General features: G+C 28.6%; 5 protein-coding genes across 7 annotated transcripts in view; 2 read left to right on the top strand and 3 right to left on the bottom strand.

Annotated features, from left to right (window-relative positions):
* Positions 1 to 9,873, bottom strand: part of LOC111690354 — a 14,068-nt gene extending 4,195 nt beyond the window's left edge. Inside the window, exon 1 of the mRNA XM_023452824.2 lies at positions 9,408 to 9,873. Within this exon, the coding sequence (XP_023308592.2) occupies positions 9,408 to 9,462 (55 nt within the window). The 5' untranslated portion in view covers positions 9,463 to 9,873. The remainder of the gene's footprint in view (positions 1 to 9,407) is intronic.
* Positions 9,874 to 18,934: 9,061 nt separating this feature from the next.
* LOC111690352 lies at positions 18,935 to 34,635 on the bottom strand. The gene is made up of 3 exons (XM_023452821.2): positions 34,345 to 34,635; positions 24,695 to 24,880; positions 18,935 to 19,175 (listed from the first exon to the last, which is right to left on the bottom strand). Exons 1-3 carry the CDS (start codon positions 34,403 to 34,405, stop codon positions 18,967 to 18,969), a joined length of 456 nt encoding a protein of 151 aa, XP_023308589.1. The 5' UTR covers positions 34,406 to 34,635; the 3' UTR covers positions 18,935 to 18,966.
* A 7,072-nt stretch (positions 34,636 to 41,707) lies between these two features.
* On the top strand, positions 41,708 to 42,921 carry LOC124418921. Its single transcript, XM_046946837.1, has 2 exons — positions 41,708 to 41,938; positions 41,995 to 42,921. Exons 1-2 carry the CDS (start codon positions 41,708 to 41,710, stop codon positions 42,919 to 42,921), a joined length of 1,158 nt encoding a protein of 385 aa, XP_046802793.1.
* LOC111690348 (intraflagellar transport protein 80 homolog) lies at positions 42,919 to 51,022 on the top strand. 3 transcript variants are annotated; one of them, XM_046949567.1, is made up of 10 exons: positions 42,919 to 43,070; positions 43,136 to 43,349; positions 47,851 to 48,309; positions 48,378 to 48,655; positions 48,714 to 48,892; positions 48,952 to 49,179; positions 49,238 to 49,617; positions 49,679 to 49,848; positions 49,923 to 50,316; positions 50,373 to 51,022. In XM_046949567.1, exons 3-10 carry the CDS (start codon positions 48,143 to 48,145, stop codon positions 50,953 to 50,955), a joined length of 2,379 nt encoding a protein of 792 aa, XP_046805523.1. In that variant the 5' UTR covers positions 42,919 to 43,070; positions 43,136 to 43,349; positions 47,851 to 48,142; the 3' UTR covers positions 50,956 to 51,022. The 3 variants fall into 3 exon arrangements, with proteins under 3 accessions (XP_046805523.1, XP_046805519.1, XP_046805527.1); XM_046949563.1 differs by having other exon boundaries at positions 42,919 to 43,076; XM_046949571.1 differs by lacking the exons at positions 42,919 to 43,070; positions 43,136 to 43,349 and adding an exon at positions 46,322 to 46,751.
* Positions 50,962 to 55,301, bottom strand: LOC111690341. Its single transcript, XM_023452810.2, has 8 exons — positions 54,651 to 55,301; positions 54,254 to 54,591; positions 54,057 to 54,182; positions 53,709 to 53,818; positions 52,529 to 52,959; positions 51,422 to 51,753; positions 51,226 to 51,351; positions 50,962 to 51,164 (listed from the first exon to the last, which is right to left on the bottom strand). The coding sequence occupies exons 1-8, from the start codon at positions 55,184 to 55,186 to the stop codon at positions 51,046 to 51,048; spliced, it is 2,118 nt and encodes a 705-aa protein (XP_023308578.2). The 5' UTR covers positions 55,187 to 55,301; the 3' UTR covers positions 50,962 to 51,045.
* Between the last annotated feature and the right edge of the window lie 16,788 nt (positions 55,302 to 72,089).

The following is a 72,089-nucleotide window of genomic DNA, read 5'->3' as shown; positions in this document are numbered from 1 at the left end:
AAAATCCCACTGTGCTCTATCTTTTCGAATAGCTGTTTCAATATTTATTTCATCGCACATATGTTTATTTTTAATTAAACATTTAAATATTCCAATAAGTTAAAAATAATTGTTTGTCTTCGATAAATTGGATTTTAATGATGATCATTAAATAATGTACAACTTAGAACAAATTTAAGATTTCATGTATCGAGCAATATTTCAAATAATTAAAAATATTCAATATTTATGATTTATATGAGTCAAACAAGATTTCATTTTAAACCTAATTTCTAAGGAAAACTTTAGAATTTTTCTCAAATAATTAGTTTTATAACGAGTACAAAAAGTTTAATTTGTAATAAGTAATGCATAAGTTATTATTTTAACATGTTGATAACATTGAAGGCATGTACTTACAACGTTCGCTTACAAATTGGGTGTTATTTAAGTACTTACTACGACCACCTGCAAATAAGGATTTAGATTTCGAAAAAATATATATTTTTTGTTTGTAGCAAATTGTAAGTCGTTACTAGATTCCTTCTAAGTAATGCACACGGTAGTTGTAGTAGTCATTGAAAAGTCAGTTGTTAAGTAACTACAAGTCATTACCATGTTTTGCTTTGAAATAATTTCGAACAAAAACCTATAGAATCTATAATATACTGAATTCTCTGAAGTGTTCAAACTAGTATGTTTAAAAACTAAATGTAGTTACTCTAACTTTTAGGAGGACCTGCTTTCAAGGATAAAATTAGTTCCTTTAGAAATTCGTAGTTCGTTTAAGCGAATGTTCACAGTAGTACCTACTTATTTATGTTTATTAACGTAAAATTAGAAATTAAATTTAATGACGAAAGAAAACACGAGCATAATTTTAAAATCATCATGACGAAAGATATCATACATATGTTGTGGGCTGGGCGACTGATAGAAAACGATTTGTTGAAATACATATAAACAGCAAGTGTTCATCAGTTTTATGTTATTTTGCAAAATGATGAAGCTTTTTTGTTTTCAATTACTTTTAATTATTATTTATAAAATTAAATTTTAAAGTTGTTTAAAAATTTCCAACTGTTATTTGAACTAGACAAAGGAGTAAGGACTGTTTGTCCTTCAAAGTGTCTAATATCATTGTATTTATTATTTAATTATAGTTTTTTATTTGGTAGTTTTTTATTTCAAGTTAATTCCTATGGGAATCATTATTTTAAACAAAATTACATTTTAGTCTGTGTTTTGAACTTGAATAAATTACTGAAAAAGTAATTTAGTTTCAGTAATGCGTAAATAAAAATCATAATTTTTTTAAGAATTTAAATATTATATATTATAATAATATAGTGGAGGTTTTTAAGCAATATGAAGTAACACAAGTTAGGGTTCTATATTTATTTACTCCAAATAATTGTTTCTTTAATTTTACGACACACACAATATACCGTCGCTGACACTACCTTTAAATTTGATAAAACCAATATAATTGTTATTTTATTGTATTAGGTTTGTCAATTCATTTGTCATATCTATATAGACCGATTTTGCTGATTTTAACTAGGAAATTTTTCGAAAGCATGACATGAGGACAGATGAGTGAAAATTTTCTTCGACTTCACTTTCCAATTTTACTGGGTGAACTCTTGTAACGGCTTACGACCACCCTATTGTGCTCCACTCACAGGTAGCTATTTGCTCAAATACTTAAGCTATCTAATTTCTAAACATTGCTGTCACGTTGCTTAACTTTCGAGATGCAAAAACATCACTTTCTTTTGCAACCACGCAGATGGGATAGATAGTCTCTGTTTAGTCTGCAACAGCACCTAGATATTTAACTGGTAGACCGAAGTACGAATCTATCAAATAAGCCGAAGACTTTGTTCTTACTCACAGAGAAAAAACTGTAATAAGTAAATCTGATATGACGAGGAAGAAAAAATTCAATGGTATCACATGCATAAGATACCTTTTACCCATCACCATTCAACCCTGCACACTTCTCATTCATCTGACACACTCAGAAAAAGGCAAAATGTGACAGTCTCACCCTAGGTATACGGGCGGATGAGATCAGTATACACCTACGTTCATCCTGTATTATATACATTAAACATATATATTCATACATATTCATAAACAAATTTTTAATTTATAAACGATTTATAAATAAAATTTCGTATGGAAATTTGATAAAATGCTGTTTATTAATAGGAGGTTAAACCAAAGCTTAGTCTCACAGTCACTCCGACAATAGAATATATACATTTCACCGTGCATCAGTCTTTTAACCGCAACTTACGTTTCCCGCGAATTTGGGTTTAAACCAAAGCAACTATATTAATCCTGAACCTCAACTGACTGGCCAGCCAGGACAAGTCCTGTGGTCAACTGGCCACATGTCGAATCATTAAGGATATATGTACATCTATATTATTTGGCAAGGTGCCACGCCCACCTATACGTTTTAAAATCGAATATCTTAGAAACGGAAAAAGCTGAGTAATAAAATTTTGCGTGAAAAACTTGAACATCATATAAGGACAAATAGGCAACCTAAGACTTTTCCATTGAGAATATATAACTCATACATATTAGAAGGAAATCAAGAAAAAAAGACCCATGACATATGTGTAGTAAATTGAATATATTTAAAAAATAAAAAATCAATTTTTTGCACAGAAATTAACAATCATTAGACACACTTTTTATAACCGTCACTGGGTTTTTATGTGGAACTTTACTCATAAACAAGACTAAGGATTTCTTTCTTCAAAAAAGTCATTTTAACAGCATGAAAACATTTACTTGATTAAAGGAATAAGTATTCCAGATGATGGGTAATCATTTGAGCCATGGAAACATTAGCACACAGATTCATACGCATTTTAATGTATGAATGTACGTTGTATGTGTCATAAGCTATCTACCGCTCACTACCCAACTGTCCAACTTTATGAGGAATAAAATAAAGAAAAACAACTTTAAATACAGTTAGTTAGTGCGTTGTTAGAATACGTTTTATGTGTGCGTGTGTATTGAATAAATTGAGAGGGATGATAAAAAATACAGCATACTGAATGGGGCAAAGAAGGACGGAGTGTGAGATGTGTTACTTAACTAGTAAACTATTATTATCTGGAGCAGGCGTCTACATGGCGCCCAGACATGTACTGGAGACACACAGATACAACATAAAAACATTCATGGCTGAAGTCTGTATACAAAAAGATTTTGACTGAAAGGATTTTTCTCTATACAATTATAAAACAAAAAAATTATGGTTTATGAAAACAAGAGAGATATATAATAATAATGATAATTATAAACAATATGACCATGACAACAATTGATATGTAATTGATATACGGATTTGAAAAAAGGTAACTGAAAAACAAACAACGGAATATGACCTTTAAAATAATCAATTGATGCCAAAAAAAAATTTGCAAAATATTGGTAAAAACTTTATTATGTATTTGTATAAACAACTGCTAAAAGAGGGAGTTAATAATTGCTTTTATGACCTTTTCGCTTCAATACATACATTTATTTTTTGCAAAGTATTCTTATGAAATTTTAAAAAAGTTTTTGCTTTTCTTTGCCTTGACTTGCTGCGAAATAAACAAAACAAAATAAACATAAATCTATTTAGAAAGGAAATTCATATGTATTTCAAAAATTTAGGTCATGGTGTCAAATTGAAAAATCTCCATATTCCAAGTCCATATGATTTTCTTTAACTATTGAAGTATTTTACCACCAAAAGTGGGTCTGGCTGTTAGTCTGCTTATTACCTGCCATCTAACGGCGTCTTACGAAACAGAGCATGAAATATGTGAAAACAAATTAAATGAAATTGAAATTATTGTGGCACTCGGCACTCCCTGGATAAAGAATTACTTTATCCATACTTTTACTAGTAGTTTGCTGTGAATGCATGTTGCTTCACATAAAATTGTTGTTTACAAAAATCTATAAATTTAAATAGAAATTGCAAACCAATTAGAAGGTTAAGCTTTCATACTGAGAAACGGAAATTAATTTGCTAATTTTTTAAATTTCAAATATTAAAAATGAATATTAAAAAGTATTTGTGAAAACTGTGGGATTTTCTTTTATGTAGAATGATGTATTATTTGGTATGGAATTATACTATCACCCTTTGGGAATTACATATTCAATGTACATATGTATGTAATTTAAAACGACAAACTAATTTTTATATTTGTCATTTTATTTTAAATTCTCTTTTGCATTTTTTTTTTGCGAAAAATTTGTTACATCTTTCCTTTTCAAAAGTCTCCTTATACCGTTTTTCAGAAAAAGATAAATTATTTCACTTTTACTTTCATTCCTCATAAATTAAATTTGAAATTGTTGAAAATTTTCTCATGTGTCAAATTGTATTTACCACCAACAATAAATGAAACACAAAAATATTACTTTAAATTTAAAATCATAAAACGTACAATGATCTACATAAATACAAATAAATAAATTGGCAGACATTTAAAAATATATACAATTAAAGACAAAAGTATGACCGACTTTTAAAATGGAATTTTTGGCAATAAATGCAGTGTTACTTAAAAAAATAACATAGTGCGTTTTTTTAAACATAAGACATTTGTAATGAAAACAAGGCTAAAAAGGAGTTAAACATAGTACTTATATATAAGAATTAGTTCCACTTAGTTATATCTTAATCAGTCTCACTATGTGGATACCTAAAATTAAATTAATCCTTAATATTTTTTAAAATTTTCTATAGTTTTAATAGATTTTTTGTGCATTGAAAACCCATTAAATATTTTGTGTTCACCAATTTAAATGAATTCGATTTTATAATAGATCACTTTATACAACCACGTGTAATTATTTTAAACCTATAAATCAAGCACAATTAAAATAAATACAAATCAAACATTATTGTTTAATAGATTTACGTTTGCTACAAAATAAAAGAAAAAAATATTTTTCAAATTTTGCTCTTGTTTGTAAAAACACATTAAAATATTCACTAATTCTTATTTTAACCCTTAAACGTATCATGATATTTTGTTATTTAGTGTGATTTTTAATCAATGATACAATTGTATTGACTCTTTGTCGAACTGCTGGGAATGTGTTGTAGCAGAAAGTATCTACTCTCTAGATTACTGTTAAACAATAGAGTAACTCAAATATACTCAAATATTCATTCCAGTGTTTCTTATAAAAATGTTGCAATAACATGTGACTAGAGCAAAATAATAATGTGATCAATATATATAATTTTAGTAAAATATGGCAGTAATATGTTATTCATGTTCAACATGTGTATAGTGATTAAAATTCAGTGTTAAATGGAAGAGTCACGAATTCTTGATTGACATAATTATTTATCCCAAAAAATATATAATTTTTTTTCAAAAATTTTTGTAGCTCTTAAGGTTTAAAAAAATTCTATAATTTCTAAATTAAAACCCGAGAAATATAATTAAATTTGTATAAACAATACAACAATTGTGTAGCAAAAAATACCGAACAAATCATAACAATGCCAAAGGTCTATGGCTACAAATAGAATTCAAATTCATTGCAAAGTCAAACAAAATATTTTGATAGAAATTATCGATTCTTTAAATATGTATTTTTGTAGATAATTCTAAGAATATAAACTAAATGGTACAAAGATAAACATGTCAGTGATGGAAATTAGACTTGATGTCTAGGATTAGATATTATACAACCACCAAGGTGGTTGTAATTAAATATTAAATAAACAATTTTCAAAATGTTGCTAGAATTAGCCGAGATATCATATTTGAAGGGACTCAGTCACAATATAGTGTGATTAATGTAAAAAAAACTGGAATATTGTTGAAGTTATTTATATACATACATACATACATACATACATACATACATACATACATACATACATACATACATACATACATACATACATACATATATACATACATACATACATATGTAAATCTATTATAAAATCAGCTTTAACTTTTTTCGTATTCTATTTAAAAGCATCAAAAAAAAATAATATAAAATAAAGTTAATTATGTTCTTTTAGAATATTCTTTGATTTAAAAAAAATCAAATGTATTTTATTCATGTTCTTTTTTTACGAGTACTCCTACAAGTACTTGTTGTTTTTGATAGAAAATAAATTGTTTAATATTTTCTTGATTTTAGTGTAGTGGTTTTTTATTACTTAATTTTAAACAATTAAATTGTTTTTGTATTTTTATACACTAAGCGCTATATGATTAAGGTTATTTTGTCGTTTTATGACATTGTTCGCAAAACATAGGATTTGATCTAAAATCTTGAATTATAACACCGTCCGACACTCAAAATTAGACATGAACCGGATGATATACGTCTGAAACTATAAATTTAATGGAGAAAAATTGCTTTGTTAGTTTTTTATTTCATGATCCTGTGTCCTTTTTAAAGGACTTCAAAATTTTAAGAAGTACATTTTCAAAAAATATTTTAAATTACTTCTACTGATCAAACAATGCCAAATTTGATGTCAAGCTAACAAAAAGAATTATAAAATAGATTGTGTTTTAATTTTTGTTTATTCTGTCAGGATCGAAAGATGCATAAAAAAATCTTTCAGAAATTTTTTGAAATATAAATTTGAAAATTTTAATAGATTTTTAAGGATAAGAATTTTAAAAGACATTTTAGACAGATATTCATCCTTACAGTATAAAATAAAAATGACACAACATATTTCCCAACTCTTCTTGTTGGCTTGACACCAAATTTGACATTGTTTGATTAGTAAAAGTATTTTAAAATATTCTTTGAAAAATTTACTTTTAAAAACTTTGATTACGAAATGAAAAACTAAAAACGCAGATTTTTTCCCTTAAATTTATAGCATCACAGGTATATTATCCGGTTTTGATAAAACTGTTACAGCCACCTGTTACCAAGTAATACAAGAAGGAAAGTATAGTTGACAATGTTGCAGCAACATGTTTATAGTAAAAATAACTAGTTAAAACCAAGTGTATTCAAGTGCGAAATAAATACAGCAAAACATTTTCACAAAAATGCCTTTAATATTGTAATATTTAATATAGGTTAAGAGTCTTATATATAAATTTTTATCAAAGGCTTATAAATCAAAATTTCATACAAAATTTAGTTATATTTTTTAGTGAAGTAAGTTTTTCACTATGCCTAGTATTTCACACGATTTTGTTTATATACAAATTTAACCGCGCGCCAGGTGATTATTATTGACCTTGCTTAAACAGATGTAATTACTACACAAACAACTAAAACACAAAACACACACTTAAAAAAAGCAATTAATAGAAATTTTTTAATTTCACACAATATTTGCTATTGTTTCTAAAAATATTCTAAATGTTCGTCTTATTTGTATTTTTGAAGAAAAACCAAAAAAAGCATTTTGGAAATATGTACGTAAGTACATATATGTAAATAATTATGTACAAATTTGTTTATTTTCTAAAGTTCTTAAAAAAATACTTTGAATTTTTTACATACTTTTCTTAATTGTAGTGTAATTTTGTTTCATGTCTTTATTTTATTTTTATTACACTTATGTGTTGACTAATTTAGTATTTATTGAAATTTCAATAAATTAAACTTATTGTAATTTGAACTACATAATATATTAAGCGGCCACTCAGCTCAGTTAAATACATTTTGTATTGTTTGTTTTTAATTAAAAACAATACAATTTACTTGACAGTTGGATATTATTAAAGAATTAATTTAATTTTTATGACCTTTTTACAGCAGTAAAAAACTATTGTGGAGTTTTGCTAAATTTATAGTTTTTTGTAAATTATTAAAATGTAATACTTAAGATTGAGAAGAGAAATACATTGTTTAAGGTTTTGGTGCAGTGAGTAATAAAAGTAAATTTATACATTACTAAAGATTGTTAAACAAATTTGTTAGCCCTTTCCCGCACAAAACAAAGTCGCTGATCTTTTTATGGATATGACTTCACCACACACTTTATTTTGACGTATATTGGTCATTTTTTATGAACAGTGGAAAAAGTGTTTTCGAAGGATATCGCAGGATATTATCCTTTTTAGAATGTAAAATTCTAAAAAAATAACGTAATTTTCGTTTGAAATAACTATTGACTGTAGCTGTGAACTAGAAATAAAGCTCCAAATCGAGAAAAAAAAACTAAAAAAAATCTTGGTACACCGGTGTCCCGTCCACGTGAAAGAGTTAAGAAAATGTGAGAGGATGGATGGGTGATAAATCCGACTATATTTGGTGGTATTTTACGACATGAAATTTATCATAAGGACCCCATGTTGACATCATCGTATTATTAAAATACACATTGTCTAACTCATATTTTATTCGATTTGATCTATTTATTGTTGACATCATTTATACTCACAGAAAATGGAATACAACTCTTTTGTATGGGTCTGAGATTTAAAGTCTAATCTGAAGCTAATCGAATGAGTACAGGAGAGAGCGAAGGTACTTAAGTATCGAAGTTATCTAGCTCTATTAATTCAGTAGTTATCGGTTTTACAAAGGAATGTAAATGAGTCCCTCTGATATTTCTTCTAATCTTATACACCTATTTATGGGGAAAATTTATTTGTCATCGATGTAGTAACAACCAGGCTTCTTAGTTCCAAAATAATTCACGAATAGGGATCATGTCGGTCCAAAAATTCTTAAGACCAATTTTTTTTTTAATTATGGCTCGATTTTACAAAGTAGATATTAAAAAAGTAAAAAAGTATTTTTTAAAAGAACTAAAATACACGTTCTTATTTTTGGATCGTAACCTTTTAAATTCCCTAAAAGGACCAAAAAAATCAGGACGCTTTAAAACCATTTAAACTGATTTTTCAAAATAGTTCTTAAATAAGGATTTGGGTTTTTTATGAACCGATTTGTAAAATGCTTTATTTATAATTGTTAAAATTATGACTTTTTAAACTGCATCCTGGGGGCACTAGCTAGCTGAAATCCTGAACCATTAAAAATAGTTTATTGCAATACTAAACAACTAATAAAGAATAGTTGCGATATAAATCAAATATATGTATATACTTATATACTATATATACCATAATCGAAAACAAGAATAAGATATGTAATGATTATTAAAATGACCAGTGAAAAACCAAATTTATTTAAAAAAAAATTGTAATAAAAATTTGAATAAGAAAATAATTTAAAAAAATTGTAAAAAAAATTAGAAAAAAAAATTTAAAGATTTGACAGCTTAAGATGGAAATTGTTCCACACTGCAATGGGTCAACGATTTAATTATACAGTAAATTAAAATTCAACTTTTTTAAACAAAAATGTATTTTTGTCATCAAATAAATATTGCAAAAAAATTTACTAATTTTATTAAATATCTTTTAAATATAAACATTTACCTTTAATTTTGTAAACAACTGTCAAAATGACTAGACTTATTATCATTACTTTCATGCTTGCGATTGATATTTTTTCTGTTCCTTCTTTTGTTGAAATTTCCTTTTATTTATAGAATACGTTTACACTTGTTTAAACAAATGCAAAAATGTATAAATCGGTTTTCTTTCACAAAAACGATCTAAATACGCAAGTGTTTTTCTAATAACTTTCAGCCACGGAGATTGACACTTGAATAATTCAACTCTAACAAAGTTTCACTCAAAGAGAACAATGTTCGTAGGAGAAAAAACACTATTGTCAATAATTGTCAATTAAATGTAAAATAGACAAATTGAAAGTATTTCTAAACATGCACCGTTTAGCTTAAGAAATTATTAAATTTATTATTATAATAATTTATAGCAAATTACTACAGAGTTTAAATATTTCACTACAATTTGTTTATTGTTTTAGGTTAAACAATTTTGTTCTTATTTTTTTTTATAAAATTTTAAATATTTACGATGCAAACACCAAGTGAATTGTAGAGCAACTGATTGTAAAAACCATCACTGATGGCGGAAGAAGCTCAAACGAATAGAAATAATATAAAACGATTTTCGTATAATTTTCCATTCGGTTTTCTGGGCATGACGTAGTATTTGTGTGTTAAGTTGTATGGGATGGAGCATAAAGAATGTGTGGAAAACCCTTTGTGTGTACGTGTGTGTGTTTTTTTGTCTTTACAGCTTGTGGCAAGAGGCGGAAGATGCGTAAGAAAGTTTTCAAAAATTCTATTACATACTGTCATTCTACACTATTGCTACTCATACTATTATTATTTACATCCCATTATGAAATATTGTTTGTTTTCAGTTACTAACTAAAAATATGTAGAAATGTTTGTATGAATTTAATCGAAAAGGATTTGCGAACTGGTGTGCGTGAGTGTAAATAAGAGAAAAAGAGAACAAAAGCTTCAAGGATATATTTTGGCGCCAAATGGTCGTCTAGTAACTTAATGTGTGTATATCAAGTAGCCAGTTAGACGCCCATGACGTCTAAACAATTTTTCATTAGTTGACATTTTAAATTGATGAATGAGGGATGCAACTTATTATTATATTTTATGATTATTATAAAATTTTATCTCAGATTATTTAGAGATCAATTTATTGTTTTTTGTTTAAAAAATGCTAAAAAAAATATCTTATTCTTTATTTACAAAATATGCATTTTTGTATCAATTTACCTCATTGAATTTAAAAAGTATTTTTAACTTTTTGAAAGCTTTTTAAGCATTTTCATATCCGTCGTTTGAATATTTTTTTCAAATTTCTAGTTTGGGGGCCACTGTTGTAGAGGTTCTGGTCTTTGGTATTGAAACATTGCTTCATAGTCAGTGTAAAAATAAAAAATTAAAAGTGTCTTTAATAAGCATAATTTTTTATTTTTAATGAAACATAGATGGCGCAACATAAAATAATATTGTAAAAAAGCATAAATTGTAAGCAGAGTATAGCATAAAGATGTATTTGAGTTTCCAGAATGTCAAATCACATATGAAAAAAATATGACATTTATTGAAACCACATAAAAATATTTTCACAAATCGTCACTCGCTATCATCTCATCTTTCAAGTTGCTATGAGAGAGAGTTGCTGCGAATCAGCAGATTTTGCTGCGCAATCACACAAACACGTGTATTTCTTATGGGAGCTAGGCTGCTGCGTATCCCTAGGCCCACTTTAACTTGACGCAGCACATATAAAAAAATGGTTTTGCTGTGCACAGCGAGACGAAATTTCTGTGCACAGCAGGATGCTCTCTTCTGTGTTTTTGAGAGTATTTTTTTTTAATAAATAAAAAGTTATCAGGGTTGTCAACTTTAAAATTTCAAAAAGCACCAAATTGAAGAACGTGTATTTCTCGAAAAAAGCACTAAGATAAAATATTTTTTAGTTTTTAGAGAAAATATTGTTTTTATATGTACATACTAGAGTATTCAAACGATTAATCGTCGTTCGGTTAATCGATTACTTTTTGACGATTAATCGTTCGAGTAAATTAAAATTGTCAAATCTCAAATAACGAATAAACCGAAATGATATTGCTGTGCACAGCTTAACGAAATTTCTGTGCACAGTATCCTGTTCTCTTTTGTCTTTTCGAGAGAGAGAGAGTATTTATTATTTTTGTAAGAAAATAAAAAATATTATTGTTGATATTTAATAAAAAATATAAAATAATCATTTTATTCAAAAGTATTTTATAAGTTCAAGATTACTAACACTTTTTGTTATTAAAAGATAATTGAAAAATTATATTGAACATAACAAAATGTTATATGTAATAAATAATTTTTATTTGTTTGATATATATTCTAAATTTACAGGAATTTATAAAAAAATTCACAATGAACATTAGGATTATATTGCACCCAAGTGCTATAAAGGGTTAATTTTATTTTTTGTTGTTGTTATTTAAAATATCAGACCATACATTATAAATTCCTGTAATTTTAGAAAATTTAGCAAACAAATAAATAATATTTTGAAATGTTTTAATAGGAATTTACAAATATTGCTAAATTTGACCTCCAAATCCTAAGTCGTAAAGGATTTCCCGATTTATTTTGTTTTGTAAAGAATTAGGACATATTTTCTAAAATATTACAAAAAAAGGTTTTTCGCGAGATTCGCAGGTACAGCTTAACTATAAGAGGTATTGACCTAATTTTTTCTAATATCTCTGTTTTATTCCCTAATATATTGATCATAAATACCCTGGTTGTATTTCAAAAATTTTTAAATTAATTTAACAAAGATTTCAAAAAAACTGAAAATGGAGTTTTTAAACTGCCATGTAAAAAAATTATTTCTTTTTCTTTTTTTTTTGTTGATCATAGCTAAGAACAGGTTCACTATATCTTTTAAGGACAAATACTTATGTTCGAGTAAATATATATTTATTTTATGTAATTAGATTTATTAGAATATTTTATAAAACAAGTTATATTTTTCAAATATTTCCTAATCAAATAATCTGAGACACGTTAATGGCATGGGGAATTTTTAATAACATTCACATTTTTCAAACAATTTTTCTGTTTTACATCTTTTTGAAATACTAAATCTATATACATTATGATTTTTTAAAAAAACTATATGTTGCTAAAGTATATGTATCCTTCGTGCTCGTCCTTGAGTGAATAAGAATGAGAGGTTTTGCTTAAAAATTAGATAGAGTTGAAAGTTTGAACTAAATTTACATTTATAAACTTTATGAACATTTTAGAAATAGTGCGATTTTAGAGCAAGCAGAAAATTTGACGCATGGTATAGAAAATTAAATTGCAAACTAATGAACGAGCTAGTGGCGAACAGCAGGACAAGTGCCGGTATATATGCATATATAGCTAATGATATCTTTTCGTGTTTGGTCAGTGATTGGTTGCTTTTTTTCAAGAAAGAATCAGTTAAAATGCTAGCTTTATCAATTATTTATCAATTTTACTTTTACAGTAACTTTAGCATATTTTTGGTACTCTGCTTAAGAAACACAAATCTTGTAATGAACAATATTATGAAAGCATGTAATTCCTGTGTTACCCCATATAAATTAGTGAAGATGAGATGTAATAGACAATGGCTTTTAGAAATTTTTAACATAAACATACTAAATTATAAATCAAATCCCTGCCATTTTTCACAGCTTTAACGACAACTCATTTGTTAATAACAGATTTGCAATAATATATTTTTAAAACAAAATCAATTTAATCTATAACTTAATAATACTTTTACCAAAACTCATAATAATTTTTCTTCTGCTATATGGCATACAATTATTATTACATAAAATAAATATATTTATACATATTTTTCTGCCACCATTTTTTAACAAATTTTATTTGATTTTTTTCATATGGTTTTTCATTTTTTTCTGATTGTAGCGCGAAATATATAAAAATTACCATAAAACGCATTTAAACCTGTTAAAACTGCCAAATCTGGTAGTTAAACCAAATTAAGTTGATAATAATTGTTGTTGCTGGAGTTGTGTTGCAGTTTGTCGCAAAAGTTGTTGGCTATTATTATTAGTGTTGTTGCAATGGCTGTTATTGTTGGTTTTTATTGCTGTTTTCTGTTTAAAAATACATGCCATTTATTTTAATATTTTTTACGTGTGTATTTTTTTTTGTTTTGTTGCCATTTTTTTCTTACCAAAATTAATAAAAACGCACACTACTAGTAACACACATTTTTTTTAAATTGTTTAATATTTTTTGTTAATATGCAAATCTTAACATTCTGCTTAAAAATCAAAAACGAATGCTTGCCTGCATTAGAATTTTGTTAGCGTTTTTTTTATGCAACACTTAGCTATGTGTAGCTAGGGGTATGATTGTTAATATGTTTCTATCGATTTTTTTCTATTGGCAATCGTGTGTCCGTCACACACGCATTTTTTTATTTGTTCTCAAAATATTAAACAAATTTTATTGGAAAAATTGATATTCGAAAAAAAAAAATAAAATGGCTAACGAGATTTTAAAGCCAAGATTAACAAAAATGACACATATCACAGAGTTTAAGGCGAGAGAGATAACGACATGTGTTTAAGTAATTCATTTTTCATCACTACGATAATGAGCGCAAAAAATTTAGTTAATCGAAGTGGTTGCAATGCGGTCTTTAGACAGGTTTGTGTTGTGTTAGCTTAAAGAAACTAAATGGAATCAGAAATCGAACATTATTAGTCCGAAAGTAATTAATGTTTTTTTACATTTAAAAATTCATTCTATAAAAAGCCGTTGTAATCATTCATTACTTTTTACACTTTTTTTACTATATTTTATATAATGGCCATCGCAGGGTACCTATACCAAACGCAATAGATTTCTTTTTAGCGAACCATGGCTGAACTGAAGTTATATATAAACTGTTTATAAGATAGGACTTTGCTTTAGAATAAAAACTGACAAAACACTCATTTATATTGCTTCCGAAAGGAAAACATTTATCACCACTTAAAAACTAGGACAAAGTGAATTGTTTACCTTCTGTGGAAGTGATGCTTAATGACTTCCGAAGAAGCGAAAATAATAAAATGGGTCTATTTCGCCTTCAAATATTTCTTACTTCTTGTGTGCCTTTAGAAGTAGTTAAGTTGGAATGAAATAAAAAAGACATCCCTCCTATGTCAAACCTGTGTTAAAATCTTCATCATCTGCAAGTCTTTTTCAGTATTTTCTTGGACTGTATTCTACTTCTATTTTCGATTCTTTGGAAGTTAATTTTTTGCTGGGATAAGTATAGTGTACATACAGTTCGACTTTGTCCTAAATAGTTCACTTGTCTTGTTTAAGTGCTAGTTTTAACGCAATCATTTTTGGAAGTTTTTAATAACTCTTGACTGAAATATTTTCTTTTCACAATGTTTTTAAGTGTGCTGTCATTTAAGGGTTAATTACAGTTTGCATGTCTGACCATTTAAAATGTGTTTGACAGATTTTAAAGTTAAGTAAAAATTAAAAAAAAGACTACAAGTCGAATAAATAGTGTTAAGTGCGTTTCAATTTTAAATTTGATATTAAGAAAAGGTGTTTGCAAAAACATGTAAATAAATTTGAAAAACTTCAAAATATTACAAAATGAGTTTTTTTTTCCAAATGTTATAAAGAATACAATTTTAATAGCAAAATTTATTTTTTATATAAAAAAGGCCTCAGTCCAATTTTTGTTATTTAAAAAACAATTTTGTAAAATAACTATTTCTGGAAAAATAAAGTTTGTTTTCGAGAAAATGTTTATTTTTTTATTTACTTATTTTATGATATTCATAAAATTTTAATTATGTATTTTGAAAATAAATCAAAGCAAAATTTTTTATTTCAAAAATTTACTTTTTTATTCTATGAAAATTGTTAAATTAGAATGTCACTGTCAGTGCTAGTAACAGAACCAACAAATGTTATTTTTGTTTTCGGGGCAGAGAGGGACTCAATCAATCTGTTAGAGCGGCTTGTGAATTAATTAAAACCACCGATTTCGTTTGATAAAAGAACATATGCACATACAAATTTTACCCTGGAGCTAAATGACTGAACTGACTCTACTCAAATAAAATAAAATTAACAATGAATTTCTCAAACAAACTACAACAATTACAAACAGAAGTAATATTTGTTAAATGAACAAAAATGTCATAAAAAGTTTTATTCTGCAGTGGTTATGTGAGTTTTTAAACTCAAAGAAAAAAAATTGTTTAATATTTATTTTCTTAAATCAAAATTTTTTATTGAAAAACTTAACTATTTCTATATAAAACTTTAACCCCTGCTTAAATAGTCTACTTTTAATTTATTTAATCTTATTTTTTATAAATTTTTACAAATATTTTTCTCTGAGTGTTTTACACACTAAACTTATTTACTACTCTAAATATTGCAATTTTTTTATTTTGCGTGGTTGACATAATACAATTGTTTATTTTTTTTGTATTTTCATAAACAGATTTAAACAGGCCTGTCACAGAATTATATACCCACTAAAAGTAACTCTCTAGAAAATTATAATTACAAACAAATTTTGAATTCCAATTTAAAATATTAAAGTGGTTTCGCTGTTTTATTTTGTTTTTTTTTCTAAAGTGTTAAATTACTTTCGATCGGCTTGTTCTATGTTCTGTGATAGTCCTGAATATTATAAAATTAAAAATTTTCTTCCATATTAATTTTAACCGCATAGTACATAAATATTTTATTAGTTATTTAAATATTTCCGTTATTGTTGTCTCTTTCTTTTACGATCCCCCATATTGTCTGGGAAATCTGTCAAAAAAAACTCACAATCAGAACAATAATTACAGTTCATCCAATTCGCATACGATAATCACAAAGTCATTGTCAGCGGATGTAAGTAAGCTGAGGGAAGACAATTGAAATTAAAAGGAAAACTCACACACATACACACACACAAAATGAATAAAATGGAACTAATTACTGAATTTTGCGTTCGTTTTTAATCAAAATTAATGTTTAATTATACACAGCAACAACAAGAAATCGCAAATAAATTTTTTTTGTTAAGAAATTATTATGATACTCGTTTAATTAGTTGTTCTGGGAAAGATTTAATTGTTAAATTTTATTCATCTAACCTGCAAGTTTAGCTCACATTTTATATATTGCTTAACAACACGAAGATGAATTTTTACATTTAAAAGCACAATTATAAGTTGATTCTAGCGATATTATAAGCTTCAAGACCCTTTGGGATATCTTATGTGAGCAACTTTCTCGGAAATTTGTGTGTTTTTGAGTAAACATAAATAAAATTGCCCTGCAAAATCTTTACTTACCCTGTAAGCAGGTATGTTCAAAAATAACTGGTTACAAATCTGTCTCTACAGTTTTTTTATTTATTAGTTATAACGCTTACTCAGTGCTCCGTTAACAAGTTATTTTATTGTACTTTTTGCAATAGATTTCACATAAAAGTATAAATCGATGCTTTTTTTTAAAAGTACTGATATAAACTATGATTCGAACCACAAACGTTGGATAGGTGCTTTATATATTTGGACTTATTCTCTAGATAATTGGCTACAAATCCCACTATACTTATTACCACGTAATGTAATAAAAAACTACATTATCTAGATTTCTCATTACCAAAATTTTAAGATTTTTTGCTACGTGAATAACTACATATTTTTGTTCGACGGTAACCAAAAACTAACTTTTCCGGATTTATAACTAGCTTTACAGTTATTTTTTATGTTTACTGATCAATTCTTTTACTCCATGCTCAATTAACAAGCTATTTTATTATTCTATTATTCTATGGTTTCGACATATCTTTAAAAAAAGTTCGAACAGCAACTCTGGTTAGAACCATTAAAAAATTCCTTATTAAACATACTTTATAGACAATTGGCTGTAAATCCTATTCTAAAAATGAATTATTGTTATTGATTACCAAGTAATGTATGAAATAATTATTACCAGTAATACTCATTACCAGATTTTGAAAATATTTTATTGTGTGTATGAAAAATACTTAAAAATGTGAGTGAATTTAGGATAAAATTTAAAAGATTTTTTTACTGTACTTGTTTCGAAATTCGTCGTTTTTATTAAATTAAAACAAAAACTATTATTATTTTTTTTTAATTTTTTTATTGAACTTTTTGTAAAATAAAATACATTTTAAAAAAATTTACAAATGATTGTTTTAAGATTTCTTATTAATTTGCCTAATTTTGTATAAATGTGTTTGCTTATAGAAATGTTTTTTTTTTCGAAAATTTAAAAAAAAAAATGAATAAATTAAGGTTTGTAAATCCCTTTCCCTCACTTCACTTCATTTTCATAAATAAATTGTTTTTATATTTTTATTAAAATATTTTCAACGCAAGGTGAAGTGTTTTACAAAATAAGGGGGGAGTTATTGGCCTGTTCAAAAATGTAACAACTGCTCTGTATCTTATGTTCTGATCTGATGTACGTTCTGAAATGTTACACAGAAATTTTCAATTCATAATGAATTATATTAAAGAACTTAAACTTAAAAGTATTTTGTTTAATATGAGCATCAGCTGAAGAAGTGCAGTGATGCATTGCTGAGCAGGCCTTTACTTAAACTACAAAAAGTGCTAATTAAATTGCACACAGTGCTACAGCGAAATAAATTTAAATAATTAGTTTTATATTAATAAAATTTATTATTAAATTTGTGTAAGATGATTTTAAGGAAATTTATAATTTTATCAAAAAATTGTACACCCTGTAAAACTATGTTATTTTGTAATTTGTTTAATTTTTATGTAGTGAGTTTTTAATCTAAATATTTATATGTATATTAAATGAAGTGTTTTATTCTTACAACTTTACCGTTTGTTTTAACTTTAAAACATAAATATTATTACTAAAGCTTTAAAATTAAACAAAAAATATTAAATGAAAATAGTTTTGATAAACATGACATTTATTAAAAAGATCTGAATATTTATAAATGCATATATATTTATAAAGAAAAACAACAATTCTGGGTTAACCTGCAGCATTTGAAACTGATATCCCAACTACAAATTCGTTAGCTAGTAGAAATGACAAGAGAATTATTTGTGTTAAAAGGCTAACTCATTTGTGGAACTAGCGATTTAGCTGGTTAAAGGTAAACAGTTTCGCTAAATATTTGTATATACGATGATAAATTTAAAAATTTTTTAAATATTTTATTCGATATATATGAAGAAAAATTGCCTTACTTTTTATTAAATAACACAAGAAACCATTTGGATGGAAATATTTGCAATAAATATTCAAAAAAATATTTTTTTTTATTTCAAATTAAATTAATTAAAGCAAATATGTATTTTAGCTATTACAAAATTATATAAAAATTAAAATTCTTTTAAAATTTTCTTAAATTAAACTTTTAAATTAGCTCAAATACATTAAATAACTAAAACTTGTTTAAATTAAATGTTACGAGTTTAAGTTAAACTTAGTTTAAAATAATAATAAAAAACATTAAGCTTCGTATTCCAGCACAAGCTGTAAACTGAGTTTTATTTAAATAATTTTATTATAAATGTAGATGACAGAAGTAATGTTACATAGGGTACTAGACCGGAGACACCATTGCAGCCATCAGAACTACAGGTTTGACAAAACACCGTCTTGATGTAAGAAGAAGTGGTATCACGGGCACATTTATCAGCGGGATCATCGACATCCTCATAGAAACAGGAGCGGGCTATAACACGTTTGCCATAAACTGTAAGAGAAAAAAATAGAGACAAAATAAGTCATAAATTTAAAGCTTTAATAGCAAAAACTTTAAATAAATTTAGTTTTTCTTTGTAAACAAATAAATATAAATATTTTTAACTTTTTTGTATATTCAAATATTTATGTGGCTAATATTTAAAAAATGTTATTTGTTGTTAGTTATTTTTATTTGTTTTTTATAAAAAAAATTAAATTATTAGTTTTAAATTTTTACTGTTTGAACTTTTAATTTATAATTTTAAGCTCTACTGCAGATTTTGTTGTGTAGGCCAAATGGTTTTTATTTTAATTTATTTATTTTTTTATTTTCTTAAATTTGAAAACCAATTTAGGATTCTAATTCTATGGGTATCGTTTCGGTTGTTAATTTTTTTGTCATTTACATTATTTTTTTATAGTACAGTATTGGAGTATTTTTTCAAATGGCTGGCATTTGCAATGCCACTTTTTGCAAAAATATTGACTGTTAAATTTATAATTATTGCGAGTAGATAAATTTTATGCAAATTATAACTACTGACATTTCAACAAGCCATAAACCATTAAAAACTGAATTTTAAAGCATTTTTCAGTTTAAAGAAATGATTAACGATGATTAAATCTAACACTTTTAAATACAATGTATATTTTATTTATAAAAATTAATTTAAATTAAATTATTAAAACAATTTAATTAAAAATTTATTGCAATTTATAAATATATATTTTTCCAAAGTACGAAATACCATACGCTCCTAACCAATAAATTTGATTATTTTTCTACTTAAAAACTTTGATTAAACAATTTATATATTTTTTATTACAGATATATTAAAAAAATCTTTTGATTTAAAACTTGTTGAATGTTGGCTGCTGTTGTTATTTTTGTTGTTGATTTCTGTAGTTTTTTTATTATTACAGAGTCATAGTCAGTAGGCTCAAAACAAAAAAAGTCAAAAAAAAAAAAAAAATGGAAAAACATTAAAAGTTGGCAAGATAAACCTTGAACCGTTTCATATTATTCATATACACGTAAGAAGTTTTCTGAAAAAAGCAATAAGCTGGAAAAACACCAAATGATTTGCAGTGATTTTTACCAATAAAAATGGCTGGTAATAAAATAGTTAGATAGATACAACTCATTTCGTCATAGGCAATATAAAAGTAGTAAACAGTAAATAATAAAATAAGGTGCCTTACGAGCTCACCTAACAGATGGATGGACAGACAGACAGACATACTAATAGTCGTAAAGTAATAAACATACAAAAGCAAATGTAAATAAATGTATGAACATTTAGCGAAAAAAGGAAAAGTAGATCTGGTTTTATATCTATGCCAGAAATACATTGCAAAACATTTAGACTGAAAGTATGAAAAAAAGTTAAACTAAACGCATTTAAAGTAGCGATCGAAAGGGTGTTTCGTAAAAATATGTTAAGCAAATGAAAGCTCTTAACACAGTTCATTACGTTCATATTGTCATAGTATAGTCATGGTCTATTCATGGTCTAGTCATAGTCTAGTCATAGTCTAGTCATAGTCTAGTCATAGTCTAGTCATAGTCTAGTCATAGTCTAGTCATAGTCTAGTCATAGTCTAGTCATAGTCTAGTCATAGTCTAGTCATAGTCTAGTCATAGTCTAGTCATAGTCTAGTCATAGTCTAGTCATAGTCTAGTCATAGTCTAGTCATAGTCTAGTCATAGTCTAGTCATAGTCTAGTCATAGTCTAGTCATAGTCTAGCCATAGTCATAGTCATAGTCTAGTCACAAATAATGAAATTATTAATAATCCATTGCAAAGAACTAATACCTATTCTAGTCCATTTTCTACTTTACAATCAAGCCTTTAATTCATAGTGGTCTACCCTGTCTAGCCTGTTTTGAAATTTAAAAAATAGTTTCATTTTTATGATACATTTTTGACATATTCATTATATATTTAATTAAAAAATTCCAGCCCGCATTTAATAATTATCTTCGCTTTAAAGGAAAGTTAAAAATCAATAAATTTTTATTAAATAATCTAAGACATTTTTATTTGTATTTCGTTTTAAATTTTGTGTCTACAAAAAAATTTAATTATTTTTGATTGCAGTCACATTGCCATGCATACGAGCGAGTACAAAGATACTGCACCAGAATACTTGATGAACAATTGAAACTATTTACTAAAAGATCGTGTCACATGAATTTTATATAATCTAGGAAAAAGAAACACACTGAAGAAAAAATAGGATTATTTAAATAACTTGACTCAATAAGTATTTTAAAGTGTTAAATTATCTTTTCCAATTTAAATTATTTTTTTAATTACAGGGAAATAGTTTAAAAATAAATATCCAAGCATTCTGAAATAATTAATTTTTAAAAAACTGGTTTTAATTTATTACACTTTTATCTGGAAACCACTTTTAAATTTGTAATAATTTTTTAAATTAATTTAAAAACAGTTTTTTAGATTATTTAAAAATAATTACTTAAAATATTTTAATTTTTAAAAGTGTAAAAACAAATGCCCAGATTAATAGACACAGACATAACAAATATAATTGCCACAATTACAGGCACTTTGTAAAAGCAACATATTGTCAGAGACAAACTACTCATTCGGTAAATACTACGATTATGACTATGTGACAGAAAATATTTCTCTGTTTAGTTTTTCCTTTTATACTTTTCTCAAGCATTATTGGACAAAATAAATATGATTTATGGAAAAAACAGACAATGTTATAATTGACTCAACGAAAAAGTAAATATCGAAGTGATATTAATTAAAAACTAAACATTCTAAACAAGAAAAACTTTGCTAAAATTAAGACTAATTAAGTTGTTTAATAAAATTTTTCAAAATTAAAAAAAAATAAATAAATAACTATTTGTTTTAAAGCTCAAATTAGTCAAATGAAAATGAAATTAAAAAAAAGAAACACATAATATTTATTGAGTCTTGTTATTTGATTTACTTAAAATCAACCGTTAAATTAATTACTGATTTTTTTCTGTTTGATTTTGTTGTATTTATTTGCTGTTGTTGGTCTTCATTTGGCTTTTATTTAAGATTTATATGTTACATTGCTATTGCTGCTGCTCATGCGGTTGCATTATGAATTCTAAACATGTTGAAGTTGAGTTGGTCTGAACTACTCGTAGCTAAAGAATGATTGCATCATTGCAACAGCCGTTAAGTGGATATTTTTGGAGGCCTCCAATAATGGAGGAATCTGTATCTTTTTGGGTTGAATTGAGTGACTGAGTAAATAAATGAAGAATGAGTGACACACAGAATGCGCTGGCTGTTGTTCGATTGTAGTTAATTGAGGTACAATGATCTTTTGTCAACTTTATAATTTCAAATCATGTTATATGTAATTGGGTAAGGGAAAAAAATAAGTACATAAATACATACTTTTATTTTATAGGAGTTAATGAATTTTTTAAAGTCATAATAGCAATTTAATTTCGAAAAATTGTAATGTAATAATCTAGTCTATAGTCTAGTCTATAGTCTAGTCTATAGTCTAGTCTATAGTCTAGTCTATAGTCTAGTCTATAGTCTAGTCTATAGTCTAGTCTATAGTCTAGTCTATAGTCTGGTCTATAGTCTAGTCTATAGTCTAGTCTATAGTCTGGTCTATAGTCTAGTTTAAAGTGTAGTCTACAGTTTAGAAATTACTTATTACCTTTACCCAATATAATTAGAAGAAAATATTTGACAAAATGCGTAAACTTGTCCGTTTGTTTGTAAGTATGGCTGTCCGGCCGTTTGTTCAATACTTTTGGTTTTGTGAAACTATAATTTGGGGAATATTTTGGTTTATGCCGGTTGCATTTTATGGTCACAACAACATACAACAACTATTATTTATCTATATATATTTTTTTGTTGCTATTACATGTGATGTTTTATACACATGTGTAGTTGTGTTGTAGCTGCAGTCGCTTTAGTTGTTGCAGTCAGTCTCGTATATTTGACTGGATGTATTTCATTTGATTGAAATCAATTGCAATGCAATTTTACTGCTACAACTTTTTTATATTATTTTCGTCATTTAATTTCTATCCATTTGGTATTTAGGAACAAAAATTGTTTATGGTTTAAATATGTATCTTTCTTAAGTTGTAGTTGTTGTCTTTTCAGTTTTTTCGTATAAAATTTGTTAAATTTTGTTAATAATAAAGTTGGCAGATATGAAACGTGATTGGAATATTTTCTGTTGATTTAAGAAAAAACTATATTTTTTAATTAATTTAAAGTTTTTACTAGGAAAATATTATTATTAAATATTTTATTTCGAAAATGTATTAAAAAGTTTAAAAAGCCGGTACAGTTTTAAGTAAAATAATTTAATTAACTAAAAAAATTAATATTTATGGTATTTGAAAATAATTTGGAAAATATATATTTTAGTTGAATTTTTACAATATTTTTTATTTACTAATTAATTGCGCATTAAAGTCTAACGGTATTTAGACTGTGTGTGACGTTACACGGTTGCATGCTGGAGTGTCAGTCAAGCTTATTTAAATTTATGGCCCATGCAAAATTTCATAGCTTTAATAACATACTTTTTCATTTCTGAAGAATAGTTTAATGTTTACATGTATTATGAAAAACCCCCCTCTGTTTTGAGGTAAATTGGGGGTAAATTTATCTGTAGAAATCGCGGCGTGTGTTTGTCTAGGGTCACACCTTTGTTTAGAGTGTATCAAATTCGAAACACAAATGAGTGCCATGACACTCACTGACAGTCTCCAACTAGCGGCTATTGCTGTAACTGTGTATGCAACTTGCATGTGGCGCTAATTTGTTGCAATTTATATATAGAAATTGTATTTGCAACATTTGGCACAAAGTATGTGGTTAAAATTGTTGTTGACTTTTTGTAAAGTTTTGTTTTATTATTTGGACACTGTTGCAGCTTGTTTTCTTAACATCTCGGACCAGATGTCATAAATTTGCATTTAACAAGTGCGTGCTTAACAATTGTGTCAAAAACTAAAGCAAAACATTACTAGCGCCCACATCACCACTTGCTCCGTCCGTGATACCGCAAAAACATCAGCTTAGATTTTTGACAGTTATCTGGTCATATAATTCATTATAAATCGTGCTTATGTCAGTTATTCACCTGTTGGCAATTTTATATATAAAAAACTTACTTGCAATTTTCAAACAAAATAAATCAAATCTTATTTTAAGTGGATAGAAAAAAAGAACAATTGAAAAAATGCTGTGAAATTTAATACAATTTTATAGTTTAATAAAATTTATGTTAATTTATTGGAATTTTTATAAATCAATAGTAGAGAGCCCTTAAAGTGAATTAAAATTTACTTAAATGTAATAAATTAAAAAAGTGAACATTTGTAGGAAAAATATTCAGAGATTTAAATAAAATTTATAGATAATTCCTCTATAAATAAGTCACACCTTTGTGTAGTTAATATATTATAATTCCATACATAAAAACAAAATATTTCCCATAACAATAATTAAAAAAGTTAAACAACAACTCACCTTCTTGCACCAATTTTTTGCAAACTGGGCGGGCATTAACCGACTTGACACCCACCGAGTAAGTGCAGTTTACATAACTCCAGTAACGTTGCTGATCTGTTATCGAATACGGATCAAAGGGATCATTACAAAATTCACCATTCGAAACATCTGTTGAACAGCGCCAACATTTTAAAACAGCTTCGGCTAGAAATTTAATTACAAAGCTATTAATTGCATATCGTATAAGTAATATAATATAAAAAATAATCTATAATTAAAAACGATTTTTATTATATTTTATGAGTAACATCTAGATGATTCAGAAAGGGGGTGTAAGACAGATTTATAAAATACGTTTTAATAAATTATAGTTTTTAAACAATTCCTATTAATATTATTTAGCAAGTGAACTAAAGATTTCATGTTTAAAATAATTGAATTTCATTTCAATTACCACCTGCCGACTTGGCTCCATGCCTCAAAAACATTCCATTTAAATGTAGTTAATCACTAAAATTAAATCATCTTTTCATCATCAACAAAAAAAAAAAAAAAGAAAAAACACGTAAATTTTTTATATCTTAAATAATTGTTTATTGCATGCACTCTCTGTATTTAAAATAATTATTTTTTTTATATTCACTTTTTTCAAAAAAAAAAGCACACAAAATTAACTCAATTCTGAAAAATGTCGTAAATTTTGTATAAATTTCTGTGGGTAAAATTTTCAAAACATGACACAATTTTTGAAATCATTCAACCATTTATTTGTAATATTTCTTAAATTAAACTCACACAATGTCACGAGGGAAGTGTTTTTAAGTTTTTGAATTTCGTTATTAATTTAATTTGTTTGTGATTTTTTCCCTTCAATCAAAGCTATTTTTATAAAATTGTGTTAAATTAATTTATTTTCAAAAAATTTCTTCTATTTTAAAATGTAACAAAATCTTTGTTATTCGATTTTTATTAAAAAAGCTTAAATTTGTTTTTAAAGCAAAACTAATTGAACACGAATGCCTCTAAGGCTGTCATTGATTTAATACATGGTAGATAATGTTTGAACATTTTTTTTTCATTTAAAAAAAATTATAAACATAAATTTTCAGGCAATATCTCAATTTAAACTGCTTGTAGGGGCCATAAAAATGTCGTGTTATTTTGGTAAAAGAGTTTATTTTAAACAAATTGATATTTTGAATTTTTAATTAATAAAATATCAATGCGTTTAGGTAAAAATGCAAAAAATTACACAATTAGTTAAAAAAGCGTATTTACCCGGAAGTTGGTTTGTAAATGAGAGATAATAGATTTTTGATAACAGAAGGCAGAAAGCTTTTTATGCTACAAATAGAAATTTATTTTCTAGTTCCTTAAGTTGTCCCTAATGTCAGTTTTTGATAAATATTTTATTACAAATCTTTGGTAATAAAAAAGAACAAAATTAAATTGGTTTAACTTTTTAGAACGGACGTGCCTATTGTCTAGTTTATTGATTAGTATTTTGACTAGCTAATAAACCAGTTTAGGTATCGACTAGTATATTTAATAGGTAGCGTGTCATAATATCTAGTGACATAATGTTTATGGATGTTATGACACACCAAAAAGTGTCATAATGTCTGTGGACATAATGACATACTTAAAATTGTCATAAAATGCATAAACATTGTGACACTTTAAAAACAGTAATGTTTTGAAAAATTTGTTTAGAATTTAAGACAGAGAAATTCTTATCTTATTGCTCCTTAAATTTGTGTAATTATTTTTGAACTCTTTTAAATCAATGGACTTGTCAATGGAGTGTGTCATATTGGTTTTTGTCAGCCTACGGACCATTCTAAAATTCAAACTAGTCGATTGACTAGTTTGTTGACTAGAATTTGTCGACGAGTCTGTAGAATAGACTACAAACTACTTTATAAACTAGTGTATAAACTAGTCCATTGACTAGTACTTTATGGATCGTGACGGTCCTGTTGTATTTTCTCTCTGAAATACATATAAATCCTACTGTTCCCTTCAGGTAAAATTTTTGATTAATACTTTTTATTTTGCACAAAGTTTGAGAATATAAATATATTAAAAATATAGATATTATACAAATTTTCTTGACATTAAAATTTAGATTATTTAATTTTTTTTAAGATTTCTTCGAAATAACACGTGTAAAGTATAAATATTTTTAAACAAAAGTATAAATATCTTAAAACAAAAACTCAAGAAAATTTTATAAAATTTTCTTAAAATCAAACATGTGTGTCCACATGCATTTTCAAAACACAATATCAAGAACTTTTCAAGAAATAATAAAAACAATTTTAGCACCATTCGCAGAAAAGCACGCTGGTAAAAATATTTATGACCTAGTTCTATTATTTATTTTAATATGAATACAATGAATATAAATTAAAAAATCTGTTAAACAATAAAAAAAAAATATCTTAAAATGTGTATTTAATAAATTTCACTATTTCTATTTTAAATAATTTATTTATGATACAAATTTATGAAAGAAATAAAAATTTATTACATATTAATGCAATTTTTTTAAACAAATATTTGATTAAATCTATAAATGATTGTTTTTTATAACAAATAAATTTGTATGAAAATAAAACAAATTCAAATTTGCAAATTATTTTTCAACACCCACTACCCTTGTCAATGGAGGGTGTGCCTTTCGTATTCAATATTAAGTTATGAACTCAATAATACATGGAAAATGTGCTCTGAATTGCAACATTACTTTTTTGTTAATTTTTTGTTAATTTAATAGAAAAACTATGTTGCAATTGTGATGTCACAATTTTTTAGTGCACAATAATTGAGTGTATGTGTCTGTGATTTCAAAAAAAATTAAAAAAAAACTTATGCCAAACAAAAGTCAAAGACCCTTTAAAAACAAATAAACTAAAACACACATCACAAATAAACATTCAGTCATTCATCTTTTTTGTAATAAAAATATGTAGGGATGCAAGGTTTTTCTTAAGCAAATGTAGGATTTACTAAAGTGGGAGTATAATTAAATTTGTGTCATCAACTATTTATTTATGCTGGCAAATTATGCTTAGCGTTTTTTTTTTGTTGTTTGCATTAGAAAATTACAATATAATTTTCCAATTGTTGCAACTTAAGTTTTCTTTAGAACATTTGGTTTTTTTCTCATAAGGAAAGTTTTTAAGGCAGTTGTTTATTGGAGTTAATTATACATAATTACATTTAAATTATTTATTGCAAATTAATATGGAACATTTTGCATTTGTTAAACATTAGTTTTGCAGAATGCAGTTTTCGCTAAAGGAAACATTATATTAGGTCATATCAATCCCATGATTAACTAATTTTATAAATTAATTTGCATTCACGCTCTTACTAACAATGTTTCGAATATAGCGAAAAGGGCTTTATTTTAAATTCTGGTCAAAGGAAGCTCCAAAACCAGATGTAAGGAATAAATTCAAATGAGGTCAGATTTGGAATGCAGAGTAGCACCATTCTTTACAAGAGTATACTTTAATCCCATTTTTAAATATTTGTTAATTGTATCGGCTATTGATGCAAAACTTTTTCCTTACGCCTTTAAAAGAGTGCCAGGTATAGCAAGATTATATTAACATTTCTTGGACTTTGTATGTCTGTTCGGACTTATAACAATTATTTTAAAGTTGAAAGAATGCAATTTTTGATGAGCTAATAGATTTTATAAATAAAGGTATCTTTGCTCTCACGCAAAGAAAAAACATAGTTGTGGTAAACATGATCATAGAGCAACATATTATAGTTAAAATTATGATTGTATTCTAAACATATTACTTATTATTTTAAAATATCATATTATGATTAAATACAGTTTAAATATTTTATCATATTATTGTTATACATGACTATATTATGATCCATAATATCGGAATCATGGCTGCTCAATCCTTTAGAAAAGTAAACTTTGGTTTCTGAGTTGCGACTTATTTAACACTTTATTAACCTGTGTATTCATAGGTTTAAATGCTCACTCGCCGTAGACATAAATTTAAATTTCCACCCACTATTTTCATCAATATTTAATAAATTATACATTTTTTTAGAATTTTTTAGTTCAACGAACTCTTTTCTAACTATTATTTGTATTCCTTATCGAATGATTAACCTGACGTTTTTCCCTTTAATTGAGGTCTGCACGTATTTGCCGTTGTAATGGGTTTCGTAGGCTCTCATTTCCCTTGTTTGCAAGTTTTCAATTAAGTTGCAATCAACATGTTGCATTCTACAAATGGTTGTAAATAGAAGCACATACAAGCCTTCATGCCATAAATAAATGAAGATAAGGCACGTTGTACAAATATTTATACCATCGTTTTTAAGTTGGAAAATTATGGAAAAACTATTGTTTGATTGCATGTGTTTTGCGTTGTTTTTTTATTATTTCAAGTTGTAAATTGGAAAATAAAAATAAAATTTGTATTTAATTCTGGCCTTACTATGGGAAACTTTATTGTTTTGTTTCTATATAAATGAAGGGTGAGAATATATTCAATTCTAGAAAGTGTATGTGGTAATAATTTGTTTATTTGAATAAAGTTATGACATCAACTTCTTTATACCTAAAGTAGTTCATAGTGTTCAAATATTTGACAACATAAGTATAACTTCTATGCAGCGCGATTTTGTTATAATACAGCAGTAAGTTTTCACTAAATTAATATTTCTGCTCAAGATATTGTTTAAAATTTTTTATTGATCAATTTCTGATTTAGTCTTAATAAAAATCACTTTAAAGCATAGATTCTAATAATATAAATACTATTTTTAGAAACACTTTATAAACAATAAAAACGCCTTCTGAAAATAACTTGGTTGTCTGCTGTGTATTAGCCTAATTTTCATTATTCAAACTAGCTTTTACAACCTATAATTACTCAAATAAAAAAAACTTCTCACAAATTACTATTTATTGTCAAAAACCAAAACAACCATTATTCAAATGACATTTACTACCAGAAAATCCAACATAACTAAAACAAATTACAAAAACATTACTTAAAAAATCAAAATATTGAAAAGATAATAGTAACAAACATGCGTAAACAAATAAACTACAAACAACAACAAGTTAATTGTATTTTCTAACCGATAACAAATTTTCTTATATTTGTAAAATAATAAATAACCAAATAAAATATGAACGCATTAAAAACCATTTTGAAAATGTGTTGAAGTTAAGTTGCAAGTCCGTCTGTCGGGTCGGTTTATTCGTACACATACTTTTAACGCAACAAATTATAAAAATGAATCGTATTAAAATCGAAACATTTAAACAAACAAACAAGCGTCAAACTGAACCTACTTAAATGTGCGACAAATGACATTGAGACTGTAAAACACTATTTCGTTGTGACATTTACACCAACTGTCAGCCATGATTAAAATCTTTGGTTAACGAAAAATACGACAACAACAAACACTAATAAATCTTGACCAAATACATTTGCAAGGTGACAGTTGAAAACCGAAAAACTACAACTAGCGAAAAGGAACCACAAAATTATTGGACGATTTTAAGTTTGATTTTAATAAAGTTAAGTATTAGAAAGTTAATTTTTTATAAGTAGTCATTGCAAACGAATGCCTAAAAAAGGAATTAAATATCCTTCTCGTTATACTTTTATAGTAAAAATATTCCAATTTCAATATATGTATATTATAACAAAAATTTGATTTAAAAATTTGTGATTTGTTCGTCTGTTAAAACACTTATAGGCAGCGCAGTATCTAGGAGCTAGTTAAATGAAATTTTCCGGAAATATTAGTTATTAAGTACAAATATTTATTTCTAAATATGATTTTTCAATAGTGTACCATATACATTTTCGATCATTTCGGAGCGATTACTTCGGATTTTTTAACCCTGTAAGATATATTCCGAATTTATTATACCCATTCGGCATAGAATCACTTTCTGAGTTTATTCAGTATGTCCGTCTGTCCGTCAAAGGACGAACGCTATTGAAAATGATTGAAATCGGTCCAATTTTTCGCCTAGCCCCCATCAAATCGGACCTCCTGAATTACGTTGAATGTTCTTTTATGACAACAAAACTTAGTTTTATACAACTTTAAATGACACTACGATTTTTGTAACGATTTTGATCCTAGCCCCCATACAAACTGCACTGCAGAAAACGACTTAAAGGTCAAAATTCATCTATAAACACTAATAACACGATTCAATTTTAAATAACTTTGAAGTAAATTCCTCTACCAACATTTATAAGGATAGGCCCATATTTACCCCTACTCCCCTATGAGTCCTCTCGTATAAAATCTCTTTTTTGTCAACAATAAGTAAAAATACTCCGGAATAAAGTTAAAAATAAATTAAGTCCTTTTTTACTATCGTTCCTAGTTATCAAAGTCAACATTAGATACAATTTTCAGAAGAGAAGATAGAGTGTCAGTCAATTATAGACCAAACAGGTTTTGAAGAAACTACTATAAAATTATTTTCCATGGTGGGATTTTGTGATCAATCACGGCCTGACCTTAGAAATAAATAGAGCTGTGAGCAAAATTAGATTTGGGTTTACAAAATTAAAAAACAAGATTTTATATCGTGATTTCTTCGCTATAACTTTTTGAAATTCAGTCCAGTGCTAATTGCCCTAGTTAAGCAGATTTTAAAAATTTTCATATTTCAATTCTAGCATAAAATCGAAGTCTTCTGTAACAATTATCACTGTGTTAATTTTCACACATTCTTTAGCATATGTCAAGCGTGCAATTTCACAAATGACGGCAATTTTTTTATTTGCGTCTTGTTTACAATAATGATGAATTCATTTGAATCAAACTAATTAAAGCAATTATAAGTTATTTAAACATATACTTAAAGTATTAACTAAACAAATGATTTCATTTTAAATGTCATTAATCCAAGCGGCTTATTTTATTTTGTTGATTTTTAAAATTATAATAAAATTTAATAATTATCGCAGATATCTCTGTTCATCCAAAAGCAACGTTATACATTTACAGTGACCACAATTAGGCATCATATTTGTATTTCTATGTTCATTGATTATTGTTTGATATTTTCGTTGGCTTTTATGTATTTTATGCTTGTAGTTGCGAATTTGTAAAGAGCGATTTTAATTTCGTATCAATTTAACATGCCAAAAAATATCAGTAGCTGTCAATTTATTTTAATAATCAATAATAATCACAATTATTGCTGTTGTGTTTGAATATACAACTACCAATTACTTTTTGAAATACTTCGGTAGTTGTAGTACGTACTTATTTATTTAATAAAATTTTTCTAACGACTATGTAAATACAGACCGACACAATGGTCTTATCCGCCAACAAAAAGTGTTTGTAAACATTGTATAGTTTAGTGTGAAAATGTGTTAATTCCATATTACTTATAAACATTTAGATTTGATAAGCAAACAAAAACCTTATTTTGTCTTCTTTTTGTACAGTCCATTTTTGGCAAATTGTTGCGTAAATTTTAAATATTATGGCAATCAAACGTTAGTTACTACATACATTTGAAAAATTTTATTAAAACGACATAACGCTTTTTCAAAATCATCACTTATTTTTTAAAATACATAACAACTTTTCTCTAAGTAAAGTAAACAAAATCGAAATCTATAAAAAATGTAAAATTGTTATGATTATTGCCAATACACTCGTTTAAAGAGAAAAAAATCTCAAATATTGTTAACTTTTATTTTTATTGTACACGAAATTAAACACAGTGTCATGTCAGTTAAATTCGTTTTTTAACCAACCTCCACCATCCACATCCATTCAGTCGAATTTAAAACCAATCAGACGGACCCCATTTAAGTATCTAGTATTTGTTGCATATGACTGCACTGCGTTGTGTTCAAATCTTTTTAGATTAAATTGCATTTATGTTTGTATGTCTTTTTTTCGTCCATAATAAATGCGTTTATATTGTGTTTTTTATTGAGTCTGTTTTTTTGTTTGTTTCTAAATGTTTAACAATTTAATATTGTGGTAATTGTAGATTTTTTTTTGTTGCATGCTTCACACTTCATAATAATTTTTCGAAAAGTATGAATATTTATTTATTTTTATACCCTACTCCACTGAAGTAGGAAGTATACTAATCGGTTTTGAACTACTTTCTGAGTCTGTATGACTGTATGTATGTTTGAATCGGTCCATTTTTCGTCTATTAGTAAGAAAACGATTAGGTTTCTAACTGGTATAAGTAATGGGCACTATATGATTGGACATGTGTCGGAACATACGGGCTACCCACGTTAGAAGAATGGAAACGGCACTCTATGTGAGTGTCCAGCCTTACAAGAGCATATATTACTCTATCTTGGTAGAGTTCTTTTCTATGATTTGTACTGTTTCAGAAAAGCGTTTTATTAGAAACATCGGCTGGTTTTCAAGGAGATCGAACGAATAGTTATAGGCAGAATCCATTATAAGGATATCACAGTGAGCCATAAGGATTCCGAGTGAACTAGTATATTAGCGGGCAACCCACGTAATCTAACCTAATATACTGGTCTCATGTTCGACTATACATTCTTATTCGTTTGTTTTAGATAAGTGCTGACAATTAAGTTATGTTTTAAATTAATCAATTGTCTTGTATAAAATTTAATTTAAATAAAGAAGAGAAAGTTTTAGATTAAAAAAAAAATTAGATAAAAAATCGAAATTTTTTGTTACAATTATCACTGTGTTAATTTTCACATATTCTTTAGCATATGTCAAGCGTGCAATTCTGCAAATGATCACAATTTAATTTGCGTCTTGTTTATAATAAAGAGGAATTCATTTAATTCAAACTAATTGAAGCCATTTTAACTTATTTGAACATTCACTTAAAGTAGAAAATTAACTAATGTGTGAAAAACTCAATCTACGAAATTTGAATCTAACAAAAATTTTAGTTCTATACACCATTATTGTTTAAAAACCAGCCATTATTAGAGATTTTGATATAATGAAATAAATCAGAATATTTCGGACGGATGTGTTAGAAGTGAAATTAAAATTTTGATATAGTGGAACAAAACTTTTATCCGAAATTTAAAATTTCGATTTTTTCTATCTATAAATATGTATTATAATAATATTATAACACCCTTTTAACGATTTAAAACCTCATAAATCATTCATTAAAGGTGGCAGTTGTAACTTCAACCGCAATCTAAAGTTGCAACCTGATTTAAGGTGTAACATATAAAAGTCATACACACATACATATGTATTTCTCGGAAGTAGAACATAATACCCACAATTAACGTCATTTATTTGCAGTAAAACTTTGCCAGGACTAAATTAAGTTGCCTCCTCTTATAAAGAATGCATTCATGTAATATTTGTGCTTTTAATAAAAAGCAATACAGTAGTTGCCACAAACATGCAAGTATGTACATCAACAAATTTGCGGCATGCAATAAAGATTCCTCTTTATAAAAGTAATTTAAATTTTCTATGCAACATGTATTTCTTCAAGTTGCTATCCTTTGAAATTAAATTTTGTAAAATACAGGCATGCAACATGCTGATATTAAGTAATATAGATATATGTATTTGTATATATATAGACGGGCGACACATTGAGTTTTAGATACATTTTGTGAAAATCAAAAAAATAAAACACCAACCTGTATTAAGGCACAACACGGTCAAAAATAATAAAGCACAAATATAACCGAATGAAGGCATGGTTTTAAAGATTTTGTTTTTGATTCAGCAATAATTTTTTTAAATTATATTATTTTTAATTTTTATAAAATATTTTCACTTTTATTAAATATTTATTTTACCGCAAATTTTTTTAATAAAATTATTTAAATTTTTTCGTTACTTTATTTTTTTTTTTAATATTTTTTTTATTTTTAAACAATCTTCACGAATAATGAATTTGACTCGTTGGCCACTGAACGCAAACTAAAATAAAAACTAAAATGAATTTCATGTTGTATGAATAAAACTAAATGAATGAATGTATTATGGATAAATAAACGAACGTCTTACAAAATGAATAAATGAACTGGTGGTTTGAATAAACAATCGTTGTATATTGTGTGCTGCTCTGTTTTTACTGTTGCATGGGCCTGGAATCGTTCATCTACAAAATGCATGAGTTTGAGTAGTAAAATACAAAAAAAAACTTAACTGAGAAAAATCACACATATGAAAAAACTTTTCGTATACACATTTATGAAACAAATTTCAATTTAGCGGTTTTATTTTTGGTGAAGTTAAACCCGTTATATATACTGTCTATGAGCAAAAACTGGGAAATGGGTTGTACTAACATAACCACTTACTTTTCAATAACTACTATTTATTGTGTGCATTACTTAGAAGTATTCTAGCAATGTCGTTCTTTGAATCTGATATAGAAGTACATTATTTTCGGCTTTGTTATGTTGTTTAGATGTGAGTAAAACATTTGACTTAAAAACCGAAGTCCCTGATTTGTATTCACGCTGGCTCTTTTTATTATTAAAAATAAACAACTTTCTTAACAACTTCTTTGTAACAGATATTGGAAGTACTTATTTAACTCTCTATTTGTAAGCGAGCGTAGAACTACTAGTCTGTAATATCATCGTCTTAAAATAATGCATTAAGATGCTAATAAAGAAGTAGTGAATTTTAACTCATTACTTTTCAATGTATGTTTTTCCTAGATGGTTATGAGACTGTTACACATAATTCATATTATTCAATATTAAAAAAATCAATTTCATAGAAGCATGTTGTTGTCAGAATTATACTTGAAAATTACAACAAAAAATAATAAAATCCGACATTATCTTTTATGTGTTCGATCTAGAATTCGATTCTTTAACGAACAAAACGATATCATAAGATTTCATGAGACCAATGTATTTTTTGATTGTTTTCAATACCAACAAGTTGATAACCACAACCATTTGCTTGCTAATTAAAATAATTTTGAACCCGATTTCACAAATTGTAATTGTGACATTTCGTTAGCTTCCGGGAGTATAAGTAACTTTTTTTGAATTAGCTTCGATACTGTTGGCATCACTGCTCATAGACTAATACATACATACAAAAATAAAGCACGAAGTGTTAAAAGCACGCATACATTTATGCAGTGATGATCGTAGTCACTTGCGTCATAAATAACAATGTTGTTTTAGAAAAATAGTACCATTTTAAGTACTATTTTGCTAAGAAATTAAAAAATATATATTTTTTTGAAATCTAATAATAAGTTTATTAATTCATACTTATGTTGAAAGATAAATCAAAACAAAATTCAAATTTCGTAAAAGTAATTTTATGAATTATTTAGTACCAACTTTTTTTTGGTTTAAAAATTTTTGCAAATGCAATAAATTTTTTGTGAAAATTTAGCAATTTAACAATTTTATGCTTTTCCTGAGTTTAAATTAATCAGTCCTATTTTATATATGTAAAAAATGGATTTTGTATGACAGGGACAAGTAAAAAACTAGTACCTGCTATTTTAAAATTACAATACATTAAAATTTTTTTCATCACCTAAAACAAAAGTCCTTAAACCAACAACTTTTATCAAAGGAAACACATGTCTGAAATAACAGCAACAAAAACCGGAATTATTAAGGAGGTGCAAAAAATGTATATTTGATATCTACTTCGACTGGGAGTTGCTATACACAATCTGAATATCTTTAGAATAAATTATATATCAATTTATATTTGTACATATAATTAAGGATTAACGAATACCCTCCTAATTATTATGCTTACAAAAAGTACGTTTTATTTGAAATTGTGTACGAGTTTAATTTCAAACTTTTTTTCAGATTTGTCATGTGCACGAGAACAGCGTGTGTAAGTGAGTGAATGAAGTAAAGTTTTTGTCGTGCTTTTGAAAATGTTTAAAGGAAATCAAGAAGTTTTGTGTTTTTTCTCTGTTGTCAAACATTTTTATAGAAAAAATACTGTATGAAATTAATATGTTTGGCTTTGTTGTTGCTATAACAAACAAAAAGAGTTTGTTGTTAGTTTTATAAATAGTTTACTACAACAGTTAATTTTATCAGTTACAAGACATCGTCGCCAACACCAATTGTGTTAATAGCTTTTGTTTTTATTTTTGTTGTTTTTCCATATTTAATTTAGGTTTAAATGTGTGATTTTAATGGAAATCTGCTGCTGTGATAATTAGCAGATTACACTATGCAACAATTTGAGAATCATTGGGGGGTGAAAAATTCATATGATTAGAAGAAAATTTTGAAATGTTTTCTTTTTTGACTCAAACGTCAGTTTTTCTCTAGAGAAACATCAGAAAAGTTCCACGTTTGTTAAGATTTAGACAATAGATTTGAATAAAATTTAAGTAACACGCAGTTATCATTTTGACAACCACCATTGCAGTTTTTTTAACGCATCATTGTCATTGGAACTACGCATTGTTGTTATTTCGATTTTGCTTTGTATCATTTCCGCAATGCATCGTTCTGTTTGACAACATAGCGTTGTCACTTCGGTAACTAATTGTTATTTTTTTCTTGATTTGATAACGTCGTGTATTTTATATACTTTGACAAAGGATGTTATGAAAATTTAATGTTAAATTGGTACCAGGAGTGCATATTTTTATAAAGTCTTTTTTCCGTCTGTCAGTTTTTTTTTTTAGTAAAAATAATTTATTTTCAGCAAAGTTGTGGTTTTATTAAAAACCATTTTTTATCATATTTGATAATTTTTTTGTAAATATTGTAAACTTATAGTATAGCGTTATAGTAAATTGCATTTAAATAAGATTTTATCGATACATATTTATTAGACATCAATTTCATTTTTAAAATTTTATAGTTTCAATAACTTTAATAAGTCTGCGAACCCAATTTCTAAAATGTTACCCTCAAGTTACACTATTACAATTCCTTTGGTCAAACTCATTTATGTTCGAATTTCTTTTTAAACAAATTTGTCAACTAAATAAAATTGTAATGTTAAGCGTTTTTTTCTTTCGTTTTATTTAGTTGAACAATTTGTAGATAAAGACAAGTTAAGAAAATGACAAAAAAAATTCATATTTATCTTGTAAACAAGGGACCCAGTTGGAAAATATACCGCTATATGCACATAATAACTTCATTCCCTAAAACCACTAGTAATCGAATAACTTATAATTATTTTGGTAATGTGTAAATTTGATGGAATCACACACAAATTCTAAGTAAAGAGCAATGCAATTCTCATTTAGTTAAGAATATTTTATGCATAAGTTAGACGGAGAATTTACTGGTTAAACATCTTTATAATATTTTTTTCTACTGGGTTTAAAAATTTGTTTCTATATTTTAAGAAAATTAACAAAAACAAAAATAATCAAATTCTATTACAAGATGTAAGTGAATGTGAATTTATTTTTGTTTTCTTTTTTCGCTTAAAACAAATGTTATCCAGACAAAATCAACAAATGTTCGTTTCTCTATAGTGCATGTGGGAGGTTTTTCTACAAAACAAAAAAATAAATATTCGGACCACAAAAAATGGGGTGAAAATGGAAAATAAAACAAAAAAAAAAAACGAAATCTAATGCTATGACTAAAACGACACACATTTCAGAACACTTTTTCTATGTCGTTAAGTTGGTTGCTCTGACCTGACCGTCTGTTGCTCATTGCAATCAGTTGTTGCATTTGAAATGATTTTATTTTTATAGTTTTAGATTTTCACTCTAGGGAAAATGCAATTTATTTTTATTGTTGTATTTTATTTTTGTTGCTGCTGCTGCTGCTGCTTTTGTTTGATGTCACATCACTTTATGAGAGGAGCGTTGTTCTCGTTTTTAGTACATATTTATTTTCCAACATTTTAAGTAGATATTTATTTGATTCATTTGCTAAATTTAGTTTTGTAAACTTTTATTTTTATGTCTTGCAAGATTTCGTTGATGTTTTCTTGATTGCTGTGAATGGTTTCTCTGAGGATATTTGTTTAAAAAAATATATATTTTTAAATACATAATTTTACGTTGTTTGTGGCTGATTTATATTTTGCGTGAATTGAACTTTAAAAATTCTTTTTTAATTAGATAGTTTGTTATCGGGTTTTCTTACACAAAATATTGGGAAAACGTTAGTAAAACTTATTCCTAATTTTCTTTCTTATTATAATCAAAATATCTTTTAAGTATGAAAATTTTAATAAATAACATATTATATCGATTGATCTGCATATGATTCGTAATTTAATATGTAGCTGTTTTATTCAATAACGTTTTGTTCATATTCAGACATTGAAGTATGTATTTTCTTTGGACATTTAAATTGCATTTTATATGATTTATTACTTTATCTTTGCAAATGACCTAAATTTAAATCGTAAGGCTAATATTTTCAATAATTAAGTGTGTCACACTAGCACAAACGACGTCACTTTCTGACCCTTTATTAAACCCATATTTCCCAGCTTATTTCAAAGTACTAATTGTATCTCTTTTAAATATACATACATATAAAAGTAAGTATTTTATTTATGTATCAATTATTTACTAAACACGTTGTATGTAATTTAGAAGATAGTCAGTTTTCTCTTTACTGTCTCCAAGTAATGACTTAAAACAAGTCCTAATTAATCTAGTATATACGAAGTACAAATCACTACTTTCTAAAAGTGTATCAGAACTGCTGGGCTTCATATCACAACATAACTCATACACACTTTGATTTCCATTCAATAATTCAATACTAATACTGAACATACAAATAATAGAAGTTCCTTTGATAATAGTTCTAAAAACCTCAATCATATTTTGAAATTGTTGACACCTCATAACGACCACTCAGCACACAGGCATTACGTGCTGGGGAAAAATTGTCCTTCATTCTATGCGTGTTTGTGTGTCTTTATGTGTGAATGTTATGATAAAAATAAAGGACAATGCCTATATCCTGTTAAAGTCTAGTAAATGCCATTTTATTTCTATTCCCTCTATTAGACGTCATTAACACATACCAAAGATAAGAAAATAACACATAGCAAGTAAATAAATAAATAAAAAAAGAATAGAAAAATAATCAATGAATTTAATAATAAAATTTATGTTGTGGGCTGTTATTGTGTGCTGGATAAGGACGAACAATTAGACAACATAAAAAACATATTTATGAAATTAAGGGCGTTGGGTAGGACAGAAATTTATTTGTTTTTCTCCACATGATTGCACATGTCCTGATTTTTTAACTTAAGTTCTAGGGTAATATTAATAGTGTGTCATTACTTGTCTACTTCTAAGGAATGCTTTGTTAATGAGTAAAACTCTTAACAAAGTATGTTTAAAATAAGGTTAAATTACTACCGAATTTAAAATTGTTTTACTACAAAAATATGTCTTACTAAATTCGTGGCAGTTCTATTTTAACATAATTTGTGTATAATTCCTCCATTAAATGCATGCATGCATGCTCGTGTCTTCCTGTGGGTGAGTTGTTGGGTTGGGTGCCAATTTCCTTTTCAGGCCATTAACATTACAAGAAAAACTCACTGACATGTCATGCCATAATTATTGAACAAATCAATTTAAATGTAATTTTAGAATTAATTCATCCTCATTTCTTGTTTGTATTCTATGTTAAAATTAATGCATGTATGATTAATTGTTAGAATACAAAATAGGCGCTTAATTAGAAGCGCTCTTAGTCGTACATTAATAAATACACACATATGTATGTATAAATATATGTTCTTAGTGCTCCATATATAAGTTTAATTTTTATATTGGTCTACGCTTTCAAATGTTATTTATATAATTATGTTTAATGGTTGTTTAGTTTTTATTTGTAATTAAATATATTTTCTTGATATGCGTATGGACATATAAATAGTTAAAAATTAAAATCGTAACAGAACTATGTATAGGCTATTGTAATCGACCTATACAAAATATTGCGGTTTCATTATTTTCTTAAGCGTGGGTCTTAAGACTTGGGAAATAGTAATTCGGTGTTTCAACCACAATTTTAAACATACATAAAGTACTGCTTAAAAATATAGCGCACTTTCTATTTATTATTTTCTCTTTTTATACCATTAAAAAAACTTAAGATAAAAAATTTTCTTTGCGCTAAATTAAAGCATATAGACTAGTTTATTAAAACAATATTGAAATTTTTTTTAAAGTATCAAAATAAATGCGCTAGAAAATATTTTACGAAACAAGTCCTTAATTATTGATTCATAATTATAGCGCATTTATAATCAAATTGGCAATAATATACATATTCTTATATGAAATGTTTTTCAATATTGGATCTCGGGATAAAATACTACTGCCCCTATATTTTAAGACCCATTTGGTCCCAGTTGGTATTGAGTTGCCAAAGTGTAGCGAAGACTTTGGGTTTTTTTTCCAAATTCATTTTTTAGCATTTTACAATCAATTTATGCAGCTATTTTCAATTCTGAAGACATGAATAATATAATTTATAAACATAATATAATTTCTAAACGTTTGATAACAATTTAGTCAATGTTATTTGAGAATATTTCCTTGATTGATCCAAAATTTCCAAATTTCGCGCGATAGCATTGAGCGTTTTTAATATTTTAACTATGCCTATGTTTAAATCGGCACAAAAATATGATTATATTTCCACCACCTGGATAACAATCTTGCCGCGATGTGGTGGCTTTAGTGTTGGCTGTGGTTCTTTTGCATTGCAAATACACTCGGCATAAGCCCTTTGTATTTGGAAGACACTGAACTCAAAAGCCTTCATGACCAAAGGTTATCCCTCCTATCCTCAATTCCCAATTTTCCTATAAACAATCCCGTCTCCTCCCCATCCCCCACTTGTAAGGTTAAGGTGGTTGGTAGCAGTGCCGAGAATCTGAATGGCTAATCAGTGGTTAAAGAAGATTAGTCGCTAACAGCTCCCCTCCGGTGCCACGACACGGGCCGGTTGTAAATCCTAGTCTAGTCCATGTACGCCGTCACTGCATGGATCGTCTCTTCCCTTACGTGCCTACTCGTGGGACCAACATATGGAAACTAACACAGAAAAAGAACAAAAACAAAAACAACGAAGAAAGGATGAGATTGGATCCTCATCCGAGGACGAACTTCTCGCCTCTAGTCAAGAGACGGTAGTGAGTCCTTCAGGTAGTGGGAATGAAAGACATAGCACTCTCCTACCCTCAAAAAGCCCGACAAATACTCCTCAATCCGACGCCAAGGCTGGCGACAATTCGAGGAAAAAAGGCCAAAAAGGAAAAGTCAGAAAGACATCCTCAAAGCTAGATATACCAAGGCTGTTTTCATTCTCGACAAGATTGCCAAGAATGCTGCTAATGGTACACCTCATGAACGCGATGAAGATGATCGCGTCAAATATCAAGCTGTGGTGGATGAGTACCAAAAGTTTTTGGAGACCGCCCCCAGCACATCCAAAATGGCTGCTGAAACCGAAAGGTCCAAGCGAAACCGCTCACAGGTTGAGGATGGTAAATCGCCAAAAAGGAGGAAGGTAATAGAAGGCAAAACCACTCCGGGACCTGTAGCCATCACGACAACTGCCAGAAGACCATTTAACGAAGTGGTGAAGGACCACCTCCTAATGGCTCTGGTTACTGAAAAAGATGGGGCCATCAACCCTGTAGTAACAGAATGGGGTGCCATTGAGTCTAAATTAACTGAGCTCGTTATGGAACACTTGCTCACTAACAAAGACGACAAGGTACCCCGTTTTGACTCCAGTGAGATTCACCGGGGATACAGGGTGATCAAATGCCTGGACGAATTCTCAAAGGGGTTCCTCAACAAATGCATCACTAAGATTAGAGATGCATGGGTAGGTTTAAGCCTTAAACTAATCCCTGCTGAGGAAATTCCAATGAGACCTCGTGCAAGAGTTTGGTTACCAAAGATGAGCGCCGAAGCACCCAAGATGTTGGAATGCCTCAAACGGCAGAATCCCAACATACACATGAATGACTGGGCTATCATCCGCACAGAACAAGGCGAAGGGCACACATGTCTAATTCTCGCCATCACAGAAGCTGGCTCCGTTGAGCTGGAGAAGGTGGGCTTTAGGCTGTTCTTTGGGGTGAGGGGCGCCAAAGTAAAGGTGTTCCGGCCGACAAAATCGGGGAGTGAAGAGACGGATGAGATGGAAGCTGCCAACTCTCTGCTCACTGGCATGAAACTCTCCGAGCCACCTATTAAACCTGACAATGGCACTAAAGATAGTGCAAATTAATCTGAAGCACTCAAAGTGTGCTTCAGACAATCTACGGGTTCTCCTAGCCGAGGAAAACCTGGACATTTGCCTGGTTCAAGAACCCTGGGTCACGGACTCAGAAGTTAAAGGGTTCCCAGCATCTACATACAACATACTATATGCAAGAAGTAATGGTAGGCCACGATCATGTCTAATTGCTAAAAAATCGATTAACATTTTTCTTTGTACACAGCTTAGCTCAGAAGACCTAACAGTCGCAAAGGTCGAGCTACCGCACAACAGAAGCTTCATGATTGCCTCAAGCTATATGGCACATGAGAAGACAGCACCACCAGACGAAGTGAGCGATCTCCTGGCCGTAATTGAGACATCTGACGACATAATCCTAGGCTGTGATGCCAATGCAAGGCATACAATCTGGGGTAGCAGCGAAACTAATGAAAGGGGTGAGTCAATCTTCAATTTCATTAATACTAACAACCTAAACATATGTAACTCTGGCAACAAACCTACTTTCATTTTTCCAAGTACGGATAATTATAATGGGTGGGAGGAAGTACTGGACATTACACTCATTAGCGACAGATCTAAAATATCAGTTGATAGGTGGAGGGTATCCAATGAAAAATCTTTTTCAGATCACAATTGGATCCTCTTCGATATTATATTACAAAACTCGACGGAAAAAATGGTCTATAGGAACCCAAGAAGAACCGATTGGTTCAAATATTAAGGGATCCTTAGACATAAGCTCAAGAAAACTCCAGTGGTTGATGATTCAATCACTGGGCTTGAAAAGATAGAAGAACACTTTAGCAAAGTCTTAGGTAAGGCTTTCGAAGTCTCCTGTCCAATCACAAAGGCAAAGAAAAGCTTCCCCATGGTGGAATTCGGAACTATCTAAGCTACGTAAGGAAACACGTAGGGCCTTTAACACATGCTACAACAATAAATCGTGGCAGCCATACCGCGACAAACTAAAAGTTTATAAGAAAGCTATAGCACTCGCAAAAAGAACCTCATGGAGAAGTTTCTGCGAATCTATAGATAACACAAAGGATTCTGCTAGACTTAGCAAAATTCTTGCTAAAGGCCAATCTAATCCAACCTATATTAAGAGGAAGGACGACACTTGGTCAGAATCCTCGGCAGAATCTCTTGACATCCTACTGAATACTCACTTCCCTGGCTGCAAAGATGCTGTCAAGGAAATCTTCACTGACAGTAGGACTCTAACGGGAATCAATGAAAATATCATCTCTTATGATAGAATCTCATGGGCGATTGATAGTTTTTCCCCTTTCAAATCACCAGGGCCTGATGGCATTTTGCCAAAGATGTTACAAAGTGCAAAAGAATATATCATCCCCTGGCTTCATAGAATATACACGCTCAGCCTCTCTCTCAACCATGTTCCGGTAAACTGGAGAAAGGTTAAGGTCGTTTTTATTCCCAAAGCTGGCAAAAGGAGTCATGAAAATGCGAAGGACTTTCGTCCAATTAGTCTTTCATCTTTTCAACTCAAAACGCTGGAAAGACTCATCGACTCACATATTAGGCAACGGCTAGAGAGCTCATCACGGCTTTCAACAACCAGTCAACATGCCTACCTTAAAGGACGATCTACTGAGACAGCTCTACATGAGGTTGTAAGAGTTATAGAAAGATCCCTCGAATTCAAACAATACACTATGGGAGCCTTCTTAGACATAGAAGGTGCCTTCAATAACGTAAATACTTCTGCAATTCAACAAGCTCTCGCTAATCTGGATGTTGAAGAATATATCAGCAACTGGTTGGTAACTATGTTGAAATCTAGAATTATTACTGCAAGTCTTGGTAACAGCGTTAAGTCCAAACGAGTTGAACGAGGCACACCTCAGGGCGGTGTAATCTCTCCACTACTTTGGCTTATCGTTGTTAATACGATTCTTAAGGAACTGGACAACAGAGGGATAAAGGTCGTTGCCTATGCGGACGACGTTGTGATACTGGTATCAGGAATGTTCCCAGACGTGATTAGCGATATTATGTCTGGTGCTCTGGTGCTACTCAGTAATTGGGCCACAGACAGTGGTCTAGGAGTAAATCCAAGTAAGACAGAACTGGTACTATTCACAACAAAGACCAAGATTCCAAGCTTCAACCTGCCACGGTTAAAAAACCGCGAAATCCCCTTATCAAACAATGCCAAATATCTAGGAACTATTCTAGACTCCAAATTATCATGGAAACTCAACATCCAGCACAGAGTCAAGAAGGCAACGGTCGCCTACTATACCTGTCGTAAGATGTTTGGAATGAAATGGGGACTTAGTCCCAACATAGTTAAATGGATGTACACAGCCATAGTACGTCCTATTCTTACATACGGATCTCTTGTATGGTGGACTTCAACTAAGAAGAAGTTTGTTGTGGATCAACTATACAAAGTTCAGAGATCAGCATGCATTGGGATAACAGGTGCCATAAGAACTAGTCCTTCAGAAGCTCTGAACACTATATTGCATATCCTACCCATAGATCTGCACATAATGACCATATCTGCTTGTAGCGCAGTAAGACTTAACTCATCCGGAAGTTGGATATCAAGAACATATGGACACGCTAAGATTTTAAGCTTGCTACCTCCAATCTTGAACCAACCATCCGACTATATTACCCCACACACGGACTTTGATAGAGTCTTCAAAGTCAGAGTTCCTTCCAGGAGCGAGTGGTGTAGAGGTAATCTACCGAGCGAATATACCACCAGAATCTTTACAGATGGTTCTAAAATGAACTGCGGCGTTGGTTCTGGTGTCTTTTGTGAAGAAGCTGGGGTAAGTATATCCCATCGTCTTCCCAACAACTGTAGTGTCTTTCAGGCTGAAATTTTTGCGATAATGTCAGCCTGTAGGGTGTTACATGACCTCAATATTCGCGGCAACATAGGAATCTTTGTCGATAGTCAAGCGGCACTTCTCTCACTAAACTCTTATACTACTACTTCCTTATTAGTCAGACAATGCAAGAAGGATCTGTCAATGCTGGGTCGGCTGTCTGACATTACCCTTGTTTGGGTCCCTGCGCATAGGGACTACTACGGTAATGAACAGGCAGATGAGCTTGCAAGAACGGGATCTGCTCTTGATATCTCCGACGCCGTTCCAGTAGCAACTCCGTTAAGTTATATCAAGAGCAATATCCTCAGATTCTTTCTTCAAAAAGCTGAAAATAGATGGAATAACCTAGACACATGTAAAGGGGCCAAGTTATTGTGGCCCTCCTTCAATGAGAAACGCACAAGACACCTTATAAATCGAAGTAGGCGGGACATATAGAGGCTGATAGCAGTAATAACAGGACACTGGGTAATAGGCAGACACGCAAGTCGGCTTGGGCTCCCATTCAATGATCACTGTCGCAGTTGCAAAGACAGGGAAAAGGAAGAAACGGTCTTCCATCTCCTCTGTAAATGCCCTGCTCTGGCCGTAAAGAGAAACCGCTTCCTTGGCAATTACTTCATATCTAACCTTGGCGAGATATCTGTCTTTAGGCTTAATGATATCCTCAGATTTCTCACAGCTACGGGCTGGATCTAATACTACAAATTCAACATCTGACGAGTGGAGTGGTCCGGTCAAAACGGGGTCTCTTTGATTCTACTTGACAGTTCGCGTGTAGTGAACTACCACGTAAACCAACCAACCAACCATGATTATATTTTCTACAAAAGGTTAAAATTTAGGGATCCTAGTATTATATCCTTAAAAAAATATAATTGACAAAGAGAAAGGATGCTAAGACATGCACCTGTGCTAACTGAAACACCACCAAGAAAAATGTTTTTAAAATTCATTTAAATGGTAATTGTATTTTCAGTAAATGGAAAATTTATTTGCAGAAAATGGAAAATAGAGGCCAATTCAAACGAAAACTATTATTTTTATTTAATTAGTATAAAAATTTATTATCAAATCGATGTAAAACGATATTAGATATTAACGGATTAGTTCTTAATTTTAAGCATATTCAGATCAAAGTAATGATGTGTTATTTTTCCATAGATTAAGATTAAACATTAGAAGCACGTTTTTTAAGGTTTTATAGTGAAATTTTATAAAATTATTACAATTTGTATCATCACAATCTTAATTCTGCCAAAAAGTGACCCATGTTAGACCTGGGAAAAAAAAATTTAAAATGTCATTTGAAGGTTATCTCCAATGTCACTAGATATAATGCTCATTAAAAAAATGGACTATTGACCAATTAGGGGCATATTTTGACATAAAGAAATTTACTAGTACTATAAGACACATATCAGCAAAAATAACCAAACACAACTGCTTAAAATTTGTCACTTCAAATTAAATAGTATTTCGAAGCATAGACAACTGTCCTTTCATAACAATAAGTTGAAATTTTTCAAAATTAATTAACATTTTTCAATATTGTTTCAACTTATTTCAAAGAGTGCGCTGTAATTATGAAACAGTTTTTTATGGTCAGTTTTGTATAAAAAGCCCTGTTACCGTTATTTTGCCGCCTTACGCCGAATTTTGATACTTATAACATAAATTGACTTCGTTCTTGAATTTGCCATCAATCATTTTTTTCTAAATTTATTGATTGTAATAACATAAAAAGAATAAAAACCTAATACAAGATGCGCTATATTTTTGAGCAGTACTTTATATAATGAAATAATTTGATACACAGATATATAATGAAATAATTTGATAATACAGCCTGTAGTCTAGTCTATAGTCTAGTTTACAATCTAATGTAGAGAAGAAATAGTTTAGTACTTTAAACCCTTAAAAATACTATATTTGTTATTAGTTATGTACATAGTAAAATGGGAATTATTTTAAAAGGATAATATTTTTTTACCGAATTAAAAAAGTATATAATTTTCAACATAGTATTTTTGAGCTCAATTTTGATAATTCTCTGTTTTAGCATTTTAAACATCCAAAAAATACGTTTTAAAGGACTGAGAAATTAGAAAAATGGTTTTAAAATATTTTTATAACGAAAAGAAGAGTGTGCCATCTTACGTTAGCTAGCAAAGTTAAAAACGTTAAAACATTTAAAACAACCCTGCTCCAATTTAAAAGATATGCAACAAGCTATTATTGTTGCCAGTAGCAACGATTTTGTGTTTCCAGGACAACCCAAAAAAGTATACAAATGCCTTTTTTGTAAATTAATTAAAAAAATAACTAGTGAAACAGTGCAGTGTTAATTAAAAATGAAATTAAAAACACATATTTGTAAAAAGACTCCTAGCAATTTAAATGGTGATTATCTCACAAAATCTGCCACGGCTAAAGAAAATAATAACAATGAAAAGTCCTTGGACATTTTACCTTTAAGCTGTGTAGATTGGAGCAGTAATGATGATATTTATTTTGTAAGGTATACGAATTTCTCCTAAAATATATACAATATGTAGTAGAGTAACAAATTAATTCTTGCCAACTTAGTGATGATCATCAGATTTACAAATGGAGCTCTGCTACACGAGATTCTTTGGAGGTGGCGAAATTACCAGAGGATTTTATACCCACCGATTTGCATTGGCTGTTGTTGGGTGGTCGTGGTAGTGGCGGTGGCAAGGGTAGCGATACCTTATTAATAAGTAGTAATGATGGTAGGTTTATTATTTTAAACAAAAGTTCTCGCGTCGAGCGTAGTATATCAGCTCATACAGCAGCCATAAGCTCTGGAAGATGGAGTCCGGATGGAGCAGGTTTATTAACTGGTAACAATTGAACTTTGAATTATGAAATTTTATAAAACTCAACATTCGATATTAAAAGCGGGAGAAGATGGAGTCATTAAAATCTGGTCTAGATCTGGTATGTTGCGTTCTACCATTTTGCAAAGTGATGAGCCTATACGGTGTGCTCGTTGGTCTCCAAATTCTTCAGCTATAGTATTTTGTCAAGGTGGACATATATCAGTGAAACCTTTAGCAGCTAATAGTAAATTAATAAGGGTATGTAAAACAAAGCTAATCTATTGTTGGTATATTATCACTTTTTTTATCGCTGCTAGTGGCGTGCTCATGATGGTTTGGTCTTGTCTTTAAGTTGGTCTGCCCAATCAAATATAATTGCTTCGGGTGGTGAGGATTTTCGTTTTAAAATTTGGGATTATCAAGGAGCAAACCTTTTCATAAGTTCACCTGAAGATTATGCTATTAGCTCAGTGGCCTTTAATCCAGAAAAAGATGTCTTACTTGTAAGCACCTTCAATATGCTCAAGTTATGCTCTAGTGCAGGAGTAAGTAGTAATCTTATCACTTTAAACCGGATTTAGTAAAGTTTTATTATTTTTAAAGTGGACTTATAGTGCGGCCCGTTTTAATGAACCATCAGTGGGTTCATTTCACACACTCTCTTGGTCTGCAGATGGCACCCAAGTGGCATGTGGTACTTCTGCTGGCCAACTTATCGTTGGATATATTGTGCAAAAACAATTGATATCGAAAAATCTTAAAGCCACTACTACAGGTCGTAAATCCATACGTCTTGAGGATATTGTCAATAGCAGCAGTGATGCTTTGGAGTTTACCGATCGTGTCATTAATTTTGGTTTGGGTTATGGTCATTTGATTGTAGCTACTTCTAATCAAATACATATTTACAATGAGAAATACATAAATACGCCGATCATTATAGATGGTCGCACCGATGTCCGAGTCGTTGAAGTGGGAAAGAAGTATTTAGTGGAGTTATTTTAAAAAATTTTTAGAAATTAATATTTCCTATTGTAATTTAAGATTTTTCATGGTTCTGGACTCTACTTCAATTTGGGTTTATACTTTCACAGGGCGTTTGCATCTTAATCCCCGATATCCGGGTTCTCAAGCTCAGATACCAATGCTAAATGCCCGTAGTATTTCGTTGGGCTTGGATACTTTGGTAATACGAGATAATTCTGATAATACGAGTAAGAAAAGTTTTCAGAAGTATTAAGAATAAAATAATCACGTAAATGTCTGTTCTCCCAATAATCTGATAAAGTTTTGCATATTTTTGACCTAATACCCGGAGCTACCAGACAGTACGAACCATTTTCTCTAAAAGCTAAAACTCAAATAGCAGAAATCGCTGCCAGTCGAGCCGGCACTGTTGATGACCAATTTGTGGTCATGATCGATAATAACCGTGAACTCTATATAACGGAATCTCGAAACTTGAACGGCAACACGGAACGCACCAACATAGCAGGATACTCAGGAGCTACCACAGGAGAGGTTTATAAAATAGGCACCCAACTAACAGCCGTTAAATGGGCTAGTGAATCCAATATTTTAGTAGGAGTGCATGATGCCTGCTATAGCATATGGTACTGCCCAGGAGAGGGGGCCTCAGATCCCACCATAATTGCCTTGACCACAATAACAATAGATGCTACGTATGTTGAAAATATTTTTCTTTTAGACGTTTTAGTTAATGTTTAAATATTTTAAGGGAATTTGGTAAAAATATTGTCATCGAAAGTTTCGAAGATGCCATTGTTACATTTCGTTGCTCGGGAGCTTTACTGCCCATAAGCATTAATATGTATTGTGAAATCTTACATCGCACTTTAATGGAGTCACAGTGGCAACAAGCATTGAAAATATGTCGCATGGCTCAAAATGCTTATCTCTGGGCCACTTTGGCGGCTGTAGCCACTCGAAAGAATCAATTGCAAATCAGTGAAGAAGCTTATTCGGCTGCTTTACAAATCGATAAAGTAAGCTACTTACAGTATATCAAAACTTTGGATCCTTCTAGTCCAGACTATATGGCTGAAAATTCTTTAATGTTGGGTAGACTTATCGAAGCGGAAACTATTCTAATACACAATCGTAAATATCGAGAAGCAGTCGGTCTCTGTTTGCGTATGCATAATTGGCGTAAAGCTTTGGAAATTGCTCAGAAACATGAAAATGAACTCACAGAATTGGTTTTGCAACAGCGTAAGAAATATTTAAAGGCTTTGGGTAGAGATGAATGGGATACTGTGTTTTTAAGTTTAGATGTTAAAGATAATAATCTTAGTGAATGAATTGGATTTAAATTAAAAAGATAACATTTAATAAAGAAAGAGATAATTTCTTTATAAAATAAGTTCGTAAAAATACAAATATGATTTTATTTAGTACGCTGGCGAAATCATGGGTTTACCCTCCAAGGCATTCAAAATGTTATTGGCGGCAACCATTCCCATTTCGGTGGTAGTCTTTATTGTTTGAGTTCCCAAGTGAGGTATGATTACTGCATTAAGATAACAATATTATTAAGTAAAACTAAATAAATAAATCGCATAAAAATTTACCGCAATTAGGAAGTGTTAGTAAAGGATCTGTAGCTGGCAAAGGTTCTGGTGTCATGACATCCAAACCGGCTGAAAATATTTGCCCCGACTTCAAAGCATTATATAAAGCTGTTTGGTCCACAATACCTTTGAATAAGAATATATTAAAAAATTAACTTAATTATTTGTTAGTTCCAACAAAACAATTTGATTTTACCTCCTCGGCCCACATTTACAAAAACACAGTTTTTCTTCATTTGTCCGAAAGCTTCTGCATTAAACTTCCCCTTGGTTTCTGGCGTTAAAGGACATGCCACTACTAGAAAATCACTTTCCTTTAAGAGCTCTTCAAAGGTCACATGATGTGCATTTAATTCTTTATCATTTGCTTTGGGTGTGCGTGTGTGATAGATAATTTTCCTAGTATCCCAACACTGTAGACGTTTGGCTATGGCCTGGCCAATACCACCGAAACCTAAAAAACCAATAGTAGAGTCACGTATTTCTTGTCCCATCAACCAGTTGATGCGTTCAGTTTTCCACAAAGAACTGTGAATTAAATTTAAATTTGGCAATGCTTAAATTTGAAAAGTAACAGCTTTCAATTTAACAGAAATATGTGTTTGCATGCATTAAAAGCTTTATTTTAATACAGTGCTTTATGTTAAAAATGTAACATAGCTATAAAAGCTTTATTATTTTAATTAACCCTGTAATGGGAAGTCATTTTATTTTATGGTTAATAGTTGAAAGTAGGGTGAAACAAAAATTCGATTTTTCGACTTTTCCACTTTTTACAATTTATAAAAAGTTTGTTTTTCTACTTTGAATACGCTGCAAAATACTGCATATTTTTCAGCTAAAAAATATTTTAACACAAATCGGTTTCATGACAACATAATTAATTTTCGCTAAAATTATTTTATTTTATATCACTTAAAAGTTGATTTATGTGTACAAAATGGATGTCACCAATCGAACAATCGATTTTTTAACAAAACCCGATTTTTGCTTAAAACTTCAACTAATACTTAAATTCGATGTTCCAGCAATTTATTTTATTGCAAAATGTAAATTAATGAACGCATTTGAAAATAATAAATTATGTAATGATTTTCAGGCTAATTATTAAAATATTTAAAAAAATATTTAATTAAATAAATGTCCCCCTCTTACTAATTTAGGGTTAAAAAAAGCTTTTTCATTTGCGAAAGCTTTTTTAAATTAATCAAACAGCTGTTTACACTAATTTATGTTTAAGTACTATTAGATATTTGATAACAACAGATTAGTAACAAATGCATTTTGTATCTTTTGAACTTACTTATCAATTTCTTGCCTTCCTGCATGGAAAAATCTTCCAGCTGATATCATCAGACCAATTGCTAAATCTGCCACGGAATTTTTCACTATACCCGGCGTATGGCCCAATGGCATTTGACGTCTTTTAAACTCGGACACATCAACATAATCAATGCCCGAGGACATTGTTGATACCGCTTTGAGCTGTGAACCGGCAGCATCTAATATTTCCGAATTGAGAGGTTGATAGTGTGCCCAAAAGATGGCATCTACACCGGGTAATTTTTGTAAAATATCCGAACGAACCGGGGGAACATTTTGACAAACGATTGTCTCACAACCGCGTTGACGTAAATACTCGAGAACGGGCGTTGGAACTTCTGGATGGGAGACGAGAACTTTATAAATGCGACGAGCTGTTGACATCCTAATAGTATTTGATTTAGAGGGAAACTAAAGTTGTTTTGAATATTTGCAAAAATATTTAGAATTAGTTGATGGCAAATATTTTTGTTATATTGTTCTCTTTGAAGAAGCTTTTTTTAAAACGTATGTATATTTTCTCTTAATATGTTGCAATTTTTTACTTAAGAGAATTTAAATTTAATTTCAATATTTACAAATTTTTTTATTTATATATTTTTTTTTTGTTTTTTTGAATTCGAATTTACATTATAAGCGATTTACAGAAAAAACTAATTTTCCAAAAATTTAGCTTTCTTGAGTTTATTTATAAACTTGAGTTTCATAAATTTATAAAATTTGTTTAATCGCTTCAACCGATTGTTCCATACTCCGTTCTAGAAATACAATTTCTTTATTATAAAAATTCAATAACTAGTTTGAAGTAGTTGACTATTAAATATATTATTGCCTTTAATACTGAAATCCCCGTTACACCAATCAACCTGTATGTGTATCAAGTTGGCAACCTTATAAAATATGTTCATTTCAATTTCCCACCGGTTTGTAATTTTGTAATAAATTACATTCTATTATTCATTATTCTTTGTTATATTATGTTAATAAATCAATTAGAATCAAGTACTAAAACATGATCAGATTACTTTTCTTTTTTTATTGTCAATACTTTTAAAGTTACAAAACTGGTCCAGTTAATTATAGATATATTTTCTTATTTCCATATATACCGACATGACATTTTGATTAGTTCATAAAAAAATAAATTTAATTTAATATGCTGGCGAAAACATGGGTTCTCCTGCTATACCTCTCAAGACATTATGTGCTGCTATAATGGACATATCAGTACGGGTCCTCTTGGTAGCTGAGCCAATGTGTGGGGTAATGACTGCAATGAAAAGTGTTTAGGTTTACATGAATTATTTAGCAGTTAAAAAAATAATGTAAATAATGAATTTCTAAAATTTAAAAGTTCAACTATTTGACTCTGATCTTTACATTTAATGGATTAGTATTATACGATTTTACTAGAACTTTTATGTATATATCATATTATCTTAACTTTAATGTTCTGAAATTTTTTTAGTGTTTTTAGAAAATACTTCTCTCGTTCATATTAAACTTACCCAAATTAGGCAAAGTTAATAATTTGTCATCGGCAGGCAAAGGTTCAGGGGTCGTAACATCTAAACCGGCTGCAAAAATTTGGCCAGTTTTCAAAGCTGTATACAAATCGTCCTGATTCACAATTTCTATAATATGTATGAATAAATAAATGTTGTTAATATAAGTTGCAAATAATATTTTTGTTTTCTCAACTTACGTCCTCTGGCAATATTAACCAATACAGCAGTTTTCTTCATTTTAGCAAAAGCAGTGGAATTAAAAATACCCTGAGTTTCAGCAGTTAAGGGGGCGGCAATGAAAACAAAATCACTTTGAGCCAAGAGTTCATGGAATGGAACTTTGGAAGCCTTGAATTCTTTTTCCAAATCCTTAGAAATACGTTTGCGGGTTGTGTAGAGTACACGATCGATATCAAAACCACTCAAGCGTTTGGCAATAGCCTGGCCAATGCCGCCAAAACCAAAGAAACCCACAGTAGAGTCACGTATTTCCTGGCCCCACATCCATTCCAAATGATAGTTTTCCCAATTAGAACTTAATAAAAAACATAATTGTTATTAAGTTTATATTTCTAAGTAACATTTTACTTTTACCTATCAATTTTATTTCTGCCCTCGTGGAAACGTCTAGCAGCGGCCAACATAAGACCCATGGCAACATCGGCCACAGCATTATTCAAAACAGTGGGGGTATTACCCAAAGGAATTTTACGTTTCTTAAGCTCCGCCACATCTACATAATCAATACCAGCCGACATGGTAGAAATGGCCTTCAACTGAGGACCAGCAGCATCTAGAACTTCAGCATTGAGAGGATTGTGACCACCCCAAAATATACCATGAGCACCTTTAACTTTTTCCAAGATTTCTGTTTGGTTTGGTGGCAAGCTTTGACAAACAACCACTTCACATACACTCATTAAATCTAAAGCTTCCTTAGGCACTTCAGGATGTGTAACTAGAATTTTAAAGGTGGGCTCCTCGACAGACTCAGACGATTCTGAGGATTCTTTACTTAGGGGTTTTGGTGTAGGATCCATTTTACCTTTACGTGACAAACGTGATGCTTCATTTGAAACAAAACAGGAACCCAGTAGTAGGGTGAATATAAGTAAATTAATTTTTGACATTTTTAAGAAGAAACAAAATTAACACTATCTTAACAACTCTTTTCAATTAACCACCCGAGAACGTGTGTACTAATGACTTGAGGTTTGAATAACAACTGATTGTACTCTAGATAAAGAAGGTTCTTTAAATCTCTTTTTTATTTGGGCCCGTGTAAGCCAACCGGCAGCAAAACTTTAAGAACCTGTTAAGCAAACGCTTTAATCTTCAGTCAACATTAATAAACAAAAAGATAAACTTTTGAACCTGTTTGCTCTTGTCATTTTGACTGTAGTTTTTTTTCAATGTTTACTTAAACTTAAATTATAAATAGTTTTTGATTTTATTTAAATTCTCTCTTTAAGAATGGCATGTTGTCTCTTAATAATTTGGAGCATAATACATTGGTATAACAATAAAAAAGATAGAACCTGTAGAAAGGTACGCTCTCAGTTTAATGGTTGTATCACGATTTGTTAGAAACTAATGCATATAATTTTCATTTTTAAAATAGTATCTATTAGTTATTTTTTATAATTATAAAAAAGTTTTTTTAAAGCTACATTTTTTTAATTAAAATTCAGCTTTAATCTTCTTAATTAATATTTGAGTAAAATAACTAATTTTGGTATTTGTAATATTTCTCGTAAATAATTTCCATTTTGTTTCAATATACTAATTTCATTTGAGATCAATTTGGTTGTTTGCATTATTTTAAAACACAATATGGCAGCATATTTAAATAAATACATCGTTTTTGTTTAAACATTTGTTATTTACTTAGTTTCTCTTAATTGTTTTATTCAATGCAAATTCTCTTTGACTTGACTCAATGAATTTTTAAATTTATTATATATACTTATGTACTTATTTAAGTTTTTATTTTATATATTCATACACACATATGTATATCGCAACTTATTATTTTTGCTTTTAATTCAGTTCACTTACTTTCTTGTTATACTACTTTATTTTATAATTATTGGCTTGGGGTCTTCGTCAGAACCCAGTTAAGTTCAATTGTTTACTGAATTAATAGAACTTTTTTAGCTTTACTAGAAAGTTACGAGTGCAGTTTGTCATTATATTTATTTTTATTTGATATTTGTAATTATGGTTGCATCTCTTTTTAACATTTTACTCGTTCTCTCTCTTTTACACTAAGATAAGTTTTTTGTTTTTAAATTTTTGTATTGAATTTTGTTCACTCGCTTATCTTTCCATGAGTAGTTTTTTGATAATTTTGATTAAAATTAAATAAACAATTTAATAACAAAAATAGCAAACATATGTTGTTAAATGTTTAATAAAATAAATTGTGTAGAAGGTATTGTTATTTATTCAAAATTAAAAAAAAGATTTAATTAATATGTATAAATCGTAAATTGTGTTTTTAATGACCTTGTAAAAATAATTAGTTTAACTAGATTTTTATAAATTGTTTTTCTTAATTTTAAAAATATATACTATAACAATTGCTATTTGCTGGTTGATAGAATTTTCTGTATTATATGATAAGTACTTAATATATATCTAGCGGAGTGTTTACTATTATTTTTACTTTTCAAAATTGAAATTAGTCACAGCATATTCGGGAAATTGCAAACAAAATGGTCGGATTGCCTATAGTGGTCGTGGCACCTTACACATACTTAAAATATTAAATAAGAATATCTAAGAAAATTAAATCCTTCAAGTCCTAACATTTTTTGGAGAGAAAAAAAGTGACTAACATCCGGTCGAGGCCTAACATAAGAAAAAAATTAAAATCTAAAAATGTTTCTTGGACAATGAAATGCATATGAACAATTTAAGAATCCTCAAATTTTGCATGAATAAATTCTAAAAGCTCATCTTCTAGGTGAATTAAATACAAAAATCCCATATTTTGAATACGATTACAGATAAAATCCTCAAAATGTACATGACCAACATTGAAATACAAAGAACATTTGAAAACAAATTAGTAAACTTACCATAGTGGACAGCAGGTAAGAGATGGTAGCGAAGCACACGGAATATATATGAACGCTAATGACATTTTCTTAGTAGGATCTCATATGAGTCAAATATAAACGACATACTTTATATTCCGCAAAACACAAAATGATCATCATAATCAGATCATTTTGTGTTATCAACAAACTTGAATCTTAGAAACACCTGAATGTATTTCAATATTTCGATAAAAAAAGTATTTAACTTAGTTATTCTCTAACTTATGATTTAAAAATAATTAAATTAATGTTTAATATAAAAAAATTGAGGACCAATGTGCAATAGTTTAAGACAATGGAATTATTGTATCCAAAAAATACAAGTATATATTTTTACTGGCAATTCATATTACAAACAAACTACTTATTCCAGATTGTACAGGCCATTATATAATTTGGGAAAATTACCCTCATAACAATATCAAAGCCAGGGTAACAGCCATAAGTTGCAACATGGTTTTTTACTTTATCAAATTATCATGCACCAATTGGAGGTAATAATTATTCTTTCTCCTTGTGAGTGCAACTGAATATTTTGGTAAAACAGGAGAAGTTTCGTAACAATTGCTTCTTGTACATGCAACATCATGTGTTAAAAACCACTTATAGGAAAAAAAAAACAAAAGCACTTTCCATTGTTATGTAGGGATAGATTTTACTCTATGCAGTATTTTGAACTTTTTTGTTTTGGAATGGAAACTTACAGAAAAACATGAAATCCCCATAATGTGTGGACAAAATTGAGAATAATTTTATATTTTAAAAAACAAAAAAAGTACAAAAACTAACTATAAAAATATTTAAAAAGGAGTTTGAGTGAAAAAAGTACTTAAATATTAATAAAGTAAATGTTAAGAAAATCTGTTTGAAGTGGGGGAAATATTTAAAAGACTTGACAAGGGGTATTTTTTCTATGTGAACAACATGGAGAAATTTATGCAATTTTAGTGAAGCGGCAGCAGCAAAACCTGCTTATAATTTGTTCCAATATTGTTCTAGTGCATTGCAAGAATAGTTCCTTTTTCTAAATTTCGATGACGATTTTTACTGCCACTGGTGTTGCTGATATTGTTAATTCTCATTATGTGCTTGCAACGCGTGGGCGTTTTAGGAGTCTCTTGGGAAATCCCCAACTGGTATTTTTATCAGGCCAACAGTTTTTCTAGTTGGCTGCTCCTTTTTAAACATTTATGTTGCATGTTTGTTGTTGTTGTTTTATTTTCAGTTATAAAATTTAAAACGAAAAAAAACTGTTTTTTTATTTGTGTAGCAAATGAACTGTTTGCAAGAAATTCACAGGAACCCCAACTGATGCTGTTGTCCATACATTAGTTTACCAGTAATAGAAATTGTGTGAGTGTGTTGTTTTCTGTTTGTTTATTTTTTTTTCTTCTCTTCCAAAGTGCATTTTACTGTGCATGGAAAGCAAAACAACAAACCTATAAAGGGAAATGGAAAGGAATATATGTACATATGTATTTGTATGTATATATTTTTTGTATTAATCATTTTAGTCACGCGATTTCTACTTATTTATGTGTTTTTGTTACTTTATTGGGTCTGTTGGTTAAAACGGGGAATTTCGACTTGTAAAATAAAGACATGTATTTAGTACCAATTAAAAGTTTGCATAAAATACCAAACAGGGTGTTAATATCAAAGTGGGATGGGTGACTGCAATAAAAAATGTTTGTAAAAGCGCCATTAGCAAAAATTTCTTGTCACACCAAACTGGATATCGTTTACTTAATGTAAAAGGGATTTTTTTCTGAAAAAATAGCTTTTTCTTTAAAAGTCAGTAAAAACAAATTAAGCAGAAAATAACTATAGTTTTTGGGTAAAAAAATAATTTTTGGTAAAAAGTTACTTTCTTTTTGCTAGTTTAAAAAAAACTACCTTTAAAAAGGACATTTTTGAAGAAGTGATATTTGTGTTAAAAGGATTTAAAAAAAAAAAAAATTAAAAAAAAAATATTTTAGTAAAAAAGACTTTCTGTAGAGAGTGAGGTTGGAAAATTTTGGAATCCAGATTAATTTTTTTAAATTTTTTTAATAATAATATTTCGTTGAAAATTGTTGGATAAAGTTAAAATTGGTTAATTTTTAGGAAATGTTCTATAAAATTTTTCAGATTTTTTTTTTTTTTTTTCTGAAATAGGACTTTTTAGGTTTAAGCAGGGAGATGAGACTTGTAATTCGATCAGTACAAAACCTGTAAAGAACTTTCAATACTTAAGTGAACGTACTTCGAAACTAAAGTTTTCTATTGAAACATTCCAATTAAACTAACAAATTAATCAAAAATGCATTAAATAAAATTATAGCACCATACAACACACAAAAAATTATATAATAATGTTAAAAATTTCACGCCCTTTAATTGAATTTTTACCAAGAAATAAAACACCTCATGAAAACAAAATCAAAGACTGTTGATGACTTCCTACCGCGACTGCATCCATTTCCTGAAACTGACATTTAGTTAAAAATTGCAATTTAATTTACATAAAATTAAATACACCAAATACAACACACAAAATATTCATTCAACAAAAACCCCAAAAAGAAAAAAACACCAGAGACATTAATTTCCCTCAACTCCGAATTAAAAGAAGCAGGAGACTTAGAGGCACACAGTAAAAAAGGGTGGAGATTTTATTGCTTTAGACAGACAGAAAAGTCTCGTGTTGCATGCCACAAATACAACAAAATTGTGTGCATTTTAAATTACAAATGTAAATGTGTGTTTTACTGCGAAGGCGTTGGTAGTTACAGAGATATATTATGATGGAACAGTGGTGGATAGATGGATGTTAGGTTGGTTTGATTGTGTCGCGTGATTTCCTAACAAATCTATACAACAGACATAGAGGAACAGACGGACGTACAGGAAAACTAAAGAAAATTAAAAGAGAAAGACACAAATAAGCTTGTATGGGAAAAAAAGATATTAAAATTTTAGATACACTATGTTGCAACAATTACATACATACATATACAGTAAGTAACATTATTGTATAGAATGAATGAGAATGTAGATGAATTTAAAAGTATTTGAAAAATTTTAGAGTTAAGCACAAAACATCAGCAAGATCCTTTTCCTTAATTGTAACGCTGGGTAACCAGTTACTTTTGGTAGTCAAACAAAAATAAGTAGGCATTTACTTATATACTTTATTATTCTTTGCTCCAATTGTACTTGCCTATTTTCAGTGGAAGATAAGATTTTCGATTTTCGAGATATTTTAAGATTTGTTTTAAGATTATTATCTAATTGTAAGTATGTACACTACAATAGTAATTAGTACTTTTAGTCTACTAATTTAAAAATCCTTATCAAACTAACTACGTAGAAGTATGCCTCTGTTACGTTGCAGTAAATGCGCCCTGCTAACCAGTCAGAAAGTTAGACGAACAAGCGGACGTAAGGACGGATATAAAGACGACAAATTGGTAAAAACGAAAAACAACAACATAAATAGAATGAAATTGAATTTTCGGTCGTTGTCAACAATTTAAATGAACAAAACCACACTCAGTTACAAACGCTTGAGTATAAAACCAATTTTCTATTAAATTTTCGTTAGAACGCCACAATCAAATGCAACACGTACAATATTTAAAACTTGGACTTATTTTGGTACAATTTATTAATAGAAAAGTACCCTTGTATAGAACATTTTTGGTATAATTAGAGGATTTGTCCTAACTCTTTGGATAGACTTTAAAAGAGAAGCTCTGAAACATTGTTGTATTAATTTGAGACAATAAACGTTTCATCGAACATTATTAGGATTACTAAGATCAAAATATTAAACCTTGTCTCAGGTAGTTGCTTAATCGCACTCTACAGTAATTGTTTAGAAACATAAAATAAGCACTGGTTCTGAAAATTTCTGCCATTTAAGGCATCGTTATGGCCACCAAATTAATCAGAGAATTAAATTTCAAGATAATTATGAATAAATCTTGGTTTCAGTTTAGGAAAACTTCTCGGAAAATAAAAAAAGATATAGTAGCATACAGGGACAAGGTCGACCTCGGGTTGCGTCATCAAACATAATTGAGGAATGTCAACGTGTTGAAATTTTTGTTTTAAAAACAAAACAATTTCTTAACAGAATACGAACTTTGATTTCTTGTTTGTTAGTTCGCTGTATTACTCCCAACACCATTGCTTAGTTATTTTATTCTGCGCCAAATAATAGTTGCTTTCTGTGTGTGAAAAAAACAGTTCGTATAAAATGTGCAAATAAAAAAGCAGAATTCAAAAAATTCATTATAGGTGTACATAAAAGTAATACAGACGGTATATAGTAGTCATTGAAACGTAAGTGATTATATAAGTACAGGTTATTACTGAGTTTTTGCTGGAAAATAATTAAAACTATCAGAATTCGGTTAAATACAATACATTCGTTGTCAAAAATGTACAACTTTGAGGTTTTTATAACTGATTTGAAGACATCATAAAGTGCAGCAACGTTAACAACAATATTTTTCAAATAGCAACTCGATTACTTTGTTACTTTAATTTTCCTTCTTTTTTTTGTACTTTTCACACAATAACTTAAATAGAGAAAACAAAAAAAAAATCACAATAAATCGCCTGATAGTGGTGGGTTCATATTGCGTTCAACTATTTTTATATTAGTATGTGGTATTTGAGCGAGTGTGTGAGTTTTTGTCATTACGACTGCTCGAAGACTCTGCTGGTTCTGAGCAACAATTGCTGTCGTTTTGTTTTTCATATTTTTAACTTTATATTTAGGGAGGGAAAACGAAAAAGTTCATCCAGCTATTATGATTTCCTGTTACTAAAACACGATGCGTCACTTTGACTGACGTAATTTAGACAGCTGTCAAATGTCGTTAATGTTTACTTTTATTCAAACGATAGTCTTTATACATTAAAAAAACGAAATTTACAAAACACTCTGTCATTAAAATTTTGTATGCATATATACTTCACTTAACATTGTCATTAGACATCGGTAGCAGCTAAAACAACAAGTGAGTTTTTCTTTTTTTTGCTGTCAGTATTTTCACTTACAAAGTGTTGGCAACACTTGACATTTGACAGAGCTTTTATTTATTGTAAAATTTGTAAATCATCCTTTCAAGAGGTTATCAACTCTACAATGTAAACATATGTATATGCATACCGTTTCTGTATTTACTCGTGTCTGATCCACAAAGTGACAGAAAACTTGTTAAAGAGCATGAATGAGTTGACGACGATGACGACTCTCTGCGTCTTTTTCCATTAAGGGAATACGTACGTACGCATTCATGTTATAATATGAACCGCATGTCGTCACTGTCATGGCAGCGTCTAAATGAACAAGTGCTCAGAATTATAGTTAGTGCAGATATTTAGTCAACATTTGTGGGGTTTCACTTGTAGTGTATACTTGACATTTTTAACACCTCTTCTTCGTATGTACATGAAGCATTTGTTTATTGATGTTTACTCTATGTGTTGTTGGTGTGAAATTTGTTTATTTTGTTAGGTACCCTACATAGGGCATGATTCTATCTTCTATCTTAGATAAATCTGTTCAAAGAAAATAAGGTGTTAAACGTGAAGCAGTGTTTAATTAGAACCGAACTAGAACTGAACTAGTATTGAACAAGAACTGAAGTAGAACTAAAAAAACTGAACTAGTTTTCGCCCAAAGTCCTCGTACAAACGATTATCATAAAGTGAATTATGGGCAATTGTCTGTCATTTATTAAAAATGGTAGAGTATTCCGTAAACCATTGCAAACAATCCCTTTTGAAGTATTCTTTATTTATATATTTAACTTTTTTCGTTACTTTTATCACAATCAGCAGCAGGAGAAAGTTTTTTCTCTTTTATATTTTCTATAGATACTTTGTATATTTTTGTTCAGTTTCATTTCGATGGGGTACATGCACTTGTCTCAAGTATACGATTGTGCTTTGAATACGGAAACAATACTCTCATAAAAATTACACTTTGTAACTTATTTTTGTTGATGGTACTCGCGTCGGTTCCCCAACAATGGGAGAGTAAAATTTCAATATATCCATGTATTTTTTACGTGTCGATTATTCGTATACCAACTATTAACTTTTTTTCAAAATATGTATGTTTGTTTTATTCAACATACCCGTACATTGAAATAACTTTTTTATGGTGGCAACAAAGATTCATGTAGATTTCATGTTTCTCTTGGGTGTTGTTTGATATATTTGTGTTTTGGTTTTTCTGAAATCTTCATAAAATTCTACAGATTTACAATATGGTGACCCCTGACAGGTTAAATTTGTTGGTTCAGTGTTCTCACTGACACATTAAGGGTTAGAAGTCATTTTTTATGAATAATTTGTGGGATTTTTTTAATACATATCCATATAAGCGAAATGCATATGCATGTGAAAATATTTTATCAAGGATTAATTTTTTTACTTTTGCTTTAAAATGGAGCCTTTTCAGCAATTATGTCGGCCTGTACGAGTTGTATAAGTATATGGTCTTGTGGGAATGAAATAACCTTTTTATAAATAAAAAACAAATAATCTTAAAAATGCTAACTGTAAATCTTCTCAAAAAAAGACGCCAAAAATAATTTATTTTGGCAAATCTGAAATTTTTTAAGTTCTATCACGATATTAATTCTTAACTATTGCTTTAAAAAGTTTTATTTTCCTAAATTTAGCCATGGTCTTATTCTAAATTAATATTTTTTAAGATTTCGTTATTAAATCTTTTTTATAATAGACCTTATTTAAAAAAATTACAATTAAAGGTAGTTATTATTACAATAAATACCATTTATTGCCCCTTTAAGCAAAGCAAACATAAACAATAGCAAAAGTTTTTCTGTCCCCTTGGATTTCTCTAAAAAAAATTTAGTTAAAAACTTTTGTTATCTAAACAATAAATGTTGTATGCATTTCCCCTAGCAAAGAAAAATATAAAACTTTGTTAAATTCTCCTATTTAAGAGCAAAAATAATGTTTAAATAAAAATTGAAAAAAAAACTGAAAATATTACAGCATCATTTTCATTTTTATTGCATTATTTTTCTCTTTTTTTTCTTTGAAAGTTAAAGTAAAAAAAACAAAATTCCCCTAGAAAAATGTGCAGTTAAAAAATTACAGCACAATAATACGTTTAATGTAGTAACGAAGACAAAAAAATAATTTTACCCCACTTTTAGGTTTCTTATTTTTGTACTTTTCTTGTATCCCCAACAGTAGGTTCCCCTATAATCCAAAAAAATAAATAATTACGACACACAAAAACAACAAAAATTGTATTGAGCAGGTCCCTCTACGTGATTTTATTAAACAGGCGCTCAGACAACAGCAGTTAGTGGTTCAAAGAAATGTTGGTTGGAAACAAATCCCCTACAATTTATAGAAATGTAAAAAAGAAAAAACAATAATAAAAACCAACACTCATTATATGCATATACTGATATGTATGTATTAAAAGTGTATATTAGGGTGGTCCCTATTAGGATTTTCCAAAATAAATATATAAATTTGATGTATTTACAAAATTCCCCAAACTTTACGGCAAATTACAAAAATACATAGCAAACATTGGGCAATTTATAAAAATTTTGAATAGAAATTGCAATTTTTAACATAACAGTATCGGAAGTCTGGTAAAGATTTCGATAAAAGATATAGTCATGGCCGTTTGCCTGTATGTCTCATAGAAAAGGCATTCGACTGCTCAACATACCAAAAAAACTGATATAAAAACTACAACTTTATAAATTTTGCCATTCCTGTATTGTAAGCATGCTTAGGTCCACATGGAAATAGCTAATGGTCGAAAATTATTTTATATTCCTGGATTTGTAATAAACTTTATAAATTATTTAATTCTTTATCACATAATATCTAAAAACGTACCCAAATATCTGTACTACACTAATACGTATACATTTTAATTATTAAGAGATTTAAAGAGCCAATTTTTAGGGCGAACTGAAATTGATAAAAACAAAAGTGTATTTGTATGTGAATTTCATTATTGTTTTACTCAATATTTAATTGCAGTTTTGCAGTTGTTATTGTGTCTCTCTGAATTTTCTTTAATTGTTGATCTTTGTGCAAGTCGTGTGCTTAGATAAGGTTCGGCATTAAAAACGTTAACACGGGCTTCGATTTATTGCAATCTGAAAAAAAAAACTTAAAAATTTCAAATATTGGGGACAAGTTTAGATAACATGGACTATTTCAACCACTTATGTGCATGGACTTTTTCAACCACTTATGTATATATCTGATCTATAGCACGATATGTCCTATTACATAAAAATGTCTGAAAGTTTTAATTTTAATATTATTTAGGGATACTAAAGAAACTTTTGACTTTCTCTGCACATTATAAATATCCAAATATATATAAAATCGGATCCACTGATTTATCTGATTTATCAATCATTAGCTAATGTGAACACTTTATTCTCGTATTTTAATATTACATAAGTTTTCATACGTTTTAGTTACTTAAAAGGCCAAAAACAAACATTTGCTACCATAATTGGTAGTACAGGAAATTGTAAAAAAAAATATTCATTACACAAATACTTTATTCACACATAAGTGGCTACATTCTATATGGCTAATTTCAATTTAGAGCTTAAACAAAATTTTAGATATAAATTTCTATATAATTATAAAACTTTATTATCAATTCTTCACATAAAATAGTAAAAATTACAAGACATGTCTTGAAATTGAAACAATAATAAAATTTTACTGAATATTTAAGTTTAATCATTACATTAATTTACATTTTGTTGCCATTTAGGTTATTGATAGTATTTAAAAAAAAAATAAATAATTGACATAAATTTAATAAATAGCTAAACAATAGCTACATACTTTTAAAAATACGATTGTGAATCATTTGTTAATAAGTTTACTATATTTTTCGATGACACTTTTGTTAAAGACCAATAATAATGACTAAAATAGTTAAATAAAGAGATGAGCACGTGTGTTTATGTTAAACATACAATGAAATCGTAATAGGTGCAATATTTCCATATACATGGACTATACTGATTATTGAGTTTTTAAAAACATTAAAATATTGATGAAGAAACTGGATCATTATAAAGTTATATCTCTTAGCCTTCGTCGTATGAACTATACACTGAGAAAGCTAAAATTTCAATAAATATTTCTTGTTGAAATATATATTTGGTATTGAAAATAAAGCTAACAATCAATATATACCCAGCAATAACTAAATAATGAGTAGTACTTCCATAATCACTTACTTTTCAATGACTTCTTCATACCATCTGCATAACTTTGCAGTACTCTAGTAATGACTTTCTTTTAATCTGATATAGAAGTACTTTAATTTTCGGATCTGCCATTTTTCACATTTTATTGAATTCCGAGTTAAAAATTGTGTTTTAGAAAAAAGAAAACAAAATAAAAAAGTGAGTAAAACATTCATATAAAAAAACTGTCTCTATTTAATTATTTAATAAAAACAAAACAACTTACTTAAAAACTTCATTGTAAGCAAAATTTCAAGTATGTATTTCTTTGACTTCCTCTTTATAAGCAGGCTTAGGAGTACTTGCCTCCAATGCCATCATCGCGTTAAAATAATGTTTTAAAATGCCAAAAAGTAGTTGAAAGAGGTTTTATTAGCATTTTAACTCATTACATTTCAATGTTTTTTCTGGGTATGTTCGCTGTTCAAGATACATAAATCGAATACAATGAGGGAGGTAGCTTTGAAATGAAAATAATATTAATATATTCTTTATTGACATTAATTGCAATATTAAGGATACAAAAGGTTCATTTAACAAATATAATACCTGCTTTGTGAGTACACTCACCAATTTTTCTCTTGTCCTTATTGCAACATCTTTCTGGAACACTACTCTCTTATTCCTTTTAATACCATCTAGTAATTTTTTCTAAAAATATAGGCCATTATTTTGGAATCATTTTGAAAACAAAGTCATTCAACAGTTTAATGACAAAAAGGGGTTCAATGAGAAAAACTTTACTAACATGACCTTTTTATGTTAAAGGGGGTTTTATTAAGAACGATGCATTTTTTGTTATTGGTAGAAAAAAAGTTAGTTCACTTGACTTGACATGTAATTACCCATTTAAATAAAGTAAAATAAAATAATAAATAAAAAACTTCCGTTTCTACTCAGATACACAAAACTAAATATATGTGACGGTTTTTTAAATAATCTGTAGAAATTCAGATTAGTTCATACAGTGAAAAATGTGATGAACACGTTAGTATAATATCATAAGGAGCTCATATATTGCCGATTATTCAAAAGTAAAAATAATTAAAGTATTATAATATATAATTATTTATTTTTAAAAGTTATCTTAACAATTTTAAACTGTAACAAGTAATATTAAAATGTATTGCATATTTTAGGGCGGAATGTATACATTAGATCATTAAGATTTTAATGCCTTTTAAGTCAATCCAATTAGAATTTTTCCCATATAAACAAAAAAAGCCCACTATCAATGAATGCAATATTATGTATTTATTTTTATAAGTTGCAACTAATTGAAACACTTTCATTGTGTAAATATGACGGTCTAATTAAAATAAAAATAAAACCTACAAATATTTACAAAGCTTCAACAAACTTAAGTTACTTCATTTAAAACAAAAAAATACAAACAACCTTAATTGTTAATATGCTAAACATTCAAAAGCAGACATTTTACGAATCAACATTTTCTTTCAATTGCATTTAAATTAACTGAACTGAATGTGATGTAAAATGAAAATAAATTAACGAAAAATACTGCAATGAAATAAATATTTGTAAAATATTTTTCAACAATAAAGAAGTGAAAAAAAGAAAACATAAAAATTACACAATTAACTAGCAGTCATGTAAAAAAAAAACAGAAACAATAACAACAAATATTGCATATTAAATGAATAAGTAAGTAGTATTATTAATGAAATAAATACTAAAATATAAATAGAAAATAAATGTGTGTTTAAATGAACAAATTATTAAGCCACACGGAGAGGCAGACAGACAAATAAACGCAGACGTGCAGATATACACGACGGGTACATAAAATGTAATTTAAAAAATTTTAACAAAAAGTACTTTTTTCGCTTAAAAGCTACCAAAGTTAGGGGACGTACAAGAAATTCATAATTTTTTAGGTTATAAAGACAAAAGATCTTACGATTACGACAACTTCAACAGTCCTTAGAACTTTAGAGAAATTATAAAGTGTTGAAAAAGCTGTTTGTTTCTTAAAAATGTTAATCTTTTAAAGATATTGAAATGATTATTGGACATTATTGAAATGTACCATTAAATGTACATTTGTAACAGATTTTGTATCTCAGAAAGTTATCAATCGTTCGTACAGACAAATTTAGATTTGTAAGTCTTTACTCATACATATGTACATACTAATGAAATTTAAAACACAACAACACCTGTGCCGCTGTTGTTGTCGTTGTTACATCTCACTTCAAAAGAAACGTTTTAAATTTCAACAAATAGGAATGTGTAGTCGGTTATTGGCGACCATATAATTCCCCTACATTTTGAATTTTATCTTATGTGCTTTCAAATGTTTTCTTATGTACTTTCAAGTATTTAAGATTTGCATCTGATTATACAAGAACACCATTCTAATGACAGTGATGATATTGGAGGCAAGTTCTTCTACGCACGCTTACAAATAGGAAGATAAAGAATTACTTGAAATTTTGCTTACAAAGAAATTGTTGAGTAAGTTTGTTTACGATAAAAGAGAGCCAGTGAGAATAAGAACCGGGGACATCGGTTTGCAGTGAGTAAAACATTAATCACTGCAACACTGATTAGCTATTTTTTGTGCGTCAAATTATGGTTTTCATATATAAATTTAATTGTTAACTAGTAATCAAGTAAAATGACAATGCCGAATATAAAGTACTTCTATATCAGATTAAATGAAAGTCATTAGTAGTGTACTACAAAGTAATGCAGACGGTAAGTAGTAGTTATTGAAAAGTAAGTTGCGCCGAGTTTTTGCTGGGAAAACTAAATTTGATTAAATATTTATTTAATTAATTCTAAAATTATTAGTTAAAAAGTGAATTAGAAAATTTTTCTAGAAATATTCGATTGCAGGTGTAGCATAAATGGGTTAATAATTATGGACTGATTTTGATGGGGTATTTTTTATACCAAATCGAATATTTAAAATTGAGATCTTATTTAGCGCTCAATGTTCAGAAAGCAACTTTAATCCGATTTTGAAATTTTAAAAATTGTTGTTGTGTTAATATTTTCACTGTTACAAATATCATCAAAAATGCATAAGCACACTATGGAGTTGTAGGGTAAGTAATTCAACCAAAGAAAGTGAGAAAAAACACTTAATGCAAAAAAATCATTAATTTTTGCTTAAACGACAAAAAAAAACAAAAAAGATTTTAATGATTTTTGACAAACTAATTCATTTGTGTTTTTTTTTTGCATTTTAACTCGTAACAAATTCCAGTTAAACACTTAAGATTTTGTAAAATAATTTAATGCGCTTATGGATATTGAAATAAAAATGTTAATGCATATGTAAAGGCAGCTTAGGGGGGAAAGGTTTAAAAATATTTTTGTAAATTTGTAAGTTTTATATAATAAAATATAGAAATTTATTGGCTTTCAGAAAGTTATTTTGAAAAAATACGACAAAAACTTACATTGTTGGATTTGTATCTAAAGCATAAAATGACTTTCTTATTAGCGTAAATAACTGCTTACTTGTCAACGACAATGATGTTGATGCTGCTGTGAGGGTTTTTTAGGCAAAATAAAATAGTTAAAGCTTAAAATAATAAGAAAAATTTCACTTATTTGCTATATTTTATCTATTCACTGTCTTTCGCAAACAAGACTGAGCATAAAGAAAAATCCACAAATTTTTATTTAATATTTTAACATGTATAGTAAAATTTCGTAAAATTTTATTTTCAATTAAAATTTTTAATAACTTTAACATTTCAACAATCGACAATCATTTCTCTGCCCCATGCCACTGCTCGTATGCGGGAATTCAATTGCAAATGAGATTTTATTGCAATAAAAAACACGATGGTCAGTTTTGATAAAAACTAAAGAGAAATAAAATAAATTTTTAAATAAACGAAACACAGTAGTTGTGAAGTGTTTGTAGTAGCAATCGGTCAATTGAATATTAAACAATAAGCAAAAAAAAAAAAAGTTATTCAAACAAATACAAAACGTACATAGTGCAGCAATGCGAAAACATGTATTTTTATTTTGTTCAGACGTCAATATAAAATGTCAGGGTTTCTCAAACATTTTAAAAAAATTTTATTTTCTATTTTTTTTTTTTTAAATTTTAATTAGAAAAATCTATTTTCCGTTTTCAATAAATCAAACTTCATTTATATAATTTAAATTTTTATTGTTTATTTTTACTACAATAAAACATTTTTTACTTTTTAATTTCCACTTTATTAATTATAATTATTAATTCTTAATAAATTGTTTTTATTTTCTCATCTTTGTTTTTAGTCTAAATATCTTTTTTCTTTTTAATTTGTTATAAACTATTTAAAATATCAATAACATCTATGTAAATAAATTTGAAGAAATTCATATTTTTTGATTTAAATATATATATATATTTTTTTAATATAATTTCTGTCTCTGTTTATTATGTTGTTTTTCATTAAATATTAATAATTTCTTTGATCTCTGACTACCCGGTTTAACTAAAAACTAAATTACTTTTAAAGATTAAGAAACAAAATTAACAAACATTTTTTTTAAAACAAAAAGTGGTTATAAGTTTTTGTTTTTTTTAGTTTTTTTAATAATTAAAATATTTATTTATTTTTTGTTTATATCATTGTTTTTTATATATGTTTTATAAATAGTATTTCTTTTCTTTCTTTTATATATAGATTCATTTTTTTATTTATAATAATTACAAAATTTTTACAAGTACGGGATTTATTTTTTTAGTTGGAATTAAATGAGTTTTACAAAACGAAGATTTTATATAAAAAAATATTAAAAATACATATAATATTCCAGTAAAGACACAGACCTTTTAAAGATATTGAAGTATATACTTAAACTTTATATGTTGCTGCAGCATTTCGATTTCTAAACTTCTAAAACGTTTCATTTATTGAAAGTTGAAATACTTTTTCTTCAGTTAATTTTCATTCTAGGACCGATGGGTACCACTGATCTTTACATAATAATTCAAGTATAGTTTGAAATTCCAATTTAGTGATAGCAGTCCGATTCAAAATGAGGATTTTAGATCGTCAACGATCCGAATAAGAACTGTCTTTATACGACTAAACATATGCCTTTGGTTATAATGTGCTTATGATCGTTGATTCGATTTTTAAAGAATAGTTTGCATTTAAGTTATTAAGGTGGTAAACGATCCGAATAGTTTTTATATGACTGAACATTTGCGTTTGGGAATATAGTGTCTCGAAAAAGGGCTTATGATCGAATAAGTTACACTTAAGTTATTGAAATCCGATTTAAAATGAGGATTTCATGTCATTAACGATCCGAATAAGGACTTTCTTTATACGTCCGAACATTTGCGTTTAGTTAGAAGATATTTAAAAAGGGTTAATAATCGCTGATTTCATTTTTAAAGAATATTTTGCGATAGTTCGATTTTTAAGAAGAGTTTAGTTATTACTCGAGTAATTCAAAACAAGGTTATCAGGCCGATAACGATCCGAATAAAAATAGTCCTTATACTACATCTGCTTTTGGATTCAAAATTTAATACATTAAGAGTATGGGTACTAGAAACAGAAACGTGTTACAATTTAATTCCAATAATTGTATTCTAGTAATGACAACAAATCTTATTTATCATTATTTACTAGCAGACTTACGTCATCTTCTGGACT

This window comes from Lucilia cuprina, chromosome 2 (assembly GCF_022045245.1).
Source record: "Lucilia cuprina isolate Lc7/37 chromosome 2, ASM2204524v1, whole genome shotgun sequence".
NCBI classification, from domain to species: domain Eukaryota; kingdom Metazoa; phylum Arthropoda; class Insecta; order Diptera; family Calliphoridae; genus Lucilia; species Lucilia cuprina.
This window is presented reverse-complemented; position numbering and strand designations above follow the sequence as displayed.

Coding starts and splice junctions, on each gene's coding strand:
- LOC111690352 (XM_023452821.2), bottom strand. CDS start 34,405: ATGCCTTCATTCGGTTATATTTGTGCTTTATTATTTTTGACCGTGTTG. Junction 24,881..34,344: donor CGTGTTGTGCCTTAATACAG/GTTGGTGTTTTA, acceptor TTAAATTTCTAG/CCGAAGCTGTTTTAAAATGT. Junction 19,176..24,694: donor CAAAAAATTGGTGCAAGAAG/GTGAGTTGTTGT, acceptor TTTCTCTTACAG/TTTATGGCAAACGTGTTATA.
- LOC124418921 (XM_046946837.1), top strand. CDS start 41,708: ATGGAAACTAACACAGAAAAAGAACAAAAACAAAAACAACGAAGAAAG. Junction 41,939..41,994: donor AAAAAGGCCAAAAAGGAAAA/GTCAGAAAGACA, acceptor ATTCTCGACAAG/ATTGCCAAGAATGCTGCTAA.
- LOC111690348 (XM_046949567.1), top strand. CDS start 48,143: ATGAAATTAAAAACACATATTTGTAAAAAGACTCCTAGCAATTTAAAT. Junction 48,893..48,951: donor CTAATAGTAAATTAATAAGG/GTATGTAAAACA, acceptor TATCGCTGCTAG/TGGCGTGCTCATGATGGTTT. Junction 49,180..49,237: donor AGTTATGCTCTAGTGCAGGA/GTAAGTAGTAAT, acceptor TTATTTTTAAAG/TGGACTTATAGTGCGGCCCG.
- LOC111690341 (XM_023452810.2), bottom strand. CDS start 55,186: ATGTCAAAAATTAATTTACTTATATTCACCCTACTACTGGGTTCCTGT. Junction 54,183..54,253: donor GGTTAATATTGCCAGAGGAC/GTAAGTTGAGAA, acceptor TACATATTATAG/AAATTGTGAATCAGGACGAT. Junction 51,165..51,225: donor ACTAACACTTCCTAATTGCG/GTAAATTTTTAT, acceptor ATCTTAATGCAG/TAATCATACCTCACTTGGGA.